The following is a 71,223-nucleotide window of genomic DNA, read 5'->3' as shown; positions in this document are numbered from 1 at the left end:
GAAGCTAATCTGAATAAAGTAATTCATGTCCATTGTAGGATGACAACAAAACCACAAAGGTGATTTCTCTTCTTGCTGCTCCCCACAGCTGCACAGCTGCCCATTAAAAAGCCACAACAGCCACCAAATAACAAGATTCTGACATCACTGAAGCAATGATATCATCGTGTCTGGTTGTCCTGCTATCCAACATGTTCCAGAAACAAGTTCATTTCCTTGACAATGTCATAAAAGCACAGTGTTGTCATTTGCCGAGCCTTGCCTATGGGGTCAACAGCCCGTAGGATGTAGAAGGTGAAGATTCCCTGGTATTTGGGAGTCCTGATAGGATCAGCCACTGGGGGTCTATGTGCAAGAGGTTGGAGGAGAAGACACCTATGGTCCCCTCCAATTCCTGTCATTTTTGAAGGATGGAGTTGTCTTGAAACAGACGAAGGCTATGGAAGGGTGACTTTCAAGAGTTTTATTTGTTCTGCAGCTGTCCAAGATGAGGCATGTTGGCCCTTGCTAAGAAAGATTAAAAAATGTTTACATTTATGTTTATCTTGAAGCCAGAGTAACCTGCCCCAAATTGGACTCTTATTTTAAAAGGACTATTGAAGTCCTTCTATTTATGAAATAAAGGTTTCTGGATTGGGATGCAAGTTCTCTTCCAGGTACACCGAACAGCAGTAACTCAACCGAACAAGTTGGGGTGGTGGTGGAACATACAAGATCATTTCAATATATAATTACTGCAGCGAGAATATTGCATGCCCAGAGATGGAAAGATTCTTTGTGGCAGCCCCTCAAATATTGGAACACTGCTAATGTGGCACTTGTAGAAGATCCAGGATGGGTTTAGGGTTAGGGTTAGGGTGAACCCTCCTGCAGATGAACCCAAAGAGCCAACATAAGGAAGACACAATCCTAAACTCTTCACTCTAGAGTGATACTTCTCAATCTCAGCCATTTTAAGATGGGTGGACTTCAAGTCCCAGAATTCTCCAGCAAGCCTGCTGGCTGGGGGAATTCTGGGAGTTGAAATCCACCCATCTTCAAGCGAGCAAGTTTGTGAGGCATTGTTCTAGGCGAAGAACAGGCAGTCCTCAACGTACGACCACAATGGAGCTCAACATTTCTGTGGCTAAGCGAGACAGTTACTGAATGAATTTCCCCCCCATTTTGCGACCTTTCTTTCAACCATTGCTAAGTGATTCGCCACTGTTGCTAAAGCAAGTAACGCGGTTGCTAAACGAATCTGGCTTCCCTATCAACTTCGCTGGTCAGGCGGTCACAAAAAGGGGATCACTGCAACCCTTATAAGTCCATGCCAGTTGTCGAGTATATGAATTCTGTTCACGTGACCCTTGGGGATGCCAGGAGTGAAAAACGGCTGTAAGTCATTTTTTTTCAATGTCGTCATAACTTTGAATGGTTACTAAACAAGCAGTAATAAGTTGAGGTCAGACCAGCCACTTTTAAAATGATTTCAAACCTGGGAAGGATTATAATTTTTTCTTTAAAAAAAACTTTTTAATTAGTTTATTGAAGTATAAGATGCAAAGAAAAAAAAACCATGGAAAAGTAGGAAAAGAGGAAGGGAAAATTAAGGATGTAATTAAGGATGAATAATTGTATATATGTATACAATGTGTGTGTGTGTGTATACATACACACACACACACACACACACACACACACACACACAGTCAGTTTTGGAAGCCATATTCCATGCTGCCACATAGTCTGAGAAAGTGGGAGGGCATTGATTTCAATTAAGCAGTTCTAAGTAGACAAAATAAAATTCTTTTGTTAGTTCAAAGTCATTTAGTGTGGCACAGGATGGATCAAAAGGATCTTACTCTGGGATGGATTGTGATTGTCCATGTGATGTGATGTTGGCCAAAAGGGGATGGATGGTAGTTTGGGACATTGTGGGAAGTCCGGGAAACTTTTAGTTTTGAAATTCCACAGATGTGTCAGGTGCTATTCCAATGAAGGTACTTTTGAGATTATGCTTGTCTCGGAATTACTGATTGGAATGGAGGTTTGCTGCAACGCTGACACATACATACATACATACATACATACATACATACATACATACATACATCTGTATGTATGTATAAATGTATATAAGATCTATATTATATTATATTACACTAGAATGATGACCAAAAGTTATGTCAAAACAACTCCACCACGTTCAATGTTTTTAAATGTTATGTTTAATAAAAATTTAATTAAAATAAATTTTAAAAAAGGAAGGGAAAAAGAGTGTAATGGGAGAATAAAAGGAAAAAGGCACCAACTTCCGACTCTTTTTGGCACATTCAAAGATAATAACCAGTGGTGGGATTCAGCCAGTTCGCACGACTTTGGGAGAACCGGTTGTTAAGCTTCTGAGCGGTTTGATGAACAGGTAGTTGGAAGAAATCATTAGGGCAGAGAACCAGTTGTTAAAATAATTTGAATCCCACCACTGGTAACAACATTACAACTACAACTTTTTTGCTTTTACACAGCAATATGTTCAAGCCATTTCTATAACAATGAGACTGTCCGATTTACAGAAACAGAATCAAGGATTATTAATTTTAATTTCCACATCCATTCCGTGCTGGCAGGGGAGGGTGGAATTAACAGATAACAGATAATCAGAGTTGGAAGGGACCTTATAGGTTATCTAGTCCAACCCCTCGCCCAAGCGGGAGACCCTACATCATTTCTGACAAATGGCAGTCCAATCTCTTCTTGAAAGTCTCAAGTGATGGCACTTCCACAACTTCTGAGGGCAAGGTGTTCCATTGGTTGATTGTTCTCACTGTCATAAAGTTTCTCCTTATTTCCAGGTTAAATCTCTCCTTGTTCAGTTTCCATCCATTGTTCCTTGTCTGGCCTTCAGTTGCCTGGGAGAATAGCTTGACCCCTTCCTCTCTGTGGTAGCCCCTCAAATATTGGAAGACTGCTATCATGTCTCCCCTGGTCCTTCTCTTCACTAGACTAGCCAAGCCCAGAATTCTGGGAGTTGAAGTCCACCAATCTTAAACTCGCTGAGAAATCGCACTTCTAGAAGATGGGACACCGAATCCCACGCAGCTGATGGGTCAGAAAAGATGGAGAGATGGAGAAGAAGAGAGAAACCAAGAGCATTCTTCACTTGTGGCTAAGTCAGTGTGGGCGGAAGACGTTTGCATGATAAACAAAGCAGTATCACATTAAGTCTTGTAATTAAGACTTAAATCCAGATATTAAATCAGATGGTGTATTTAGAGTTGTCCATGATAAGTAGATGCATGCATATACAAACAAAAAAAAAATCTACATAAAGGGTGGTGTATAAACTTGGCATTACGTCGGCGTGGTAACTTTTTTACTTTTCAGAGAACATCCCTGTTGGGTGTCCATGTCTATTTCTTTTCCTTGGATGGTTGTGATAGATTATGCCAAGTGATAGAGCCCCTTAAAGCTTTTCTGATTTATGGAATACAAGCATTTCTAGAGTTACAACCATTCATTTAGGGACCGTTACGACAAGCACAGAAAAAAAGTGACTTACGACCGTTTTTTTCACTGTTGCAGCATCTTGATGATCAGGTGCTTAGCAACGGTCTCGCATTTATGATGGTTGTGGAGTCCAGTGATGGAATGGCTGCCGGTTCACACCAGTTCTAGCAAACCGGTAGCGCCGATGAGCGGTTGGCCCCACCTACCCACCTCTACCCTTTGCTGTGCTTTATTTCCTTCTTTGTGAGCTCGCCTGATTTCCACTCTGCCGCGCTTCAGCTGTTTTACTGACCAGCGCTGAATACAGCAGAACCTCTGGTTGGCAAACGCTTCCATTCACAACCAAATCGGGTGACGAAGAAAAGTTCTGGGTTTTTCAAAACCAGCTTATGGTTTGGGGTGTCATACAGGCACGGCTTCAATGACGGAGATGATTCAAGTTTTAGCATTTTTATTGAGTAATAAAACATGATAAGATGCAAAATACAAAAGTCAATTTGAAAAGCCGTGGTGTGGCAGAGGGAAAAGAGAAGCAAGGGACTAATGGGAAAGAGAACTGGAGAAAAAAAAATACGGAGCTTTGTTATTATGTATGTTGAAAACAGCGAGACTATATCGTACGCACAAAAATGGTATATTGTATGCACTTTGATTCCTACCATGGACAAAGGATTGCAGAAGGTGATGGAGTGGGCTGAAATGGCAAAACGGACCACTTTGATTAAAGAAAAGAACATAAGTACTTTTGTTTCCACTTGGAAACCGCTTCTGAACTTTGTCCTTGATGTGGAGAAGAATGCAACCCTGACTTTGGGTTTTACTGAATAGATTGACAGATCTTTATTAAAAAATGGCCATTTTATATTATTGTGAAAAGGCAAAAAGTTGTGATCTGATACTAATGCCTTATTTTATTGCAACAGCGAGAGTTGGAAGTCAATGCTTCCTTTTTTTTCTTTTTTTTTTCTTATCCTTCCTCGCTTCTCTTCCCCCTTTTTTCTGCCCAAGGACAGAGATGATTTGAAGGCCACCTTGGTCTCAGGATGCGGAGAAGCAACCTCTGTCATTGAGCTGGGCAAGACGCAAAGCGATGTAATCCCTGCGAGAGGAAATGCACAGCAGCAGGAAAAAAGGGGGCATCGTCTTTAAAGAGCAGGGAACGAAAGGAAAACACACCGAAGAGAAGACCAAAAAAAAAAAAAAAAAAGCCTCCATCACAAACCAGGAGAACCAGAACGATCCATTGGAGATCTGGGCAGGAGAGCAGCTGCCTCTTCCAGGAAGGGAGCCTGTAGCCCCTCCCAGTTATGGTAGCCCAAAGTCTCCATGGAAGGTGGGGAGAAGGACCCTGTCCCACGGGTGGAATGGAGCATTCTGGAGGGTCACCCCCCACAGTTGACCTGGCGTTGTGGCTGGAAGAGAGAGGACCATTGCACTGTCATGTCTATGGAGATTCTCCATCATTCCGGCCATGGTTGCCCCAAAGATGCTTTTCCCAAAGACAACTGGACATTTGTGTGTGTGTGTGTGTGTGTGTGTGTGTGTGTGTGTGTGTGTGTTTCCCCCCTTGAAAACGTTTCACTTCTCATCCAAGCAACTTCTTCAGATCTTCTTGAAGAGAAGTAAAACATTCTCAAGGAGAAAAAAAAAATCCAAGGAAGTCCAGCCTGCCTTTCGGGAAAGTAGTTTTGGTACCCCTGGGATGTCAGCCCCTGCCCCCTGCCTCTAGCTAGTCAAGGTGTGTGTGTGTGTGTGTTTCCAATTTTGGCCAACTGGCTGGATAAGGGATTCCAACTGGAGAGTAGAAGAACTGGGCTGGGAAGGTGGAAAAGGCTGGGGTTAGAAGGCATGCCACACACACCTCCCGGCTCAGCCCCTCTCCCCGCGGCTGTGTCTCCGACGCAGGGATCAAGCAGGACGCCGCAGAGGCTGGTCTCCGGCCGTTCCGCAGGGCAAGGGGAGGTGTCACCGGCTGCTCACCCCGCCCTCGCCGCGCGCTCCTTAAATGCTGAGCGATGCAGGCGCCGCCGCCGCCGCTTCTTCTTCCTCCTCTTCTTCCTCCGGTCCGTTCAACCGCCACCGGCCGCTCACCATGAAGCCGCTCTTCGCCGCGTTGCTAGCCGGCCTCCTCTGCACGCAGACAGGTAAGGCTCCCCCCCCCACTTCCCCCGGTAGGAAGGTCGAAACCCACCTGGTTTGTGGCTACGTCCTAGGAAGTGCATCGCGATGCTGCAATTCGTGGCTCGGGGCGGGAATCGGACGCCATCCCAGCCGGGCGGAGGTCCTAAGGTGCCAGGGGAGCTGAAGCGCCCCCCCCCACCATTCAGGTGGGATTCAAAGATCTGGACCACCTGCAATGCCAGGTTTGGTTAAACGTTGGCTCGCCCAAAAGCCGTCCAGTGATTGGGCGTGGTTGTCGGGATCTGGTCTCAACCCGCAAATTGTTCTTTTGGATGGGGGAAATATTGAAAGAACAGATTAACGGAGTGGGAAGGGACCTTGTAGGTCATCTAGTCCAACCAACTCCCCCCCCCACCGGCCGAGCAGGATTTGATTTGATTTGATTTATTTGATTTGTCAATCGCTTACAAGATAATAGATGTAAGTATATACATGGTTACGAATACATGAAATGGGTGCATATAAGAAAAATAAAAGAAACAATAGGATAGGGACGGTAGGCACGTTGGTGCGCTTATGCACGCCCCCTACAGACCTCTTAGGAAAGGGGTGAGGTCAATAGTAGACAGTCTAAGGTTAAAGTTTTGGGGGTTTGGGGAAGAAACTACACCGTTTCTGACAGACGGCATTCCAGTCTCTTCTTGAAAGTTTCCAGGGATGAAGATCTGAAAGCAACTTCTGTTCCATTTGCTTGATTGTTCTGTCAGAAAATTCCTCCTTATTTCCAGGTTGAATCTCTCCTTGTTCAATTTCCATCCATTATTCCTTGTCTGGCCTTCAGGTGCTTTGGAAAATAGCTTAACCGCCTCTTCTCTGTGGCAGCCTCTCAACTATTGGAAGATGTTCTCCTGTCTCCCCTGGTCCTTCACTAGTCTAGCCATGTCCAGTTCCTGCAACCGTTCTTTGCATGTTTTAGCCTCCAGTCCACTCATCATCCTGGTTGCTCTTCTCTGCACTTTTTCTAGAGTCTCAACATCTTTGTTTAAAAAACAAAACCAGATCTCTCTCTACAAATGGCTCTTTAGCATCCTGATTTAGCCTGGTTTAAGCCAACTATGGTTTCTTCAATGACCCTCATTGTCCTGGTGCCAAGGATAGCCCGACCCCAAAACTAAATCCATCTGCCAGATTGGAAAAGTTAAAAATGCGGCTGGGCAGTTTGAGATCCATGGTTTAAAAACAAGCAATCATCGTTTCGCCTAACACGGGGCATAAACCTAAACCATTGGGGTTAGTTAGAGGGTTGGTGGGTTAACCCGATCTTGGATCAGTTAGGAAAACTACAGTAGGGTCACCGGGCAGGCGTGTCATGTGAATTCGCTTTGGTTTCAGGAAGGAAGGAAAAACCAGCCTTTGTGGACACAGATTCGTAGAATGGATGGGATATCGGAGGTCATCTAGTCCAGCCCTCTTCCTGCTTTGCAGACAAAAGGGTTGGCACGATGCCCCTTTGGGAAGATGCTTTTTTGTGGCCCCTCAGTACTGCTAGCAAGGAGGAGTTTGTCCAATTTTTGTATTTTTATAGTTTTGCAGTATTTTATTTATTATAGTTTTATTTTATTTTTCCATTTTTAAAAAACATGTTGACCTGCCCAGAGTTATCTTGCAGTAAAATGGATAAATTGGATGGAGGGACAGACAGACAAAGGCAGGTAGTCCTCAACTTACAATGGTTCACTTAATGACCATTTGAAGTTGGCGTTGAAAAAAGTGAGTTATGACCGTTTTTCTCACAATCTTCTTGACAAGCCAAGTTGATGGGAAAACCAGATTCACTTAACAACCATGGTAATAATCGAACAACGGCTGTGACTCGCTTAGCAACGGTGGCAAGAAAAGGTCATAAAATGGGGCAAAATTGACTTAGCAAATCTTTCACTTAGCAAGAGAAATCTGGGGCTCTCTAGTGGTCGTAATTTGAGGACCGCCTATAGATAAAATCCAGAATTGAGCACCCTTTGCGGAAACTCTGAAAGGCTGCAAATGCCCATTAATTCAACATTTTCTGAATATAGCTGGTATGTCTTATCTTCAGACAAACAAACAGAAATCCTCGCTTTACCTTCGTCTTGATGTTATGAATGAAGCATAATTATAATTATTCCTGAGTTGAAGACGGAAGGATTATCTTGGGTTTTCCACTGCTGTTCCTCCTTTACTTCCAAATACTCCTTTTTAAAAAATAATAATAAAAAAAATTATTTTATAATGTAACATTCAAAGAAATTACAAAAGTAAAACAAGGAAGGGAAAAGAGAAAAGAAAAGTGAGGGAAAGAAAAAGGGAAAAAGAAAGAAAAAATGGCAATTGACTTCCGACTCCCTTCGGTGCAGTAGAATAAAGCCTTAACATCAAACCTCAACTTTTTTTTTTTTTACTTTTTACATGATCATATTAACTAGCCATTTCTATAAGCCAAGGGTCTTCAAACTTGGCAACTTATGGACTTCCAACTCCCAGAATTCCGGAGCTAACATGACTGGAGGATGAATTCTGGGAGTTGAAGTCCACAAGTCTTAAAGCTGTCCAGTTTGAAGACCCCCTGCTATAAGCTCTCAAATTGCTAAAGCCCAAAATCAAACTTTCATGTTTTTTTTTTCAAGTACAAAGTCCAGAAGTGGTTTCCAGGGAGGAACAAAAGTATTCGTATTTTTTTTTTTCCCTTGAACAAAACTGTCAATTTAGCCATCTCTGCTAATGCCATCCATCTTTGACTTCCAAGTATTCCTGTAGCTATTTACGTCCAGGTGTTTGCATGCAACGGCGAAGCAGACAGGGCGTGACACGGGACAGGTCAGCAGCTGGCATTCCGGGGACTCAAAACTGCCCCTCCTTTGAGACTCTCTATCATTTTGTGTTAATTGCAACAGGCCTCCAAACAGGCTGGCAATAAAGAGCATCCCAGCCAGGGCAGGGCATGGGACACCTGCCTTATTTTCCACCCCTCCCTGTAAAAGGGCTTAAGGGGTGGGTTGGAGGAATAGACAGAAGCAGGGCAGCCCGGCATCCTATGTCGTCCTGAAGTCTGCACGAATGCTTGAGTCAGCTTTCGTAAGTCACAACACACTTAGTCAACTTCCGTTTGAGGGGAAAACATCTCTTTGTTGATCTACCTCAATTTTTTTTTTTGCCAATTTCTCAACGCTGCCAGCTACCTTCCCCGGCCTGGGTGCCACCATTCAGATGTGAAGACGGCCATTCCCAGAATTCCCAGAAAAGCAACTGCGTTCTTTTCGCAGATGATGTAAAACTATTCAAAACCACCGACAATGCCGCTACCCTTCCAAAAGACCTTGTGATGACACGGCACAAAGGCAACACAGTCAGATAATCAGTAGGAGTCCCTTTATTAGCTCCAACTTTGTCCCCAATGTCCTTGGTTACCTTATGGGCTGGAGAAAAACTCTCCCAGGAACAACCTTTGGCTGCAGAGAATCAAGTCCAAAACATGGTCAACAAAAACTGTAACTAAAAGTCCAATCAAGGCAAAATGAGGGAATTTGTTCGGCAGGGCAGGAACAAGAATTCCAGATGTGAAGGCATGGCAATAACACAGTTGGGAAGATGCCAGGAACACAGATAAGCAAAGTCAACACAAAATAAACTCATGTTTGCTAAGTGATTCACTTAGCAACTATGGGGAGAAAGGTTGTTAAGTGGGATGTTTGTCTCTCTTAACAACTGTCTCACTTAGCAACAGACAGATAGGGAAAAAGTAGGGGTTGTTTTTTTCCAGACCATGGCCAAATATCTTTCTCCACTGCTAGGTTTGGTGTGTGTCTGTGTGTGTGTGAAAAGGAGAACCAAAAACCCTCACCTTTGCTGCCTGCCTGGGGTTTCGAGCAATGTGTAAACTCTAATATCACCACTACAGAAGGGATGGGACTTAAGTAGGGATTTTGGAAAGAATCTGCCAGCAACTGCAACCTAATAGCAAACAGCAACAGGACGAAGTCATTGCAAACCCTGCCACACCTATAAGCAAACACACACAAACACAAACTCGCCCGGTTGTCTGTCTCATGCTGGTCCCTCCCACTCAAAATGCCTTCCTTCAGAACGGATTAAGAAGCAGCAACTGCTTGGGAGAAGTTTCTGGGAGTTTGAATTGCTGAATGAGAGAGGGCTTGGTTTCCTTCTCTTCCTCCCCCTTCCTGGTTATTGTTGTTGTTGTTCTTCTTCTTCTTCTTGTTCTTGTTCTTCTTCTTCTTGTTCTTGTTCTTCTTCTTGTTCTTCTTCTTGTTCTTGTTGTTGTTCTTCTTCTTCTTGTTCTTCTTCTTCTTCTTCTTCTTCTTCTTCTTCTTCTTCTTCTTCTTCTTCTTCTTCTTCTTCTTCTTCTTCTTCTTCTTCTTCTTCTTCCTCCTCCTCCTCCTCCTCCTCCTCCTCTTCCTCCTCCTTCTCCTTTCTCCTTCTCCTTTCTCCTTTCTCCTTTCTTCAGTTGCACAGAGCCCACACACTCACTTCAGGGTGTGTTTCTGTTGCTCCCCTGTGGGAGAAGATTTCCAAGTATTTCTAGCAGGACTTCCAGATTCTGTAACAGCTTTGTTCCCTAGGCCAGAGGTCTCCAACCTTGGCAACTTTAAGACTTGTGGACTTCAACTCCCAGAATTGTGGACTTCAACTCCCAGAAGTGCACAAGTCTTAAAGTTGCCAAGGTTGGAGACCTCTGCCCTAGGCCATCTGTCTGGTAAACTTGCAAGATATATATACACATCCGCCTAGTCTGTGTTGTTTCTCTGCGTCATATAATATATGTGGATATATGCTTAAATTTGCATTTATTTATCTTGTCATGTTTATGTAGTATATATTGAAAGTGGTGACTTTTTGAGAGCTGTATGCAATGAAATTTCATTTTAATGTATGCTGATTAGTGCACTTTAAAGTGACAATAAAGTTTGGGAGTCCAGTCTCTTCCTCTTCCTCCTCCTCCTTTTTTTCTTCCTCTTCTTCACCTTCCTCTCCTTCTCCTTCCCCTTCCTCCTCCACAAACCCCACTCCCTTGTAGCACTCCTGACGTTACCTAATTGGACTGCGAAACATCTGCAAGAAAACAATCAAGCTCAGAGAGCATCAAGGACCACACACTCCTCCTCCTCCCTCTCCCCTCTAGCACTGATGATGTTACCTCGTTGGGTAATGAAATGTTTGCAAGAAAACCACCAAGCTCAGAAAACACTAAGGACTCCACAGTCCTTCCTCCCCCTTCCTGGTTCTTCTTCTTCTTCTTCTTCTTCTTCTTCTTCTTCTTCTTCTTCTTCTTCTTCTTCTTCTTCTTCTTCTTCTTCTTCTTCTTCTTCTTCTTCTTCTTCTTCTTCTTCTTCTTCTTCTTCTTCTTCTTCTTCTTCTTCTTCTTCCTCCTCCTCCTCCTCCTCCTCCTCCTCCTCCTCCTCCTCCTCCTCCTCCTCCTCCTCCTTTTTTCCCCCACCATTTGCCCAGTTACATTTCCACCCTGACCTTCTCCACTGCCATGAATTTCCAATCAAGGCATTCTTCTGCAGATCCACCCCCACCCCTCCATCTCAAATGTAGTGAGGGCATTCTTCTAGACCAGCCCAGGGGGCTTCAACACGGAAGGCACAACCTTGAAAAGGTTGGGATTGATTCATCCCTAACGCTGAACACCCGCTTTGGAAAACAATCTTGCTCTACCTCTTCGCTAAGAGGTCATTTCGAAAAGAGGCCAGCAGGTTGCCTGGAGCAGCACACGCCCATGAATACCAGCAGGCAAGATATAACGAAAGGAGAAAACTTTTTTGGTTTCATAAGACCTGTATGAATTCAACCACAAATTCCACTGGGAACCTATTAGTGCTTGCGTTCAAACCACAAGCCACATCCAGCAATGCTAAGGAACCTGTGGAAAGCCAGCGTTCTGATAGATCCAAATAGATAGATGTCCCAAAGCACCCGAAGGCCAGACAAGGAACAGTAGATGGAAACTGATGAAAGAGAGATTCAACCTGGAAATAAGGAGAAATTTTCTGACAGTGAGAACAGTCAACCGATGGAAAAGAAGTTGCCTTCAGAAGTTGTGGGAGCTTCATCACTGGAGGCTTTCAAGAAGAGACTGGACTGACATCTGTCAGAACAGTCTCCTAATGGGGGGAAGAGGGATTCAGAGGTGGGATGCTGCTAATTCGCACCAGTTCTCGTGAACCGGTAGTTAAGATTAGGCATAGTTCAGTGAACCAGCAAATCCCACCACTGGCTGGCCTGACCCCCATCCATTTTTTGGCCTGTTTTGGGGCCATTTTCAGGAAGTTTTTCAGGCCATTTTTGGCCTATTTCTGGGCTGGTTTTTTTGAGCCATTTTTTTGGGGCCAAAAATAGCCTGAAAATGGCCAGCCAATGGTGGGATTAGCCCCACCGGCTGAATCCTACCTCTTCCTTTGAGGCGTGGGGCTGGGTGTGATGAACGATGTCACCCACCCAGTCACATGACCAACTGGCCATGCCTACCCAACCAGAGAATCGGTTGTTAAAAAATGTGCAGCCCACCACTGGAGGGAAGGTTGGACTAGATGACCTACAAGGTCCCTTCCAACTCTGTTCATCTGTCGAATAGAGATCCTTGGTTGTATAAATAGAGGCATAGAATCAAAATCATGTGAAGTGTCTTAGTACTGCTTTATTATTAAGCCTTAGTAAGGCCACACCTGGAGTATTGCATCAAGTTTTGGTTGCCACATTATAAAAAAAGACGTTGAAACTTGGGAAACATTGCAGAGAAGAGCAACAAAGATGATTAAAGGCCTGGAAACTTAAACATGAAGAATGATTACGGGATTTGGATATGGCTAGTCTAGAAAAAAAGAAGGACTAGTGGGGACACCATAGCAGTATTCTGCTTTTTGAGAGGCTGCCACAAAGAAGAAGGGGTCAATCAGGACAAGTAGCAATGGGTGGAAATTAACCAAGCAGAGAACCAACCTAGAACTAAGAATAAATTTCCTGAAATTAGAACAACTGATCAGTGGAATGACTTGCCTCTAGAAGTTGTGAATGATCCAACACAGGGAAGTTTTTAAAAAAGAGATTGGACAGCCATTTGTCTGAAATGATATAGGGTTTCCTGCCTAAGCAGGGGTTTGGACTAGAAGACCTCCAAGGTCCCTTCCAACTGTCTATTCTGGTTATTAAGCAAGAATGCTCTAAAATCAAACAATATAGGTCGGTCCTTGACTTACATCCATTCCTTTAATGAACACTTAAAGTCACCACAGCACTGAAGAAAGTGACGTAATGACCTCGTATTTCATGCTTATGACCGTTGCAGCATAACCCCAGGGTCACGTGATCAGAATTCCGATGCTTGGCAACGGGCTCGTATTTATGACCGTTACAGTGTCCCGGGGAATCACGTGATCCCCTTTTGAGACTTTCTCACAAGCCATTACCTGAATATCCAAGCAATATTCACATTACCTGAATATCCAAGCAAGGCAAGGAGGCAGTTGGAAACAGATCCTCCTCCTCCTCCTCCTCCTCCTCCTCCTCCTCCTCCTCCTCCTCCTCCTCCTCCTCCTCCTGTTCTTCTTCTTCTTCTTTTTCTTTTTCTTCTTCTTCTTCTTCTTCTTCTTCTTCTTCTTCTTCTTCTTCTTCTTCTTCTTCTTCTTCTTCTTCTTCTTCTTCTTCTTCTTCTTCTTCTTCTTCTTCTCCTCCTCCTCCTCCTCCTCCTCCTCCTCCTCCTCCTCCTGTTGTTCTTCTTCTTCTTCTTTTCTTTTCTTTTCTTCTTCTCTTCTTCTTCTTCTTCTCTTCTTCTTCTTCTTCTTCTTCTTCTTTCTTCTTCTTCTTCTTCTTCTTCTTCTTCTTCCTTCTTCCTTCTTCCTTCTTCCTTCTTCCTCCTCCTCCTCCTTCTGCTTCCTCCTCCTCCTCCTCCTCTTCTTCTTCTTCTTCTTCTTTTCTTCTTCTTCTTCTTCTTCTTCTTCTTCTTCTTCTTCTTCTTCTTCTTCTTCTTCTTCTTCTTCTCCTTCCTCCTCCTCCTCCTCCTCCTCCTGCTTCCTCCTCTCCTCCTCCTCCTCCTCCTCCTCCTCCTCCTCTCTTTCTTCTCCTCTCCTTCTCCTTCTCCTTCTCCTCCCTCCCCCTCCTCCTCCTCCTCCTCCCCTCCTCCTCCTCCTCCTCCTCCTCCTCCTCCTCCTCCTCCTCCTCCTCCTCCTCTCCTCCTCTCTCTTCTTTCTTCTTCTTCTTCTTCTTCTTCTTCTTCTTCTTCTTCTTCTTCTTCTTCTTCTTCTTCTTCTTCTTCTTCTTCCTTCCTCCTCCTCCTCCTCCTCCTCCTCCTCCTCCTCCTCCTCCTCCTCCTCCTCCTCCTCCTCCTCCTCCTCCTTTCATATCCATCATCGGATGTTGGTGATCATGCTGGCCATCCTATTGTTATCAACAGCCGCACAAAAAAGTACTGCTGAGTTTTGTTCAAAATAGTCCTGTAGATTTTGAAGCCACGAGGTTCTTCTTCTTGCCTGGGCCTCCTTTGCACTTGGGGCCATTTAATTTAGGTTTTGCCGCCATTGTCATGATTTTCCTGGGAAATCTATAGCGTAGCCGTCTTCGGTTTGCTTTCTACACTGCTGTGCACACACTGCTCAAGTGGCTGACACCACACCGTGCGCTGTTCTTCTGAAACTGTTCTGACCAATATGGCCTCTGCCTTCAGTCAATATTGATGAGCCAGCTTCCCCTCACCAGGCCTGTTGGTCTATGGAAGGTATTTGAATCCTTTCAACCTGCTATTACAGCATAAAGCCATACTGGGTAGCCCCCCCCTCCAAATGTCACTGTTGTGTCCTGGCAGACTCGGACAGTGAGGAGGTTGAGGAGGAACATGGGCCAGTCCTGGAGTCGGGGGAAGGCTCTGACGAAGACTCTGTGTCAGAGGCAGAGATGGGGCCAGGGCCTCTGACAGTTATCAGCTGCCTTTGGAGTTGGAGATCAGTGGGGCAGAAGAACAGCTGGAGCCTGTTCCCGATGTGCGCATGCACAGAGCTGCCAGGAGAAGGGAACAGCTAAGGAACAAGGGCCGACTCTGGAGTAAAGGCTCAGGTGAATGACCCCTTTCAAGGGGAATAAAGAGGAGCGAAAGGGGAGTAGTGTTTACAATTAGTTTGTTTAATTAGTGTGAAGATTTTTTTCATGACTCTCAGAGACTCCTTGCCACGTATTTTCTGCTACAGCGTTGTGCTTGGAAGCTATCGGCCTGGCAGCTCTCCAAGCCTGATAAGGTCTGTGGTTGCAATTCACTCTTGAAAGACTGTTTTCCAGGACTTTGTTGGATGTGAATACAAATTCACATTAGCCTAACAAAAAGGGGTTTTGTCAGGACAAGGAGTCTGCTTTGTGATTTTGTGAAGCCTAGGTCAGAACACATAGGAAGCATTTGATTCCTTCCAACCCGCCATTACAGCATAAAAGCCATACTGGGTAGGGGGTCCCCAATCCGCCACCTAAGGATACTCTCTGTGGGGCTTCCAGGTTCCCCCTACTTTCCAAACAGATACCAATTGACCAAAACAGGTAGGATGTGTGTAAAATAAAACCTCCAAGAAATCCCACCCTTCGGGGTCAAAATAGTGAAGTAAAATGTGAATAATTTACAAGAAGAAAAACTAGCTGACCACATACTTTCCAAAGCTGTAAAACAATCTGACCCGTAGTGGTTCAATTTAACTCTGTGAGAGGAGGAACAAAGTTCAGAGACATTCTTGAGTGGTGAGTGTGACAGTCTTTGTAATGAGGGGGAGCAAGGAGAGATGGGAATGACGGCTGTTTAAATGTCAATTCCTCTTTCTGAAGGTGTCTTGTCTGTCTAAATTCCGGTATTTGAGGGGCTGCCACAGAGAGGCAGGGGGTCAATTTATTTTCCAAAGCACCTGAAAGCAGAACAAGAAACAATGGGTGGAAAGTAATCGAGGAGAGAAGCAACCTGGGACTAAGGAGAAACTTCGTAACAGTGAGGACAATTAATCGGTGGAACAGCTTGCCACCAGAAGTTGTGGGTGCTCCATCACTGGAGGTTTTTAAGAAGAGACTGGAGAGTCACTTGTCTGAAATGGGATAGGGTCTCCTACCTGAGCAGAGGGTTGGACTAGAAGACCTCCAAGGTCCCTTCCAGCTGTATTCTGATCCTTGGCTCAGACCCTGTGGTTAAATTCCACGGCACTTGCAAACATGCCATGTCGAGACTTCAAACTTGTTCACAGATCTCGAATTTCCAAGTTTCTCCCCAAGTCTCATTTCAGCCCAAGGGAGAGGAAAAGGCAAAATTCACAATTTATACTCTGTGAAGCTTTCATTCCAGATTAAAGGGAGCTTCTGACTATATACTTTATCCTTTACAGTTAAAAAAAAAAAAAGGAATCATGCAGTACTATGAAAGAATCCGCTTTTTATTCAAATGTGCGGATTGGGATAGGTGCTAACCAGAGCATAGACTAGATAGTGTCAGAATTATGGAATAACAGAGTTAGAAGGGACCTTGGAGGTCTTCTAGTCCAACCCCCTGCTCAGACAAATGGTTGTCCAATCTCTTTTTAAAAACCTCCAGTGATGGAGCACCCACAACTTCTACATTTTGTTTGTTTGTGTATTGTTTGTTAAAATTAATAAAACTTGTTTAAAAAAAAAAAACAATCCTTGCAATATCCCCAGGGTTACATGATGAACATTCAGACACTCGACCACTGACTCGTATTTAGGACGATTGCAACATCCCAGGGTCAAATGCGACCCCCCTTTTGTGACCTTCCGATAAGCAAAGTCATTGAGGAGGGGGAAACATTTAACAACCAAGTTATTCACTTAACGACTTCCGTGATTTGACTTCAAGAAGGTTGTGGGCAAGAATGGCTGCCGAATGGGGCAAGGCTCCCTTAACAAATGTCTCACTTAGCAACGGAAGTTTGGGGCTCAGTTGTCCTCCTACGTTTGAGAGCTACCTGCATTCCCATTTATCTATTTATTTTTATTTTACGATTTTTGTAAAACTTGGCAAAATTTGCCCGGGTGTCTCTGTTCATTTCATGATGTGACTTTATAATGCAAGGGTCTTTGCTTCTTTCTGTGTGCCCCCTTAGCAATGTCTTCGCTCATATGCTTCACATGTGACAAAGTGGACCATAACAACAAGTGCATCGACCTAAAGGTCTGTGATGACACCGATCGCTACTGCTATACAAAATATTTTGGTAGAGGTTCTGGTAAGTGATTTTTATCCCTGTGGGGACTTTTCACTCTAGAATTGCAAGCAAAATGCTTCTTTTACAATGGAATGGAATAGGACAGGATATAGGATATGTGACGTAGAAAATATGAATGGAATAGAAAATATGAATGGAATAGAAAATAGGATAGGATAGGATACAGGATATAGAAAATATGGAATGGAGTGGCATAGAATATAGAATAGAATAGAAAATAGGATAGGATAGGATATAGGATATAGAAAATATGGAATGAAATAGAATAGGATAGCATAGGAAAGGATAGGATAGGATAGGATATAGGATGTAGAAAATATGGAATGGAATGGAATAGAAAATAGGATAGGATAGGATATAGGATATAGAAAATATGGAATGGAGTGGAATAGAATATAGAATAGAATAGAAAATAGGATAGGATAGGATATAGGATATAGAAAATATGGAATGAAATAGAATAGGATAGCATAGGAAAGGATAGGATAGGATATAGGATGTAGAAAATATGGAATGGAATGGAATAGAAAATAGAATAGAATAGGATATAGGATATAGAAAATATGGAATGAAATAGAATAGGATAGCATAGGAAATGATAGGATAGGATATAGAAAATATGGAATGAAATAGAATAGGATAGCATAGAAAAGGATAGGATAGGATATAGGATATGTGACGTAGAAAATATGAATGGAATAGAAAATAGGATAGGATAGGATACAGGATATAGAAAATATGGAATGGAGTGGAATCGAATATAGAATAGAATAGAAAATAGAATAGGATAGGAAATAGGATATAGAAAATATGGAATGAAATAGAATAGGATAGCATAGGAAAGGATAGGATAGGATATAGGATATAGAAAATATGGAATGGAATGTAATAGAAAATAGAATAGGATAGGTTATAGGATATAGAAAATATGGAATGAAATAGAATAGAAAATAGTCTTATTTTAAGCTTGATCAAATAAACCAACTTTGTATCCTTTCCTTTTCTAATTTTAGTTATAATAGTTGTTGTTTTTTTAAAAAGTAGTTGAGTTCTTCTTCCAAAGAGTTGGCAGCCAGAACACCCAGACTTATGATTTCAATTAGCTACTCTTGAAAAAAAATAAAATTAAATCATCATTATCTCCTTTTAATGAGCCCATAATCCCTTGCGGGGTGGAGTCAGGGCAACTGAATGAAACAGAGTGTTTTAATGGCCAGTTGCCCTTCCTGTCGCCAATGCGGAGTTTTGTTCAGCAGATATATTCTCATTGTGCCCAGAGAGAAAAAAAATCTGCCTCTGCCTAGGATCGAACTCACAGCCTCCTGATGGTGAGGCGAGAGCTCTACCTCTAGGCCACCACACCCCCAAAAAATAAAGTTAAATGATGGAGACAAAACAATCATGTTAATTTTCTTCCTCTCCTGTAGGTGAAGGCCACAAGGAAATGATCAGCAAAGGATGTTCTGCCGAATGTCCTGAAGTAGGGTTTGATATCGGCGTGATGGCTTTCTCAGTGAAATGCTGTCAACATTCCTTCTGCAACACAAGTGGTGCCATCAGTGTGAAAAAGAGCTCCTTGTTGCTGTTGGTGGGCACCTTGGCCAGTGTCTTCTACATCATTGGAGTCAATCTGTGATGAGAGACTACATGAGCTCATGGCAGCTCCACCAGGGAGGACTCGAACCTATCCTGGAAAATTGTAGGTTAAAAAGAATTTCCCTCTTGCTTCTTGGCTCTGCCTTCAATTCTTTCAACTAATAATCCAAGCCTAGTCCTTGGTTCGGTTGTGTCCGATTTACATGGACTGTTTCTTGGGTCAAGGGCCTGATTCTCCTTTCTTCCCCAATCATGATTTTGCAGGTGTTTTGTAATTTCTCTGCAATTGCTCCTTGCGAACGCCAACCCACATGAGTTGACCAAAGTTATGGGCAGCGGATATCAAGATGCATGATTATAGAGTTGAGAAACAGCCCTGTGGTTGGTGATTTATCCCAGTGGCCCCCAACCTTTTTTGTACCACGGCCCGGTACAAAATGTACAAAATGATCCATGGACCGGTACCGGCATCAGCACGCACGATCAAGGCAAGGCGAGCTGAGCGACCGGCCAGCCAGCTGTCCCCCGCTTCTCCCTGCCACCTTCAACTCCTCCTTTGTACCTTCTCGCGGTCGATGGGCTTTTCGGGCTCTTTCTTAATCTCCTCCTGAGTAACGCGAGACTCCACCACCATCGGGACGGCTCTTCGTTCGAAGCCGCCCCCCCCTTCGACGAAACTAAGGCGCGAGGATTCCTTCAGCACCCAAACGCCGCTTTCCAACCGACGACCGACAAGCACACCCGGAAGCATTTTCTCAAGCGCCATCAAAACAAAATGGTGGCGCCCAAGCAAAATAGGTAGCCCGGTACAAAATGATCCACGGATCGGTACCGGTCCGGGGCCCAGTGGTTGGGGACCCCTGATTTATCCCTCCTGGGGGGGAGAACCTCAACCCTTCCTTCCTGCTTGAAACAACCTTGCTTGCAAGGAAATTCACTTTTGGGAGGGTTGGGTTTGATGATTCCAGCTTGCTTACTTTATACTTGGAGCTTGGTAAGATCAATTGTTGTTAAGCTTGGCTGTTCCGAACACCAAGGGAGCAGTGGTGGTATTTCACCAGGTTCAGCCCGGTTCTGCCGAGCCGGTAGCGGCGATGAGCAGCGGAGACCAAACCGGTTCTCTCTACTGTTCTGTTGTTGGGCCCGCCCACCTGGGCTCCCATACTCACTTTTACCCTCCGCTTTTGAAGCGCAGCTGCTTTGCGCGGCACAGAACAGTGCTACGCGGCAGCTGCTGAAGCAACTAGGAGAGTGCAGGCTTGCAGGAGTTGAGTTGGAACCCCTCTGTGCCTGCGCAAAGTGCGTGTTTGGCATGTGCACACATGCAAAGTGTGTGCGCATGCACAACGCGCGGCCACCAAGCCATGCCCACTGAACCGGTGGCCAAAGTTTTTGAATCCCACCACTGCAAGGGAGTATATTTCACGTGTAGTCCATTGTGTAGGAATGAATGCCTAGTTTCACACAATCCAAAGTTTGTAGAATAAATTGCCTGGACTCACGCCACGTGCTGAGCCCTAAAACACAACGTACAGTTGACGAGGATTGGGTTTACATGCAACATTCAGCCATGCTGGATTGGGTATGGTCTTCCGCTGGTTGGGTTCATGGTTGAATAAGGGTTTGTTTTATTTAGAGAAGGTGAAAGGAGCTTTTCTCAATGATACCGCCCAGAATCACACAGTATTAAGATGGGCAGCATATAATAAATAAATATATTTATTTATACATATTGATATCTATATCTGTATCTAACTGTATGGGATGTGGCCAGTGCCATGTTTTTCCTGAATCAGTTGACCGCATATAAATCATTTGGCAAAAGCCACATTTTGTACAGGTAAAGCACTGTAAAGCTGCATATAAGCGCTATTGCTATTATTTTGGCTTAGCGATATTGGTTAATTTTCACAAGGGGTACTGCATTCTAGAGGTGGAATCTATATAAGGAAAGTAGACCCCCCACATGGAAAGTAATCAGTACAGATTTCATTCACTCTGTGTAGAACATTCTCTGAATAATTCCTTGGATTTTGACCATTTTGGGACATTAGGCAGCCCCTCAAGATTTACTTAGAAGTAATTCAGGTGTTTTCAATATTGAGACACCTCTGGTGAGCTGCACCTTTAAAGTTGAAGCTTCTTTTTCTAAAATGCCCAGATTTTTCCCTATCCAGAATAGCAATAACACTCAGACTTATATACCGCTTCACAGTGCTTTTATGGCCCTCTCTAAGAGGTTTATAGAGTCAGCATATTGTCCCCAACAATCTGGGTCCTCATTTTACCCACCTTAGAAGGATGGAAAGCAGAGTCCAGGAAGGATTCGAACTGCCAAATTGCAGGCAGTCGGCAGGCAGCAGAAGTAATCTGCAGTACTACACTCTAACCACTGTGCCACCACGGCTCCATAGGGGGAAAGTAATCCAAATTGGGAAAATAAGAACACCGTTCAAACAATCAATTACATTTTCTCTCTTTCCCTTAAACCTTTGTAAAGTGTGTATTTTTCATAATGCTCCCAAACTGAATAATGTTAATCATAAAAAGGAAATTAAACCTTCCTTGCAATTTGTCTTTCTGTGTGTGTGGGGTGAATGGGGCATGTTGTTGAGCTTTAAATAACCACCTTGTTTGATGCAGATTGGTTTTACAATGACCAGATTAGGATGACTAGTGAAGGAAATCGTCTAGACTCTTGGGGATATTTGTGGAGGGAAAAATAGAAAATTAGTTTTATTGTAACTACTTTATCTTGCTTACAAATTTATAGTATAGGCTAACAGGTGAAACCAATGTTTTTCAACCTTGGCAAATTTAAGATGTATGCACTTCAAGTCCAAAGAATTGAAGCTGGCTGGGAAATTGTGTAAGTCGAAGTCCACACAACTTAGAATTCTGTGAGTTGAAGTCCAAACATCTTAGAATTCTGGGAGTTGAAGTCAAAACACATTAGAATTCTGTGAATTGAAGTCCAAACATCTTAGAATTCTGAGAGGTGAAGTCCACACATTTTAAAAGTTGGAGAGGCTGAGAAACAATGTGTTAACCTACTTGCTGAATTAAACAATTATCTGGGTTTGTGCAATGCATTGGATTGTAAATGAACCAAATGGATGGCTAGTTAAGTTTCCAAGAAGCTCAACCTGGATTAACATTAGCCAAGTTTAGCACTTTGCACAACAACTTTTATTATTATTTACCTGTTCATGAAGGTGGGGAAAAACAAATAAAATTGCAACAATATAAACATAAAAATAAAATAACGTTATTTTTTTTTTTTTACAAACGAATAAAGCTGTTTTAAAAGCAGGTAATAAATCTTTGCTTGTCTTATGTTTCTTCCTACCCAGAAAGTCTTTAAAGTACAGGTGTGCAGTTGTGCCTTTCAATGAAATTATTATACAGGTAGTCCTTGACTTGTGACCACAACTGAGCCCAAAAATTTCTGTTGTTAAGTAAGACATTTGTTAAGTCAGACATGATTTTCCATCCTTGCCCTGCCTTTAGGTGCTTTGGGACAGGGGCAGGGGTGGGCTGCTAATGGTTTGCACCGGTTTGGGTGAACCGGATGTTAATTTTACATCTGGTTCGCTGAACAGGTAGTTGCAATGATTGGCTGGCCTCACCCACATTCACCCCGCCTCGCCTCTCTCAGGAATCTCCACGTGGCCCAATTTGGATCCCAGGTAGGTGTAAGGCCTGTACAGAGGGCTCGGGGAGGGTGAAAAATGGGCCTCCTAGGTTGTCAACTGGTGGGCCGCAGCCCACTGGTGGGCTGTGAGAAAATTTTGGTGGGCCGCAGAGAAATCTCACCCCCAGAGCACCCCCACAAAGCAATTAATCCAGGCTGTGCAGAAACACAAGGCTGCGCTGCCCACATGGCCCGTGGGAACCCTCCCTGCCCACTCACTCCTTACCTGGTGAACTTACCTGCTAAATTGCTATTTTTCCTTTTTCCGACCATCATCTGTTCTGCTGTGCTGGGAGATTTAGATTAGCTAGGAAGCAGGAAATGGTTGGATTTCTTGCTTTCTAGCTAGTCTTTAGATCTCCGGCTCTGCTTGTAAGTACAGCCGAACCTCCCTTAGGACTGAAGGTTTGCTTTCAAGTAAATTCAGTGCAGACTCACAGCAAGCACATTTGAGAGACTGAGCTAGCCGATGACAGATAGATAGATCACTGAATGATTCTGTGAGCAACTCAGTCTGCCTGCTTTGCCTGCTTTTGGGTAAAAGTTGCTCTTTTTTTAAATAAAAAATTCAATATTTACATGCAGGGTGCGTTGTGAGTTAATTTTGTGAGTTTGCTTGAAAGCAAATTTTATGTGAAAGACTCAGGTAGCAGATTGCATAAAGATAGATCTCTGAATGAATCTGTGATTCTGTGAGCAACTCAACCTGCCTGCCTGCTTTGCCTGATTTTGGGTAAAAGTTGCTCTTTTTTTAAATAAAAAAATCAATACAACCCATGCCCAGCCAGTCACATGACCACCAAGCCACACCCACAAATTAGGCCATGCCCACAGAATCAGTTAGTGGTCCCAGGGACCTAAAATTATGAGTTTGGTGGTCCCTGAGGTCCAAAAGGTTGGCGACCCGTCCTAGAGAGTCTGGAAAGCCAGAAGCAGGCCCATTTCCAGCCTCTAGGAGCCCGGGGAGGCCGTTTTTGCCCTCCCAGAGGCTTGAGGAAAGCCCCCGGAACCTGGGGAAGATGAAAAATAGGCCTCCCAGAGGCTCCAGAAGGCCAGAAACAGGCCCGTTTCCAGCCTCTAGAGGGCCTCCGGAGCCCAGGGAGCCCATTTTCGCCCTCTTGGAAGCTCGAAGCCTCCGGAGCCTGGGGAGGGTGAAAACAGCCCCCCCTGCCATGGTGCAGGAGGCCGACTAGGCCCCGTCTACCATGGCCACACCCACCCAGCAACCGGGCAGAGAATTGGTTGCTAAATTTTTTGAAGCCCATCCCTGGATCAGTGGTCCCCAACCTGCAGGCCACAACCTGGTATTGGGCTGCGGCCCATTTGGAACCAGGCCGCACCAGTAGGAGATATGGGGACATAACTCAATTTGCTTAAGAAGCAGGCCCTCACGCCGGCACAGAAAGCTCCTTTTCTGCAAGCAGGGCCGTGTGCACCCATCTTGTCAACCCAGAAGCTGACCTGACCACAGCCATTTTGATGCTTCAGTGTTGCCACACTGGACCTGAGGGATAGGGAGGGGGGAGGAATATAGAGAGCTGGGGTTTTGTAGCCAAAATAAAATACTTTCCCCTGGGAACCAAGGACACTTCCACAGGTGGTCAGAGGAGAGGAGGAGTGAAGTTACCAGGTGACCGGACGGCATCTTGATTGGACCATGTGACTGATGGTTTGGAGAAGGAAAAAAATTAGGCGAAAAACCTTCAGAGTTGGTTTTCACCAGAACTGTGCCAACATGATAGATCCAATAAATTCTTTTAGGAATCTACTATTCTTTGAGGAATCTACTTGCACTCAGAGATTTACTTGTTTTGGGTGTATTATTTGGAACCCTGACACACTGCTTGAATAAATGCAGCTGCGCACACAAGCCTGTGTGCTTGCTGCTTGTGCGAAACCAACCCTTCTCCTTCCCTCCCCCCCCAACCAGCCGGTCGGCAAAAGTTGGAAAAGTTGGAGACCCCTGCTTTGCAGAATAGGTTGACCCCACCTCTGTGGCAGCCCCTCAAATGTTGGAACCCAAATATTGGAATATTTGGAATCAGTGTTTTTCAGAGATGGCCACTTTGAATTCTGAATAGGTTGCTTGGCTCTTCCGAGATAAAAGGGATTAAAATAGCAGTCTGTGAAGGGATCTGTTCCTCGGGAATAAAGAACAGATGGTCGGATACGTTCCCATGGAAATGAACATTGAGGGGAAGATGTTTTTGTTCCATATTAGCAGGCTCGAAACCCTGCAATCCTATTGGTCCAGACAAGCCGAATCGTAATTGGAGGGTTTGAACGTTCATGATTGGCTCCTACAGGGTTTGCCGCGATTGGCTGAAACCAAGCGCGGCAAACTCAAAGAGTTGTCATTGGCTGCCTAGCCGTGGCCAGCTCTATAAGAAGAGCTGCCGCGTGCTAGGGTTTTGTCTCAGAATCTAGCTGTTAAATAAAGAGCTGTTGTTCACTACTCAAGCCTCGTCTATTCATGGGACCCACCGTCCGAACTTAACAGTTTTACGGCAGTGTTTCTCAACCTTGGCCACTTAAGGATGGGTGGACTTCAAGTCCCAGAATTCCCCAGCCTCCTCCCACGGTTACTTAGCAACAAAGTTGATTAGGGGACTGGAGGCTAAAACATACGAAGAAGAACGGTTGCAGGAATTGGGGATGTCTAGTCTGATGAAAGGAAGGACTAGGGATGACATGATAGCAGTCTTTCAATATTTGAGGGGCTGCCCCAAAGAAGAGGGAGTCAAGCTATTCTCCAAAGCCCCTGAAGGCAGGACAAGAAGCAATGGATGGAAACTAATCAAGGAGAGAAGCAACCTGGAATTCAGGAGGAACTTCTGGACAGTGAGGACAAACAATCAATGGAACGCCTTGCCTCCAGAAGTTGTGGATGCTCCAACACGGGAAGTTTTTAAGAAGAGATTGGACAACCACTTGTCTGAAATGGTGTAGGATTTCCTGCCTAAGCAGCGGGTTGGACTAGAAGACCTCCAAGGTGTTCTGTCTCGCCTTTCCTCTTTCCCAAAATATGAAAGAGGACAAACTCACACCAACACAGGCAGGCAAGCTGGCTCGGACTTCACAGAGTTAATTCTTTGGAACTGATCATATTCTTGGCATTCCCACGTGTCCTGCCTGCCAAGTCCGAACTGATAAAAGTTTTACTCACAGAAAATCACAAGGCAGTCCACAAAAATAGTCATTCACGAAAAAAATCTGAAGTAAGGTTAAACTTTGTCCCATACAAAGTTTCAGGACAAAACACACCCACTTTTATCCCCTGTGGGGTGTGGCTCAATGACTCAGCTCACTCTCTGACCCTCCCATGCCTCCTACGTTGCTGCTCACGTTTCTCCCTATGACGCTGTTTAGGATCGAGCCAACACTCTTCCTCTTGACTCCCTGTCGGGGACTGCTCCGATATCCCTTCCTCCTGATTAATCTCAGGCTGTTCCTCTCGGTTGTCTGATGGAACCTGAGGCATTATCAGGGAGGAAGGTCCTGGGGAGGAAGGCATTCCCAGTTCCTCCTCCTCATCTTCCAGGTCCTCTTCCTCCGACAGCATAGGCTCGGGAACTGGGGCCACAACACAAGGTTCCTTCAAACTCTATTATTCTATTCTATTCTATTCTATTCTATTCTATTCTATTCTGTTCTGTTCTGTTCTGTTCTGTTCTGTCCTGTCCTGTCCTGTCCTATTCCATTGCATTGCATTCCTGTTCTGTTCTGTTCTATTCCATTCCATTGCATTCCATTCCATTCCAAACTTTGAGCTTGGTTGTAAGTTGAGGACTATTGGTATATCGAAATAAGTTTCTGGATTTTTTGACATGGACTAGTATCATACAATATTCTAATCAGAGGTGGTATTCAGCAGGTTTTGACCAGTTCTGGAAAAACAGTAGAGGAAATTTTGAGTAGTTTGGAGAACCAGAAAATACCACCTCTGACTGGCCCTGCCCCCATCTAATCTCTGCTTCCCGAGTCCCAGCTGATCGGCTGGGTCTCCTTTTGTTACCCTGCACAGGAGAACGGAGCTGGAAAGCAGGTTAGTGGGGTGGGGAGGGAATGGGGATTTTGCAGTATCCTTTCCCTGCCACGCCCACCAAGCCACACCACGCCCACCGAGCCACGCCCACCGAACTGGTAGTAAAAATGTTTGAATCCCACCACTGATTTTAATCATGGTTAAATAAACTACCATTCCTAAATTCATACAGCCTGCTATCGTCTTCACAAGTAAATATATATTATGGATTAAAAGCATCGCCTAGTTCGCCTGCCAAGTTATGATCATTGCTTATACACAGAATTCTGATTTATTCAACGACGATTCAAAAAACAAAACAAAACTGGCTTTTAAAAATCAGTAATGAAATCCCTCAGCAGATGGCAGCCTTGAACCAACTTTTCTTTTCTTTTTTCTTGCTCTGTTCCATCTTGTCGCATTCTCGAAGGCTGCCTGCACAAATCCCTCCAGCTTTTCTGATGAGGTTTTCCAAAAGTGGTTTGCCATTGCCTGATTCCTAGGGTGGAGAAACAGTGACTGGCCCAAGATTTATTTATTGATTGATTGATTGATTTTGATTTGTCAACCGCTTACAAGATAATAAGTATAAGGATAAACCTAGTTATGAATACATGAAATGAATACATATAAGAACAATAAAAGAAACAATAGGACAGGGACGGTAGGCACGTTGGTGCGCTTATGCACGCCCTCTACAGACCTCTTAGGAAAGGGGTGAGGTCAATAGTAGACAGTCTAAGGTTAAAGTTTTTGGGGTTTGGGGGAAAAAAACCACAGTCACGTAGAGTATTCCAGACATTGACCACTCTGTTGCTGAAGTTGTATTTCCTGCAATCAAGTTTGGTGCGATTAACCTTGAGTTTGTATCTATTGTTTGCTCTTGTGTTGTTATGATTGAAGCTGAAGTATTCATTGACTGGTAGGACATTGCAATGTATGATTTTATATACTATACTTAGATTGGACTGAAGACGGCGTAGTTCTAGGTTTTCTAGGTCTAGAATTTCAAGTCTGGTGGCTTTGCACCTAGAACTCACTGTCTCTTAGCCAGTGGTGGGATTCAAATTTTTTTTACTGCTGGTCCTATGGGCATGGCTTGTTGGGTATGGCATGGGAAGGATACTGTATAGTCACCATTCCCTCCCCACCGCACTAACCTGCTTTCCAGCTCCGTACTCCTGTGCAGGGCGACAAAAGAAGACCCAGCCGATCAGATGGGACTCGGGAGGCAGAGAATAGATGGGGACGGGTCCAGTCAGAGGTGGTATTCTGAACTACTCAAAATTTCTGCTACCGGTTTTCCGAACTACTCAAAGTTTACACTACTGGTTCTCCAGAACTGGTCAGAACCTGCTGAATACCACCTCTGCTCCTAGCCAACTTGTCAACTCCTAGGAGTCAGCCTATTCTACAAAGCATCTGAGGGCAGGAGGAGAAATAATGGGTGGAAGAACATTAAAGAGAGATCCAACCTAGAATTAAGGAGAAATTCCCTAACATCAGGACAATCAATCAATGGAATGGGTAGCCTCCAAAAGTTGTGGATGCTCTTTCACTGGAGTTTCAAAAATAGACTGGACAGCCGTTTGTCCTCAATGGTATAGGACTGTGATGGTGAACCTATGCCACTTGTGCCAAAAGTGGCATGCAGAGCCATCTCTCCAGGCACACCAGCCACCGCTTGTTGCTTTTCCAGATTCTGGTGCTGTCAGCTGGTGCTCCATTCAAAATCCAAGAAAGAAATACTTAGACTGTTTTAATTAGAGAAAAGATACCTTTTACTGGACATGAAGTGGTAGCAAGGAGAGAATTCTGAATCTGAGGAAATAGGCGCGTAAAATCACATATACAAAGTGATGGCAATGTTCCCACCCCCAATAGTTCAAATGGCTCTTCCAATTAAAAGTTGTGAATCTCATCATGTGGACATCTTCAGGGGGTGATGAGGCCTCTGTCCGTTGACCTTGGCATACTTTGATAAAGGTTTGCAGCTGCGCAGAGAAGAAAAGACTAAGCAAGAAATAGAAACCTAAGCAAGAATGTACTCTCCCCCCTCCTCAGTTTATACAATACTCGTTTGTAACACCTCCAGCTCGCTTCCCATACTTTCCCCCCTCCTCCCCCCGTTACTTATGGCAGCCGAAAGATGCAAAGCAAAGGTAGAAGATCTTGAAGGCTGACAGGTGCACACATGCATGCCGGCTAGTTGGTCGTGTGTGTGCGAGTGCAGGAAACCAGAAGAACAGCTCCCCGGAGTGCATGTGTGCACTGGCCAACTGGTCTTTGCATGCACATGTGTGTTAGAAACCGGAAGACCAGTTGGCCAGCGTGCATACGCGTGCCAGGAAGCTAAGCTTCCAGTTTCCGGCGCTCCCGCATGCACGCACCGGGAAGCTGCTCCTCTGGTTTTCAGCGCATGCGCACACACTCCCATTTCGTTAATTGGTACCGAAAAGGTTAGCCACTGATATAGGTTATCTTCCTTGAGCAGGTAGCTGAAGAAGACCTCCAAGGCAGAGGTGATATTCAGCAGGTTCTGACCAGTTTTGGAGAACTGGTAGTGGAAATTTTGAGTAGTTCGGAGAAGTGGCAAATCCCACCTCAGACTGGCCCCGCCCCCCATCTATTCTCTGCCTCCTGAGTCCCATCTGATTGGCTGGGTCTTCTTTTGTTGCCCTGCACAGGAGAACAGACCTGGAAATCAGGTTAGCGGGATGGGGAGGGAATGGAAATTTTGCAGTAACCTTCCCCCAGGAATGGGGTGGGAATGGGGATTTTGCAATATCCCTCCCCTGCCACACCTACCAAGCCACACCATGCCCATCAAGCCATGCCCAGAGAACCAACAGTAAAAATTTTTGAATCCATAAAGAATTGATATACTTGATTGTTAATATTTTGATAGCAGCTAGAATTGCATTCGCGCAAAATTGGAAATATGAAAAAGCTCCGAGGATGAAGTGATAAAGAAAATAATGGAATGTGCAGAAATGAGTAGATTGATATTTGCTATTAGAGAGCAAGAAGAAAAAGAATATTATAAAATATGGGACTTATTTTATCAATGGTTAGATTATTAGAGAAATATAATAATATAATATAAACATAATATAATAGTTAAGATAAAATAATGTAATGATAAGCTATAAGTGATTACCATGGAAAGGATTAAAATGTGATATTCTATGTTTGATTATTTGGAAGTGAATGATACCATAAACTAGGCTTTATAATAATTGATTCTTGCTCAAAAAAGATGAGATGAATTTATAAACACAGTCTGATAATGATTTGACAATAGTATGATGCTAAGCGGATAGTAGTTATACACATTATGAATTGTAATATAAAAACAGGATGGAATGACTGTTGATATTGTGCACAAGAGATATGTACCAACCTGAAGCAGCCTGGAAGGTCAAAAACAAAATATGCATTTGCCAGAAATCCTCTGACCCCTTACCTTGCTTCTTATAGAAATATTGTGCAAAACCACGAAATTGCTGAACTAAGGAACTAAGGAACTGGAAGTAAGCATGTTTCAGTAAATAAGGATGGGTCTGGAAAATAACAGATATGTACTTGTCCTTTTTGGTATAGTTTAACATAAGAAACGCCCCGGGCTAGGCTGAGGTTATGAAATGTATAAAAGTGACGCCTCAGGAAGAGCCAAGGGTTCAGAATTTGCCATGCTAATGCTCTGAACCTTGTGCACAAATAAAAACCTGTATTCTCCAACCTTTCGTGGTCTTGTGTCCTGATTTGGAAACAGGATCTGCTGCAACATTTATGGCGAATCCGCCGGGAGTCCAAAACAAAAAACAAAAAAAAGAAAAAAGAGAGAGGAATGGAACTCATTGACTTGTGTGAAAAAGTTCTCAGCAATGAATTGTAAGTAATGATTGATTTGCTTGGAGAAAGAATGTAAGAATGAAATGTAATTTTTGTGTGAGAAATTGGTTATGCAAGCAGTCTGATTACAGTATAAATGTGTGAGTACGTTGATGATGAAAAAAATAAACGTTGGTGTAAATGTCTGTGTGTTGACCCCCATCCCAGATTAAAAGGGGAGTACTTTCATATAAAGAAATTGCCTGTATGGGGAAATGAGGAAGCTCTCATGGAGAAATGTGTGTGATTTACTAAAGCTAGAGAGAGAGAGAGGAACAGAGAAAATTAGATGATAGAAAAATAAAATATGTCGGGAGTCATTGCAATCTGAGGTTCCACCAAGAACACTGGTTAATATTGCAAGTGGGACCAAGGAATTGCGGAATTGAATTTTTTAGTGGATACTGGGGCATCCTGGACATCTTGAAGCATAATCCCTCTGGGATGCCACATTAGCCAGAATTCGAATTTCTAAATCAAGAAATAAAAACCAACCCGTGTCACATCAAATTTAAAATTATAAGAACAAATCCCACTGCTGAATTCACCTGATCTTATAACTGTCTTGAGACTGGTGTACATACTGAATGTTTGGAGGGTGGAGGTTGGGAAATTACATGTGAGGACTTTCAATAGAAGGGAAGGAGAGAAACTATGTATGCGGCCAAAGTGGCCTACGAACATGTGAACAATTTAGGAACCTTGAAAAAGCAACACGACCAAAACCAAGACCAACAGTCTGATTGCAACTAGCCCCTACTAAATGGGAAAAGCTAACTCCAGTATCAATAGCCTGAGTTGGGAAATGAGTATTAATTTGTAAAGCAAAAGATAAGACTTTAAGAAAAATGCTGAGCTTAAAATATAACTAGTAGAAGTATAAGCTTATTTATTATGCAACTTATTACAGGGGAAGCATTTTTTGCAGATATATAAGTATAACTTACTGCAAGTCAGCTAGGTGTCGAATGAACCTTAACGCCGTGTGACAGGAAGGAGGGAGGAAGAACTTGTCTAAAATAGCTTCAACGAGACATTTGTGTGTTTTGCGTACGTGTGTGTGGAATCAAATATGGGAGATTAATGGAATCCAACAAATTTGGATTGTGGGTGGCTATTGTGTTTTGCCCAATGGGACTGGACTGAGTGAAGTTCTAATAGAAAAAGAATGTGACTAGTGTGTTGTTGTAAGAATCGTGCAGCAAATAACAGCAACTGGATTACCCCAGAAGTTATGTATAGGGAATGTGAAAAATATGCCTATACTAGCCTCCCCACTGGGTGGGTTGGACCCTGTGTAATGAGATTCATAAAGCAACATAGGGGAATCCCTCTCGAAGGAATGAATTCAGGCTTGGAAAGCAAGGAGCACCTTGAATCCCTAGATACCAGTGATGCCCCTGGATGCTTGAAACTCTAAGAGGGCCTACACATAGGTGGGGGATGGCACTCTGGGAGCTAATGGACATACAATTAAATCTGACGACAAAGTTAAAGGAGATGACTGCGGTCTTGGGAACTTAGCGAACGAAAAGTGTGGAAAATACCATTGTGCGAAACCAGCTAGCCCTAATAAAAATTTTGGAGTGTAGCAAATTGGGTTGGTGAAGGGTTAAACAAAGTCTGCTATACTAGGATTCTGGGTTCAAATGTTTCTCTCCTGTTTGATTCCCTTTATAAGAGGTATAGTACTATCAAGGTTTGAAGAATCAGAAGTAATCAAAGGAATTAGGTTGTCTCCTTTTGCAATGATGTTTGGAAGACCCCCTGTCATAGGTACTAGTTTGAGAAATAGTATAGGGGATTTAAGTCAATTAGGGGATTCATGGGTGAGTCTCATGAGTGGTACGCTTGAAGAGGTGCCCCCTATAACTGCCCTACCGGCAATGGGCAGGCAACATACGGGGCAGAAGAGGCCTTACTGGTGTCACTCCGGAAGCTGACCCTCTACGTACGGCTGAAAATAAGAACAGGTAAAACAGATGTTAATGTGTTAGGGATAGTGTGTGTGGTGGAAGGATATTCTTTTGAAGAATTTTATGTATCAAAAAGGGGGTTGGACTAGATGACCTAGAGGAGTCTCCAATTTTAAAAGCTGATATGTTTAAAGTGCTTATCCGAGTTGAAGAAACCACAACATGTTTCTGGCTCAGTTGCCTAACTAACAGTTTCCTGTTCAGTTTGGTTAAACTTCCCTGTCTCGATAGAATACCTAAACCGCAAATATATTTTGCGAGGGGAACAAACTATAAATTGTATTGTTTAAAGAAAGTTCGTTTTTCCAACTTCGACTCATCTGAGAAGGATTTGTAATTGCCTACTTTTGTGACAGCATTAATCTTTGTCAGAATAATCTCCAACAGTCTTTCTATGTAAGTAGGGAGGACGGCTACTGCTCGGGCTATGGCATTATGGGAATATGAGGAATTGAAAACTTGTGAAGACCTTGTCCCCATGTGTGAAACTCCACAGTAATCAGGACGACCCAGACGACCCTGATTTAGATGGAGTTTCAAAGGGGGGAATGAAGCAGCCTGGAAGGTCAAAAACAAAATATGCATTTGCCAGAAATCCTCTGACCCCTTACCTTGCTTCTTATAGAAATATTGTGCAAAACCACGAAATTGCTGAACTAAGGAACTAAGGAACTGGAAGTAAGCATGTTTCAGTGAATAAGGATCTGGGTCTGGAAAATAACAGATATGTAGTTTTCCTTTTTGGTATAGTTTAACATAAGAAACGTCCCGGGCTAGGCTGAGGTTATGAAATGTATAAAAGTGACGCCTCAGGAAGAGCCAGGGGTTCAGAATTTGCCATGCTAATGCTCTGAACCTTTGTGCACAAATAAAAACCTGTATTCTCCAACCTTTCGTGGTCTTGTGTCCTGATTTGGAAACAGGATCTGCTGCAACAAACCGACACACTGTATAATGGAAGAAAGATTTTATTTAATGTTGTACGTTTTGTGTTTGTTTATATTTGTTTTTAAAATTAAAAAAAATCAAAAAATAAATATAGAAAACCAATTTTTTTTGAATCCCACCACTACGCAGAAACTCAGAAGCAGAAACCCACCCCAAAAGCAGAAGCTCACCCCCACCTTTGTTAAGCTCACCCCCACCTTTGTTAATGGGTGGGCCATTAAGGCCCGGGCCAGAATACTATACATAACAAAGATCTCCAGGTAAAGCTATAGCAATTGCTCAAAAGCCCTTTCAGTGCATCATCCTCCAGCAAGGCTCAACCAAGCCTGGAACTCAGGACAGTCTACAGAGTTGCCCCCGCATGGCCCCATGGGAGTCTGACAACCAGTCAGAATACAAGCTCAAATTCAAATCCCAACAGAGGGTATAAAACCCAGGCACACTCAGCATACCAGCCCTTCCTTCTTTTCCTTCATCTTGAAGCATGTGAGCATGCCTTCCTTCTTTGGAGCTCCAAGCCATGTGATCCTGCCCACCATTAAACCATCTTTCCAAACAGCCTCCACGTTTCCAGTGTCTTTTCCCCCCACTTGGAACTGAACCCAGAAGGAATTTTCTTCCAACAGTGGATTTGTTGGAGCCCTGACACTATGTTCTAATTCCTGCTCTCTCCAGTTGCCAGTTTGATGCCTTCACCACTTCATCAAATTGTTTCTAAAACTAACGTGGGTGATCTCCAACTGCTAACATTCAGATTCAGGACTGCATAACGCTTCAACCTTTAGGAAATTCCAGGACTGTAGGATGGACCGGGCACATCCCAGAAATGGCAGGCACATTGTTTGCACGCAACCCTTTTTGAGGTCACTGCCAAGAAAACGCCATGGGTGTGTTGGAAGAAATATCCTTCTGGGTTCAGTTCCAAGTGGGAAAGAAAGACAACTGAAGCTGTTTGGAAAGATGGTTCAGTTCCAAGTGGGGGGAAAAAAAGACACTGGAAACATGGAGGCTGTTTGGAAAGATAATTTAATGCTGGACAGGCCCACATGGCTTGGAACTCCAAAATGAAAAGGACGATCACGTGCTTCGAGATGTTGGGTGAAGGAAAAAGAAGGGGCAAGATGCTGGGAGACCCTTAGTTACATACCCTCCGTTGGACCCCACCTCACTGTTTTCTGTTGCTGTCTAAGAAATGTATCCCATTGGCTGTCAGACTCCCAGGGGGTGGGGGTCTTAGCTAACTTTGTAGGCTTTGTCTGGACCACAGGGCTTCACCTGAGTGCTGGCTGATGCAATCTTCCCAGGCCAGGGGGTGAGATGGGTAGAGGCCTTTGTTATGTAGAATACTCTGGCCCAGGCCTTAATGGCCTGCCCATTAACAAAGGTGTGTGTGTGTGGGGTGGGGGGGGGGTTAAGCTTCTGCTTCTGATGTGAGTTTCTACTTCTCTTTTTAGGGGAAATATTCTGCCTTTTCAGTATATTCTAAGATATTTCATTTTCCTAGGAGAGGAGGGGTGGGTTTTTAACTTCCAACAGGCTCGACCCGTGAAATCTCCGGAAGATTGATGAGATAGATGGCCACGAGGAGGCTTTAAATTTTGCGACGAAAGATTCTGTGTGGGTGGCAGTTAAAGAGAGGTGACCTCATTCTGAGTCAGAGGTGGGACTGGCTTAAAAAAAATGGTTTAAGGCCTTCTACGCTGCCCGTACTGGCTGTCGATCTCAGGGAAGAATCTGAAAGCAAATGCAATTCGGCAAGGTCAGCCAGAGACAATTCACAATAAGCGGCCCAACTGAAGCGCAGAATTTAGAACATAAAATAACAGAGTTGGGAAATGCTCAATTATGTTTTTGTTTGTCGTTAAAATCAATAAAACTTTTATATATATATAAAAAATAACAGAGTTGGAAGGGACCTCAGAGGTCTTCTAGTCTAACCCCCTGCTCAAACAGACAAGTGGCTGTCCGATCTCTTCTTAAAAGCCTCCAACGTTGGAGAATTTACAACTTCTGGAGGCGAGCAGTTCCATTGGTGAATTGTCTTCACCGTTAGGAAATTTCTCCTTAGTTGTGGGTTGCTTCTCTCCTTAATTATATTACTGTAGGAAGTTAGCACCCACCCCTCTCCTAGAAAATAGAAATATCCTAGGAAATATTAAAAAGGCAGGATATTTCCTCTAAAAAAAGAGTAGAAACTCGGAAGCAGAAACTCACCTTAGAAGCAGAAGCTCACCCCCACCTTTGTTAATAGGTGGGCCATTAAGGCCCGGGCCAGAATACTATACATAACAAAGATCTCCAGGTAAACCTATAGCAATTGCTCAAAAGCCCTTTCAGTGCATCATCCTCCAGCAAGGCTCAACCAAGCCTGGAACTCAGGACAGTCTACAGAGTTGTCCCGCATGGCCCCATGGGAGTCTGTCAACCAGTCAGAATACAAGCTCAAATTCAAATCCCAACAGAGGGTATAAAACCCAGGCACACTCAGCATACCAGCCCTTCCTCCTTTTCCTTCATCTTGAAGCATGTGAGCATGCCTTCCTTCTTTGGAGCTCCAAGCCATGTGATCCTGTCCACCATTAAACCATCTTTCCAAATAGCCTCCACGTTTCCAGTGTCTTTTTCCCCCACTTGGAAATGAACCCAGAAGGATAATTCTTCCAACAAATTAATGCATTGAGTCATTGGATGACTCGTGCTAATTTCTCTAATGTTTGGCTTGCGGGTGGGTGGGAAATAAACATCTGATTGTGTATCCTAGGCTGTGCTCCAAACAAACAGTCATTCTTACAGTTCTTTCGACAATGGGAGATAAAAGTTGCATTGCTACACCTAGAAACCTTGCTGCCTCATTGTTGGCTCGTCTAGCTGGTTGTGTGAGTCCAACTGGTTTTGTGATTCTTGGGTTCTCTGACCTGGGCCAAATGAGTCAATTCAACTTATCAGTTTTGTAGATGATACTAAGCTGGCAGGATAGATAACATCCTAGATGATAGGCTCAAGATCCAGATGGATCTCGACATTATACTTAGACGTCAGCAAGGCATTTGACAAAGTAAACCACAACCTACTTCTTGGTAAGCTAGAAAAAAGTGGGGTAGATAGCATCACCACCAGATGGATTCACAACTGGCTGACAAACTGTACTCAACTAGTAGTCCTTAATGGGTCTAAGTCTACATGGAGGGAAGTAAGCAATGGGGTGCCACAAGGTTCTGTCTTAGGCCCAATATTCTTCAATATCTTCATTGATGACTTAGATAAGGAAATAGAAGGGGAAGTTACCAAATTTGCAGATGATGGCAGGAATAGCTAACACCCAAGAAGATAGGCTCAAGATCCAGATGGATCTTGACAGACTAGAACACTGGCCCCTAACTAATAAAATGAAATTCAACGTAGAGAAAAGTAAAGTCTTACACTTAGGCAAGAAAAACCAAAAGTACACATATAGAATGGGTTAAATCCAGGTTTAACTGTGAAAGGGCTCATGGAGTCTTAGTGGACAACCAGCTAAATATGAGCCAGCTGTGTGCAGCAGCAGCCAAAAAAGCTAATGCAATCCTAAGTTTCATTAACAGAGGGATACAATCCAGATCAAGTGAGGTACTAATACCACTCTGTAAAGCCTTAGTAAGGCCATATCTAGAGTCCTGCATCCAGTTTTGGTCACCCCATTATAAAAAAGAGGTTGAGAGACTCCGGAAAGAGTGCAGAGAAGAGCAACCAGGAAGATGAGGGGACTGGAGACTAAAACATATAAAGAACAGTTGCAGGAACTGGGCCTGGCTAGTCTAGGGAAGAGAAGGACCAGGGGAGACATGATAGTGGTCTTCCAATATTTGAGGGGCTGCCCCAGAGAGGAGGAAGGGGGTCAATCTATCTTCCAAGGCACCCGAAGGCCAGACAAGGAATAATGGATGGAAACTAATCAAGGAGAGAAGCAACCTAGAACTAAGGAGAAATTTCCTGACAATTAACTTGCCTTCAAAAGTTGTAGGTACTCCTACAACTGGATGTTTTTAAGATATTGGACAATCGTTACTCTGAAATGGGAAAGTCTAGAAAAAAAGAAAAAGACTTTAATAGAATGAACTGGAAGGTCATCTAGCCCAGCCCCCTGCTCGAGCAGGAGAACTGTACCATTTTCAATAAGTGACTATTCTAGACCAAGGGTCTTCAAACTTGGCAAGTTTAAGATTTGTGGACTTCAACTCCCAGAATTCCTGAGCTAACATGACTGGAAGAGGAATTCTGGGAGTTGGAAGTCCACAAGTCTTAAAGCTGTCAACTTTGAAGACCCCTGGAATAGATACATAGAGAGAGGTAGAATAGATAGATAGAGGGGGAGAGAGAAAAGATAGAATAGATAGAGTAGATAGAGTAGATAAAGAGAGGTAGAATAGATAGAAAGAGAGAAATAGGATAGATAGATCAAGGGTCTTCAAACTTGGCAAGTTTAAGACTTGTGGACTTCAACTCCCAGAATTCCTGAGCTAACATGACTGGAAGAGGAATCCTGGGAGTTGAAGTCCACAAGTCTTAAAGCCATCAAGTTTGAAGACCCTTGCTCTATCTTATATGCAGCTCTATTATTCCCCTCTACTGAAGTGGTTTCCTGTATCACATTGCCCCTCCAGGTTTCATCTCTATTGTTCCTGTGATGCATTTCCTGTTCTCGTAGTACTCTAACACAAGGGTCTTCAAACTTGGCAAGTTTAAGACTTGTGGACTTCAACTCCCAGAATTCCTGAGCTAACATGACTGGAAGAGGAATTCTGGGAGTTGGAAGTCCACAAGTCTTAAAGCTGTCAACTTTGAAGACCCCTGGAATAGATACATAGAGAGAGGTAGAATAGATAGATAGAGGGGGAGAGAGAAAAAGATAGAATAGATAGAGTAGATAGAGTAGATAAAGAGAGGTAGAATAGATAGAAAGAGAGAAATAGGATAGATAGATCAAGGGTCTTCAAACTTGGCAAGTTTAAGACTTGTGGACTTCAACTCCCAGAATTCCTGAGCTAACATGACTGGAAGAGGAATCCTGGGAGTTGAAATCCACAAGTCTTAAAGCTATCAAGTTTGAAGACCCTTGCTCTATCTTATATGCAGCTCTATTATTCCCCTCTACTGAAGTGGTTTCCTGTATCACATTGCCCCTCCAGGTTTCATCTCTATTGTTCCTGTGATGCATTTCCTGTTCTCGTAGTACTCTAACACAAGGGCCTTCAAACTTGGCAAGTTTAAGACTTGTGGACTTCAACTCCCAGAATTCCTGAGCTAACATGACTGGAAGAGGAATTCTGGGAGTTGGAAGTCCACAAGTCTTAAAGCTGTCAACTTTGAAGACCCCTGCAAAAACCTCCAGTGATGGAGCGCCCATGATTTCTAGAGGCAAGCTGTCCCACTGGTTAATTATCCTAGGGGTGACATGATAGCAGTCTTCCAATGTTTGGTGGGCTGACACAAAAAAGAGTGGGTCAAATTATTCTCCAAAGCACCTGAATGCAGGACAAGAAGGAACAGATGGAAACTAACCCAAGAGAGAAGCAACCTGGAATTAAGGAGGAATTTCCTGATGGTGAAACCGATTAACCAGTGGAACGGCTGGCCTCCAGAATTCGTGGGTGCTCCATCACTGGAGCTTTTTAAAGAAGACGCTGGACGACCATTTGTCTGAAATGTTATAGGGTCTTCTGCTTCAGCAGGGGGCTGGACTAGAAGACCTCTAAGGCCCCTTCCAACTGTGTTATTTTGTTAATCAGTCTTGACTGCAGCTTGTGCCATAACATCGAGCGGGGCTGGATGAAGACCTCAAGTCCTTCAACTGTGTTATTTGTTAATTAATCAGTGGACTCTTGACTGGAGACGTTGTGGCTGTTCCATCCCTGGAGGCGTTTAAGAAGAGCCTGGCCAGTCATTTGTCTCCAATGGCACATCTGAGCAGGGGGCTGGACTAGAAGACCTCAAGACTAATGCGTTTAAGAAAGCCAGTTTGCCTGCCAATTGCGGGGCTGGCTAAGACCTCAAGGTCCCTTCCAGCTCTCTTTTTGATCGCTCGCTCGATCTCCTCGCGTTAAACGAACCCTTCTGAAACCTATAGGAATCCCGGGCCGTGTAGGCAGCCCTCGACCAGCCTCACGCGAGAAACGAAAGCGCAGCACACCTAGGCGGGACCGGATGAAGGATGGCTCTAGTTGCGCAACGCCCAGCCCGGGCTGGATTCGCCTAGTGCCGCACGTGGTCGCCTGCCCGCAGCCCCCTCCCCAGCCCAACCATTTGCTTTTCCCCACCCACCCCGACCCCAGAAGATTGCAGCCCAGCGATCCAGACGCATCTCTCTCGGTCTCTCTCTCTCCCTCGATCCGGAGCGCAGCAATTGAAGCGAAGATGCCAATCGGGATGAAGGCGCCTTTGGCCATCCTCTTGGCCGCCTGCCTCTGCGTGGACGGCGGTGAGGCCTCTGCCCCGGCCCCCTTGAGCCTCCCTCCCTTATTCCTCCCGGGGGTGGTGGGGTCTCCCTGCCTTCCTTTCCTGCGCCCACCCACCCACGTTCGCGTCTTGCGCCCGGGTGGGGAGGTGGAGCGCGCGCGCGCGCGCGCCTCGGGGCTTGCGGAGACGGATCCCGTTTTCCCCAAATGAATCGCGGGGTGGAGGGGGAAGACGAGGTGGCGCACGTTTTCCTTTCTCCCTCCCTCGTTTGTTTATTTATTTTTTCCTTCCTTCCTGCCTCCCTTGTTTATTTTTTCCCTTCCTTGCTCCCTCAAACCTTCGTTCACTTATTTTCCTTCCCTCCCTCCCCCTCTACTTATTTTCCCTCCTCCCCCCCTCTCTTATTTTTTCCTTCTTTCCTCCCTCCCTCGTTTACTTATTTTCCTTCTTTCCTTCCTTTACTTATTTTTCCTCCCTCCCTGCCTTACTTAATTCTTCCTCCCTCCCTCCCATTTCTTTCTTTCTTCCCGCTTCATTCGTTCCTTTTTCTCCCCTGCCTCTCTCCCTTTCTTTTTCCCTTTTCCCCCAGCAAAGCTTCTTGGCCTTCTAAACTGTGCTTAATGCCTCCTCGGGCAGGGTTGAGCTTCAGGGTGTTTTAAGTTTCTCTCTGGAGAAGAGGAATCGCTGCCTTTCCTGGGAAGCCAGGAAGAGAAATGCTTTCTGCACTTGGTCAGGGGCCCACTGGCACAGGTCCTGGACGGGAGGCTGTTTCGTTGCCTTCCTTATTTACTCAAGGCCAGCCTGCAGAAGGGCCCCTGTCTGGGGAGCAAGGGCAGGGAGGGGAGCCAAGTGGGATTGCTGTTATGGAAGAAGGCAGGGGAGGGGATTCCCATCCTTGGCTTCCCCAATCTGGAGAGCTTCTCTCATGGGGAGGAGAGGGCGCGTGCCCCTCTGTGTATGTGGGGGTGGGTGGGGAATCTGCCCCCAGTTTTGTTGTTGCAATTTCCCTTTATACTTCTGTTTACCTTTAGAAAGTTTAACCTTTAATCCCATCAAACAATGTGCCTCAAGCTTATTTCTTATCGTCTGCAGAGCTCCTTCTTCAGTAGAATAGAACAGAACAGAATAGAATAATACGGTTGGAAGGGACCTTGGGGGGTCTTCTGGTCCAGGGGTCTCCAAAACCTTGGCACTTTTAGACTTGTGGACTTACCATAATCCTCAGCTGCCAAAGCTGGCTGAGGAATTCTCAGAGTTGAAGTCCACAAGTCTTAAAGTTGCCACGATTGGAGACCCCCATTCTAGTCCAACCTCTATACCATTTCAGATAAATGATTTCTCTTCTTGAAAACCTCCAGTGATGGAGCACCCACAACTTCTGGTGGCAAGCTCTTCCACTGGTTAACTGTTCAGACTGTTAGGAAGTTTCTCCTTAGTTCTAAGTTGCTTCTCTCCTTGGTTAGTTTTCAACCGTTGCTTCTTGTCCTGCCCTCAGGTGCTCGAGAATAGTTTAACCCCCTTGTCTTTCTAGGAGCCCTTCAACTATTGGAATACCGCTATCATGTTTCCCCTAGTTATTCTTTTCTCTAGACTAGACACACCCAGTTCCTGTAACCTTTCTTTATATGTTCTACCCTCCAGGCTCCTAATCATCTTGGTTGCTCTTCTCTGCACTCTTTCCATAGTCTCTAAATCTTTTTTTATAGTGTGGTGACCAGAACTGGATGCAGTATTCCAGGTGTGGCCTTACCAAGGCATTATAAAGTGGTATTAACACTTCATGTGATCTTGATTCTATCCCTCTGTTAATGCAGCCTAGGACTGCATTGGCTTTTTTGGCTGCCACCACACGCGGCTGGCTCATATTTAGCTGGTTGTCCACTAAGACTTCCAAGATCCTTCTCACATTTAGTGCTCTTAAGCCTGGTTTCCCCCCAGTCTATATATGTGCTTTTTTTCTTTTTCCTTGCCTAAGGCTTCACGCTTCTCTACATTGAATTTCATTTTGTTGGATAGGATCCAGTGTTTAAGTCGGTCAAGATCTTGTTATATCTTGAACTTGTCTTGCAGGGCTTTGGCTATTTTTGCCAGCGTAGTGCGGTCTGCAAATTTCATGATTTCTTCTTTTCTTCCCTCAACTAGATCTTTTATGAAGACATTGAAAAATATTGGGTCCAAAAAAAGGAACCTTGGGATTTCTCTGCTGCTTACTTCCCTCCGTGTAGATATAGTTTGTTGTGGACTATATGTTAAGTATGATTTATCAGCCAGTTAAAAAAACCCCTCTGGTGGTATTGTTATTGTATCTATCTCATGTTTTTCTAGCTTGCTCAGGAAGTAGGTTGTGGTCTACTTTATCAAAGGCTTCTTTCTTCTTGGGAACAGTTTCATTCATTTAATGCGCCATAAGAAGCCATTGTCGGTCTTCTGATTTATTATTTGTATTTTCCATTTCATTATTAAGACCTCAGCTGGTTTCATTGGTGGCTTCTTTTCCTATAGCTCTCTTGACATTTTTAAATCCATTTTTAGATCCACAGCATCTTTTTCCATCTCACTTTTATCATATATATTTTAAACCCCATATCCACAAACTTTCTCTCATTTGGGTTTTGTCACCCTCTCCATTTCGGAGCCCTCCAGATGTTTTCACTGGGGAATTTGCAAGTTGGAAACCCACATATCTGGAGAACATTACACTGGAAGTGGGGCAGAAAGCACCCCAGTGGGTGAACAAGTCAAAAAAGTGCAAACTTTTAGTGATACTGGTCAGGATGGAAGAACCAGGTCCACACATTAAGGTTAAAATTGAAATAATTTATTGCTAAAAGCCTATGCACAGGAATCTTCTCAATGAACAATTGCTACCTTGAGTCCCATTGATCCTTGTATGTATGGAGATTCTCAACCATCCAGATTGTGGTTGTCCCAAAGATGCTTTCCAAATGTCAACTAGACTTGGTTAAGTTGTTTTCCTTGGAAATATTTTGCTTATATAAAAATGCTTCCATTCCCCACTGGTCGGTTAGAACTAAAGAAGCTTCTTGAAAGAGAAGTGAAACAATTTCAAGAAAAAAAAATCAAGAACGCCCAGTGGGCTTTAAAAAACACACACACACACATTTGGGACAACCACAATCTGCATGGTTGAGAATCTCCATAGACAAGGAGGTTGGACTTAGTTTGCTTGTGGCTACGTAGGGATTCTAGGCTGATTCCTTGTTTGACTCTGCCTCCAAGTTCTGCCACTTCTTTTCCTATATCATGAGCCCAAAGGAGAAGTGGGAATTCCATTATTATTAAATGGGAGTATTATCTATTACCTATTCATCAAACTACAGAGGGGGCAGGGTTGAGGGGTGGGGGAGGAGCACAGGATGATGAAGTTACAATTTTGATGTGCATTTTTAATAGCTTCGTTCTGCTGAGCTTGCAAAGAAAAAAATGAAAATTGCCCAAGATGTATTACTAGGTACAGTTGACATTTCACTGCCCATAATTTTTTGGGGGGAGAATAAATTTAGTTTGTTTATGCATTAATAATGGTTGGAAGAAATATCCGGTATGGTTCCAAGCTGGGAGAAAGAAGCTGGAAATAAAATGGGTGGCTTGCTAGTTGGAAAGAATAATGGAGGCTGGCTGAAGAAAAGAATGTCTCTGTTTGTTTGGATGCCAGAAACTTCAGGGACAGCAGGATGTTTCTGGGGTGGCTGACAAAATAGGGTGGGGATAGGTAGACTTAGACTTAGAATAACTTTATTGTCACTTTGGGTGGGCTTCTATACATTCTTTGGGATTTTGTGATTGAGATGCTCCAGGTGGGTTGTGCAATATAGTGAGCCTTGTGCCTTTTGTTATTCTAATGGTGGTGAGTAAATCCTATTATGTCCTAAAGGTTATATAACCTGTCCTTAGAATTTGGGTGGGGGGGGATGTAAATTCTTAATTTGTTTATGAATAGATTGGCCTGGATTTCTTAATGGACACAAAATATCCATTTCTAAAGACTTCAGGCATCTGCTGGAAGCTGTTTCTTATAGCAGGAAGACTGGGGCAGCCTTTCTGCCTTTAAAAGCATGTTTCTCCATTTCTCCTTTGGGGAAATACAACATTCTGCCTCTTTTAATATTTCCTGAAATATTTAATTCTCAGCCGGGGGGTGTGTGTGTCCCCCACAATACTATAAGATTCAAAAATAGTAGGACAGATAGGGGAGGGGAAAAGTTTGGAGAAAAAGAAAGAAAAGGCATTGACTTCCAACTCCCTTTGATGCAGTAGAATAACATATTAACATCAAACCTCAACTTAACTTTTACATAAAAGTATAAACTTTCTGCTGAGTTTAGAAAGAAAAAATGAAAATTGCACAGGATTGATTATCGGTACAGTTGTCATTTCACTGCCCATAAAATTAATAAAAGTTACTAAGCTGAATTAGGTTTTTTTTTTCATACACTTCAATTAAATATCTACAAAAGATGAAATCTTTTGGGTTGACATCTTTTGTAGACATTTAATTAAGCGTATGAAAAACACCCAAAGTTATTAAAAAGGAGAAAAAAATAGAAGGGAAGGGATAAAGAAAAAAAGAAAGAAAAAAAAAAACAAGTTTCCAGCTTTCCTCAATAGGCTCACCATGATAAAATAATCCAAAGTAATCTTTGGATCTAAAATTAAATAACTGCAAGCATTTCTATAATCAAAAATGTTTTGAATTGTCAAATCCTAAAATCAATGTACTATTTCTTTTGGTTTCCAGCACAAAATCCAAAAGTGATTTCCACATAGAAAGAAAAATACATAAAGACTTTTCTTTAACCAGGGTAGTTAATTTTGCCATTTGGGTCAGTTTAATTCACTTCACTCTCAATTAATCCATTGTGGGAATCTAGAGATCTTTCCACCTCTGCATATAAAAAACTCTGGCTGCCTTACAGAAACAAAATCCCATATATTTCCCCCCAAATGCTTATACATCAAACTTAAAAGAAAAACCTCCAGTTTTAATTGTACATGTGGTTTAAGAATTCTCTGAATTCAAGCACATGTTCGATTCCAAAAATCTCTTAGCCTTCTTACAGTTCCACCAAAGGTTTAAAAAAAAAGGTGCAATGGTAAACCGAGTTAGTTTTCAACTCCTTTAGCCTTTAAAGCACCATACAAACCACGGCTTGGATTCTTTTTTATAAGAAGTCTTCAACTTACAACAAATTCATTTAGTGTCCATTCGACATTATGGCGACACCGAAAAAAGAGTTTTTCACACTTGTTTAGTTTAGTTTACTTTATTGTGTTTGCACCTCGTACAACGAAATCTAACACCATCTTCAGTGCACATCATGACCATGATCATGAAAATAAACCCACGCATCCTTCACCTTTTACACATTGAACAGGAAATCCCCACACCACACTAACACTGCACTATACAGCAGAATTCAAAAGAGTTACTGCCCTGGGATAGAAGCTCTATTTCAGCTTATTTGTCCTTGTTTTTATTATTCTCTACCTTCTGCCAGATGGTAATAGTTTAAAAAAAGGGTTCCCTGGATGAGATGGATCTGTGAAATTGTTTTGAACTTTTTTAAGGCAGCAGGAGCTATAAAGCTCTTTCAAAGAGGGGAGAGGGCAACCCATGATCCTCTGGGCAATGATGTTAACGCTCTGAAATGCTGTCCTATCTGCCATTGTGCAATTGGCAAACCATACAGAGGTGCAGGAAGTTAAGATACTCTCTCTGGTGCAGCATTAGAAGGTCACCAGCAGTTTTCCATTCTGTTGTTGTTTCCTGAGAAGCCTCAGTTAGTATAATCTCTGCTGGGCCCTTTTGACCAGGGCTGCAATGTGAGCACCTCAGGTCAGGTCCTCTTTTAGGGTAACACCCAGAAACTTAAAAGTGGCCACTTGCTCCCCTCGGTCTCCATTGATAAGCAAGGGCTGGAGGTCTGATCTGTCTACTATCAGCTCCCTGGTCTTATTGGTGTTGAGGACCAAGTTATTGTCTCCACACCATGAAAGCAACCGTTGGTCCACCTCATCTTAATAGGCATCCCCCCACCCCTGGAGATAAGTCCCACCACTGTTGTATCATCTGCAAATTTAGTAATATTATTACTAGCGTGAGTGGGAATGTAGTCATGCACATAAAGAGTATAGAGTAAGGGACTCAACACGCATCCCTCAGGCATGATATTCTTCCGATTAAAATCGGAATTCCGATTTTTTTGGGAATCGCACCCTCCTTTCCCCCCACCCCTTCTCCTCCTTCCCCTCCTCTCGGAGGCCCTGAGTCAGGAGTTGCTGGCGCAGCTCTCGCGTTGGCTCCAGTCCGCGTTGCCTCAGGAAGGGAAAGGCAAAAGGAAGAGCCGCGGCGGCGCTTTGCAACGGCAGCAGCGGCTCCCGGTTTTGCCTTTCCTTCCCGAGGCAACGCGGACTGGCCGCGTGAGCTGCGCCGGCGGTAGCAACTCCTGACAGCCCCAGCCAGATACCTGAGCGGAGCCCAGGCGGTGCGAGCGGAGGCCGCTGAGCGGCAGGAAAAGGGAGCTGGGCCAGCCACAGACCAGCCTCTGTGCAACACGCCGCCGCCCGGCCCTGGCGAGGGAAGGCAGCGGGCGCTCCCCGGGCGCGCGGCAGGGGGTCTCTTTTGGCCGGCCCGATTTTTTTTTTCAGAGCGGAATATCATGCCTGATCCCTGCAGTCATGTGATCAAAATTCAGCCGCTTGACAACTGACTCGTATTTATGACAGTTGCAGTGTCCCAGGGGGTTACATGATCCCCTTTTGTGGCCTTCTGACAAGCAAACTCAGTGGGTGGTGGACGATGGTTCGTTAAGCCAGAGTCACTTAAGAACCATATTACTGACTTTTAACCACTGCAGCGATTTACTAAATAGGCGCCGGCAGGAAAAGTCGTAAAATGGGGCAAAACTCATTTAGCGACCGTTTTGCTTAGCAGCGGGAACGTTGGGCTCACGTGTGGCCCGGGGTGGAGGACTACCCGCATTTGTCAGAAATGGTGTAGGGTCTCCTGCTTGGGTGGGGGATTGGACTAGATGACCTACAAGGTCCCTTCCAACTCTGTCCATCTGACCCATGCCTCCTCTTGGCGGAGTGTTTATTGTGTCAATTTAAGATCTTCTCTCCTTGTGAAAAGCCAGTGGGTAGAAATTTCAACCTTGCGAGCCGATAGTATTCCACCAATTTCTGGTCAATTGTGCAATTATGTGGATGGGAGCTTCTAAATCTCACACAGAAGGTCTCACATAGAATAACAGAGTTGGAAGGGACCTTGGAGGTCATCTAGTCCCACCCCTTGCTCAAGCAGGAGAGTCCCTACCATTTCAGATGGTTCTTCGTTGTCTGGAGTGGCCTCCAGAAGAAATTTGGGGAATGGGTAGGGTGGGGGAAAGAAAGCCTAGGAAAATTGGGTTATGCCAGGGGAAATTTGCTTCTGCAGGATCAATTCCAGGTGGAGGATTTTTTTAAAAAAAAATACCAATAAAGGAGAATATTTGTAGCTGATTTGTGGGGTCCCTGATTCTCTCTGAACTTGGTAGGTTTCTTGCAGACCTTTCATGACACAACTTGTCAGTGCCTGGAGGAGGTGGGGTTTGCAGAGGGGAGGAGGAAGAGGAAGATGAGGATGGTGGGGCCTTTTGTGATCTCTTGGTTGTTTTCTTGCAGACGCTTCATTACCAAACTAGAGAACATCATCAGTGCTAGAAGGGAGTGGAGTTGAGGAGGAGGAGGAGGAGGAGGAGGAGGACGACTACGTGGTCCTTAGTGTTCTCTGAGCTTGATTATTTTTGCTTGGAGACGTTTCACTACCTAACTGGTTAGCATCATCAATGCTATAAGTGAGCGAGTGAGGTTTGTAGAGAAGAGGAGGAGAAGGAAGAGGAGATTTTGTGGGGTTCTTGATGCTCTCTGAGCTTGGTTGCTTGCAGACATTTCACTACCTAACTAGGTAGCATCATCAGTGTTTGTAAGGAGTATGGTTTGCTTTCAATTTATATTCTAGTATAGAGGTGAAGAAATTGGGCCCCTTCATGATTTGTGGACTTCAACTCCCAGAATTCCTGAGCCGGCATAGCTAGCTCAGGGATTCTGGGAATTGAAGTCTCATAAAGTCATAAAAGGGCCATCGTTCCCCACTGCTATTCTAATGGCTTGCCCTGTCAGTGTTGGTGGGAGAGACCGTGGGTTGTTTACTGTTGGCTTGTTTGGCTGTTCCTTGTCTGAATGATTTTTTTTTTTTTTTTTGTCCACCAAGTGGTGAATGGAGCTTTGTTCTGAGATTTTTCAGACAAGTGGACAGTTTTTCCCTACCCAAAAGGGGAATCTTGCCAATTTTGCTGAGCTGTTTAAGAGAATCTGGTTCATTGAGATAAAAAATATGGTTGAGGGACAGCATGGAGCCAACTGTGTAATTCCAGCAAATATGGTGGTTTGATAAGAGCGATAAAGGAAGTGAACAGTGCAGCCGAGAATGGGCTGCCTAACTTGACCTGCTTAAAAGCTAAAAACTGTGAGGTGTTAACCTTGGTTGGTGATTTGTCTCGTGTGAAATGGGGGAGAGAATAAAGGAGAGAAGCAACCTGTAGAACTGAGGGTAAATTTTCTGATAGGGAAATTCCCCAGAGTAGAATAGAACAAAATATACAACAAATAGTTATAATCTATTGTCCCTTTGAATGTACACTAATCAGCATACATTAAAATGAAATGTTACCACCTCCAAAATACACTACATAAAAATGAGAAAAACAAACAAATAATAAACACAAAATTATGCATTAAGGTGAAACTGCCTAACAGTGAAACCAATTAAGTAGTGGAATGGCTTGCCTCCAGAAGTTGCGGGTGGTTCCGTCGCTGGAAGTTTTTAAGAAGATTGTGGGCAACCCGTTTGTCTAAAATGGTACAGGGTCTCCTGCTCCAGCAAGGGGGCTGGACTAGAAGACCTCTTAAGGTCCCTTCCCACTCTATTGTTCTGCTGTGGTCTGTGCACGATCTAACCATGATGAGTCTGCACATGACTTTGAGATGGGAACCAAAAGTCTGAGATTTTCACAGCTGTGCAACAATATGAAGAAGCGTGGTTTTTTTTTTCTCACCCGTTCTTCTTTATTTAGTAACAAAAAGCGAAAAACATGCAAATTAGCTCATAACGAGCTTTCAACTGCTGAACTTTTTCTTCATAGGATGGAGAAGTCAATACCTTCCACTCAGCTCCTCAAAATCTGCATTTCCAACACAACCTAACCCTCCCCCCCAGAATAACTTTAGAGAAGAGATGGGCTGCAAAAAAAAATGTAACAAATAAATAAACTTCAACTCCCAGAATTCCCCTGCCAATATGCTGCCTGAGGAATTCTGGGAGTTGAAGTCCACAGGTCTTAAAAAGTTGCCAAGTTTGAAAAACAACAACACCACCACCATGGATTTAATTGAAGCCTGCATGGAGATTTCTCCTTCGCTCCTGGCATACCCATCTTGTTTTTGGCCTAAATTTGAGTGGCAGGAATTCTGTCGAGGTGGGAGAGTATGCGTTAATACATTCTGTAAAAGCTTTGTTGTGATCTGTGGAGGAAGTGTCTTCGCTCTTCAGCAGTTTGCAGGTTCATTTTAGGTAGAAAAAAGGCTGCAAAGAATTGCAACGTACTCCCTCACCTTTTCCAAATTTGTTCTGGAGGCCACCTCCCAAAAATGAAGAACTGATAAGCTGCATTGGTCCATGCACAATGGACTAGAAATGGTCAACGCTGTAGGCCAGAGGTCTCCAAACTTGGCAACTTTAAAACTTGTGGACTTCAACTCTATTTGAAGTTATAAAAGCTATGCTGGCTGAGGATTTCTGGGAGTTGGAAGTCCACAAGTCTTCAAGTTGCCAAGTTTGAGGACCCCTGCTGAAGGCCCTCAAGGTTGGAGAGTTGAAGAACGTCTGCTGGGTTGAGTGGGGCATCCTGTCCTTGGAGGATTCTTGGGTCTTCTCAGCTTCTTGGTTGCTCAATTTTTGGAGGAGCCCCAGTGCTGGTTGGAGATGGACCACTATGAGGGCAGATCTTGTCTGTGGAGTATTGGACCTTGGCAAATTAAAGGTGGGCGGACTTCGACTCCCAGAATTCTTCAAGCGGGATGAGGAATTCTGGGAGTTGAAGTCCACCTATCTTCAACTGGCCTTGGTTGGGAAATACTACTCTACAGCCAAGATCTTACCATCTCCAACCAGCCCTGGGACTCCTCCAAAAACAGGACAACCAAAGAATGGAGAAGACTCAAAAGTCTAGACAATGGTCGACAAACATTACCCTAGAGTGGGTGACTGAACAAAAATAGTACATCCGCATTCAATAACTTCTCCAAATAAGGATGTGAAAGTGGGACAGAAACAGTGGGGGTGTAAGAAGAAACTGGGCCATCTGGTTAGGAGGCCACATCTGGAAGTGTAAAATGGAGGGCAGGAGGAAACCCAGGCCAAGTATTTCAGCCCATTTGCCAAGTCCTGAGGGAACTCTGCTCAGAATGAGCTTTGAGAGTCCAGGTTAGGTGTATAGATATTAGATTTATATAGGTTGGATAATTATCTTGTATGTAATGTGATCATGTGTATATTAATAGTAGAAATATATGAATTGGATGATAGGTAAGATATGAATAGGTGTATATTAAATGCTTAAAGGATTATGATTGCTACTAGAAGTGTATATTGAGATATTGGTTAATGAAGGAAATAACAGATAACAGATAATCAGAGTTGGTAAGGGACCTTTTAAGTCATTTAGTTTAACCCTCTGCCCCAGCAGGAGACCCTGTACAACTTCTGACAGATGGCAGTCCAATCTCTTTTTGAAAGTCTCAAGTGATTTAAGCTCCCACGACTTCTGAAGGCAGGCTGTTTCATTGGTTGGTTTTTCTCACTGTTAGAAAGTTTCTCCTTATTTCCAGGTTGAATCTCTCCTTGTTCAGTTTCCATCCATTATTCTTTGTCTGGCCTACAAGTGCTTTAGAAAATAGCTTGACCCCTTCCTCCCCTCTGTGGCAATCCCCTCAAATATTGGAAGACCTCTATCATGTCTCCCCTGATCCTTCTCTTCTCTAGACTAGCCAAGCCCAGTTCCTGTAACCGTTCTTCATATGTTTTAGTCTCCGGTCCCCTAATCATCCTGGTTGCTCTTCTCTGTACTTTTTCTAGAGTCTCAACATCTTTTTTATAGTGTGGTGACCAAAATTGGATGCAATACTCTAGGTGTGGTCTTACTAAGGCTTTATAGAGTGGTATTAGTACTTCCCTTGATCTTGACTGTATCCCTCTGTTAATGCAATTTAGGATTGCATTAGCTTTTTTGGCTGCTGCTGCACACTGCTGGTTCACGTTTAGCTGGTTGTCCACTAAGACTCCAAGATCCCTCTCACAGGGATCTGTGTTAAGTCTGGTTTCACCCAGTCTATAGAAGGTTTCACCCAGTCTGTAGAAGAAGAAAGCAGGATGACATTTTTAACATAAATAGATGGGAAGACATAAATAAAGGAAATATGATTAAAAAGACACATCTTTGAATATTACAAAGATATTGGGGGGTGGGATTTAAAATAGAGATAGAAATAAGAGGGGAATAATAGTACATATATACTACTATACGAATAAGAGGGAGGAACAGAAAATGAAGGGCGGAAGTATTAGATATGTGTTAATGATATGAAATAATGAATTGTAATAATTGGGAGTAATAACACTCTATTTGTATCAAAATGTATGATACTGAGGTATCCCACCATTCATGTACTGATATCAGTGGTGGGATTCAAAAAAATTTCCTACCGGTTCTGTGAGTGTGGCAGGGGAAGGATAAAGGATACTGCAAAATCTCCATTCCTAACCCACTCCAGGGGGAAGGATAGTGCAAAATCCCCATTCCCTCCCCACCCCACTAACCTGCTTTCCAGCTCCGTTCTCCTGCGCAGGGCAACCAAAGAAGACCCAGCCAATCAGCTGCGACTCAATGGGAGGCAGAGAATAGATGGGGTTGGTGGGGCCAGTCAGAGGTGGGATTTGCCAGTTCTCTGAACCACTCAAAATTTCTACTACTGGTTCTCCAGAACTGGTCAGAACCTGCTGAACACCACCTCTGACGGACATGTATAAAGAATATAAAATAAAAAACTTGATTAAAAAAAAATAGAATGAACTTTGAGAGTCCAGGTTTGCCCACTCCTTCCCAGCAGAAGATGGGGCAGAAACCCATAGATCTACTTTCAGTTCCTCAGCTGAAAAGGACACCAGATCCTGCTCAGAAGAATCATATTTGTCAGAACCATTTTTTTTTAAATTTCCAAGTTGTCATTTATGGCTCGTTTTATTTTATTAAAAAAAAAAAAAAAACTTGCCAGCTTTTCCTAACCTCCAAATTCTCAAACCCTCCATGGGGCATCTATAGAAGCCCAGTCATAACATGGTTGAATCCAGGGGGTCTAAAAATGCCTCTATGCATAGATTCAGAAAACAAATAGACTCAGAAAACAACAGCTGAATGAAAAACTGCTGGTGACCTTCTACCGCTGCACCATACAGAGTATCTTAACTTCCTGCACCTCTGTATGGTTTGCCAATTGCACAGAGGCAGATAGGACAGCACTCCAGAGGGTGAACGTCATTGCCCAGAGGATCCTGGGTTGCCCTCTCCCCTGTTTGGAAGAGCTTTATAGCTCCCGCTGCCTTAAAAAAGTTAAAAACAATTTCACAGATCCATCTCATCCTGGGAACCCTTTTTTTAAACTATTACCATCTGGCAGAAGGTAGAGAATAATAAAAACAAGGACAAATAGGCTGAAAAACAGCTTCTATCCCAGGGCAGTAGCTCTTTTGAATTCTGCTGTATAGTGCAGTGTTGGTGTGGTGTCGGGGATTTCCTGTTCAATGTGTGAAGGGTGAAGGACGCGCGAGTTTATTTTCATGATCAAAAGGGCAGTAGCTCTTTTGAATTCTGCTGTCTACTGCAATATTAATTCAATATCGGGGTCCTTCCATTCAACATATAGGATGTGAAGGATGTATCTTTGTGTTTTATTTTCATAGTCATAATGTATATACTGAAGATGGTATTTAATTTTGTTCTACGAGGTGCAATGACAATAAAGTAAACTAAAACTAAACTAAAGATTCCTGATGAATCAGGAAAGGGGATTTTTGCAACTTTGGCGGTGGAAGTCACGAGAAGAAGGAAGGGAGGGGAGAATCAGTGCCAGGAACACTTATCTAAGGAGGAAAGAATGTGGACTTTGAGGGTTAACCCCAGAGGGTGAGAAGGCATCTGCTTCAGACCTTCAAGAGATAAAAGCCTGGTCTCCCAGTTCACAGCCAGAGAAAGTGAGCCAGAGATCGCTGTGTAGAAGTAGTTGAACAACATCTCCCAACCCAGGAAAGGAGTAGGGAAGGGTGCTGGGAGTTATAGTTCAGGAGCATTTGGAAGACCGCCTGTTGTCCAATCTTGAGAAGAAAGTGTCATCCCAAGAAGAAGAAGAAGAAGCTGACCAGGGTGGACGTAGGATTTAAGATGAGTACAGATAGAGACAGTCTCTACTTACAACCGAAATAGAGCCCAAAATATCTCTTGTTAAGTAGGGTACTGGGAGTTATAGTTCAGGAGCATTTGGAAGATCACCTGTTGGCCAATCTTGAGAAGAAGGTGTCATCCCAAGAAGCAGCAGCTGTCCAGGGCGGGCATAGGGGTTAAGGATGAGTACAGGTAGAGATAGTCCTTGAGGTATGACCACAATGGAGCCCAAAATACCTCTTGCTAAGTGAGATACTTTGTCAAGTGAGCTTTGTCCCATTTTACGACCTTTCTTGCCCCGGTTGTTAAGTGAATCTGGCTTCCCCCCCCAGTTGACTTCGCTTGTCGGAAGGTCGCAAAAAGGGGTAGCACGTGACCTTGGGACCCTGCCACGGTCACAAGTATGAACCAGTGGCCAAGCGTTTGAATTTTGATTACGTGATGGGGGAGGGGGGGAAGGTCGTAAGCGCAAAAAATTTGGTCATAACTCACTTTTTTGTCAGTGCTGGATGTAGCATTGCAAGTGTGGTCTTACCAAAGCACCATAAATGGTATTAACGCTTTGTGTGATCTTTATTTTATCCCTCTTGTCAATGCAGCCTAGGATTGTGTTAACCTTTTTGGCAGCTGCTGCACACGGCTGGCTCCTATTTAAGGGATTGTGCAATAGGACTCTTAAGATCCCTCTCACAATTACTACTACCGAGCAAAGTATCATCTTGGTTTTTTCTTGCCTAAATTTAAATTAAATTTCAATTCAGTGTGTGGAGTGTGGTAGATGTGTGTTTGTTTATTTTCATAGTCATAAATTGTACACTGAAGATAGTATTTAATTTCACTGTACGAGGTGCAATGACAATAAAGTTAACTAACTAAATGTAGATTTTTTTTTAACCATTAAATTTCATTTTGTTACATAGTGCCCAGTGCTCAAGTCTGTCAAGATCCTTCTGTATCTTAAGCCTATCTTCTGGAGTGTTGGCTTATTCCTGCTATTCCGAAGAAGGGATTGGACAGCCATTTGTCTGAAATGGTATAAGATCTCTTGCTTGAGTTGGACTAGAAGACCTCCAAGGTCCCTTCCAACTCTATTATTCCGTTATTCTCCTTGTCTTCTGATAGGAAAGTCTGCTATGCATTGGCCCTTGTAGGGAGTTGGCCTTCCTCGTGTCCTTAACTTTCCTGTTTTTTTAAAGGTTGCCCTTGTCAATGATTCAACAAAACTGGGAAATGGAAAGTTAAAAGCCTGAAAGGAAAGCCAGATGGAAAATTTATGTAATTTGTTGGAACAAAGCCAGCCTAGGAAACAGAAAGCTAAAAAAAAAAACCTGAAATGAAAGCTGAATGAGGAACAAAAAGAACTATCCTTTAAAAAATAATAATAGACATGTTCCTTGCATATTGTTTGAAAAACCAGGCTAGGAAATCGAAAGCTAAAAGCTGAAAAGAGAAAGCAGGAATGGGGAACAGGCAATTTTTCAGACTGTCTTTATGCTGTGGTTTTGTTTTGTTTTGTTTGTTTGTTGAGGGGAGGGCAAACAAAGGATGCAGTTAGGGACAAACCCAAATATAACAAAAAGAGAGGGTGGGCAACCAAAGTTGTGTTACTGTTTTATGGAAAGTTGCCTGGGTAAAGTTTTCATGCGTGTCTTCTCAGGCTTAATTCCTTTACTTTTTAACCTTTTTTAAAAAATGAATTTCATGGACTTGACTTTGCAACCATTTGTCCGGAATGGTATATATAGTGTGGAAAGGGAACTTCACGAGGACAGTGGTGTCACCCAAGCAGGAAAAGCCCAAAGGGAACATCAGGCCAGCCATAAAACAAACTTGCATAGGAAAAGGAATCAAATAAAAGGTATTAAAGAAGCCCCTTAGACAAAAGCCCAAATAATTAAGAAAACTAGGGAAACAAGAAAAGAAAACCCTTACAAACACAAGACATGCAGCAAATCAGCAAAACAAACAGAGAAAAGACACAAAATATATTACAAAGGAGACAGACAGGATATAAGAAAACAAATATAAGAAACCATTAAGCTAAAAGAGATTAGGACGAAACCGATAAAACAATCAAACCACCCCGCAAAGTTTGCCTTCCACACCCTGCGGAGTTTACCCTCCGGCGGGAAGAAAGACAACCCCTGACAGGATTTAAAACATTAAGAAGTACAAACACAAGCACTCACACAAAGGGAGAAAAGGGTATAAAAATCAGGGACTTACCATTCGAAGGTAGCTAGCCCAGGAACGCAGCCTCCTCGCTATCTCTCGCCTTCCTGAAAAATAAAAAAGATCCGGCTTTCAAGCAGTTGTCCGTATCCTTGCGCCGGAGTTCTCCCAGCGGGAAAATTCGAATCCTCCGAAGAAAGGCATTTTGACAGCCTTTCAACAATAGGATTTCCGGCTTGAGCGGGAGGTTAGACTAGAAGACCTCCAAGGCCCCTTCCAACTCTGTAATTCTATTATTCTGCTATAGCAGTGATCCCCAACCTTTTTGACGCCGCGGCCCGGTACCGGCATCAGCTGGGCGCCGCAGCCCGGTATCCGGCATCAACTGGGCGCCGCCATCTTTTTGACGAAAAGTGCTTCGGTGATCTCACGGAAGCACTTTTCGTCAAAAGATGGCGCATCGCTCCGTGAGCTTTTTCGGTAGAAATGGCTTTCTACCGGAAAAGCTCACCGAAGCGCATACCGCCATCTTTTTGATGAAAAAGTGCTTCTGGTGAGCTTTCTCCCGGAAAAGCTCACCGGAAGCACTTTTTACCAAAAAGATGGCGGCGCCAGCAACCAGCGGCCCGGTAAGACTTGTTCCGCGGACGTGACGTCCGCAGACCGCGTTGGGGACCCTGTGCTATAGTAATTGCTTTTAAAAAGCCTAAGTAAAAGCTACTTATGACCGGTTCCTGAGTTCCAGTGTCTGAAGATATAAATGAAAATAAAAGTTCGACTCTTTTAACAATTTTGAGTCAGGAGTTTGCTTGGAATATTCGGCTGTTCACCTGGACTAAGTTGAATTTTTCAAAAAGAGTCTGGACAACCATTTGAGTTACAGTGGCAAAATGAAAATAATGATAATTCAGTGTGGGTGATTAAATTTTTAAAACTTCAATAATTATAATTAACTATATGCAGTACTCTAGGTGTGGTCTCACTAAGGCTTTTAACAGATTAACAGAGTAGGAAGGGACTTTGTAGGTCATCTAGTCCAACCCCTCACCCAAGCAGGAGGCCCTACACCATCTCTGACAAATGGCAGTCCAATCTCTTCTTGAAAGCCTCCAGTGATAACGCTCCCACAACTTCCGAAGGCAACTTCTGTTCCATAAGTTGCTTGTCCTCACTTTCAGAAAATTTCTCCCTGTTCAGTTTCCATCCATTATTCCTTGTCTGGCCTTTGGGTGCCTTGAAGAATAGCTTGGCTCCTGTCTCCTCAGGTCCTTCTCTTCCCTAGACTAGCCATGCCCAGTTCCAATAACTGTTCTTCATATGTTTTAGTCTCCAGCCCTCTAATCATCTTGGATGCTCTTTGTACTTTTTCTAGAGCCTCAACATCTTTTTTATAGCATGGTGACCAAAATTGGATGCTGTATTCTAGTGTGGTCTTACCAAGGCTTTATAGAGTAGTATTAGTACTTCCCTTGATCTTGATTGTATCCCTCTGTTAATGCAAGTTAGGATTTCATTGCCTTTGTTGACTGCTGCTTCACACTACTGGCTCATATTTAGCTGGTTGTCCACTAAGATTCCAACATCCCTCTCCCAGTGACTGCTATTAAACCTGGTTTCTCCCAGTCTATATGTGTACTTTTGGTTGTTCTGCCTAAGTGGAAGACTTTACTTTTCTCCACATTGAATTTCATTTTCTTAGTTAGGACCCAGGGTTCAAGTCTGTCCAGATCCGTCTGGATCTTGAGCCTATCTTCTAGGGTGTTGGCTATTCCTGCCAGCTTAGTATCATCTGCAAATTTGGTAATTTCCTCTTCTATTCCCTCATCTGTCGTTTATGAAGATATTGAAAAGTACTGGGCCTAAGATGGAACTTTGTGGTACCCCACTGCTTACATCCCTCCGCGTAGATGTCGTACCATTAAGGACTACTCGTTGAGTATGGTTTGTCAGCCAGTTAATTATAACTTTTAAAGCTTCAATGATTACAATTTTTAGACTGTAGCTTAATAGGTGACTGTCTAATTACCTGGCAAAATTATTACCCAATTCCCTGGTTCTGTAAAGGGGAACTACTAATTTTGGTTTTTTTATCACTATTTTATCTTATGGAGGCCTGCAGTGAGAGTTGATAGCCAACTGGTGGCAATATCTCCTGCAGTGTGAGCTGATGGCCAGTAGGTGGCGATCTCTAGCTTTTCATGGATGCTGTGTGAATCTCTTCTCCTATGTTTCTACCTTCAGGTGGGATCATAATTGCGAAAGTTTTAAAAGTAGTCACTTAAGGAAGATTAATATACCTATTTTGTGGAGGAAGCCACCACTTCCATACACTCCAAAAATGCCACACCAAAGAAAGCAAAATCAGAGTATTACTTACAGCATTACTTCCAATGCACTGCTTCTACTGGGTATTTTAAGGGAATGGGCGGGAGAACATGGAACATAGAATAATAGAGTTGGAAGGGACCTTGGAGGTCTTCTAGTCCAACCCCCTGCTCAAGCAGGAAACTCTATACCATTTGAGACTAGTGGCTGTCCAGTCTCTTCTTAAAAACCTCCAGTGATGAAAACACCCACAACTTCTGAAGGCAAGTTGTTCCATTCGTTGATTGCTCTCACTGTCAGAAAATTTCTCCTTATTTCTACAGTAGGTTGAATCTCTTCTTGACCAATTTCCATCCATTGTTTCTTATCTTACCTTTTGGCGTTCAGAAAATAGCTTGGTCCCTTCCTTCTCTCTGTGGCAGCCCCTCAAATATTGGAAGACTGCTATCCTGTCTCTCCTGGTTCTAGACTAGCCATGCCCAGTTCCTGTAACCATTCTTTATATGTTTTAACCTCCAGTCTCCTAATCATCTTGGTTGCTCTTCTCTGCACTCTTTCTAGAGTCTCAACATTTTTTCTGTATTGTGATGACCAGAACTGGATGTGTGGTCTTTGTAAAGCAGGACTAATAGCAATAGCAATAACACTTATATACCATTTTATAGTGCTTTATAGCCCCCTCTAAGCGGTTTACAGAGTCAGCATATTGCCGCCAACAATTTGGGTCCTCATTTTACCTACCTCGGAAGCATGGAAGGCTGAGTCAACCTTGAGCCTGGTGGGATTTGAACTGCCAAATTGTAGGTAGCTGGCTGCAGAAGTAGCTTGCAGTACTGCACTCTTAACCACTGCTTCTATCTCTCTATTAAATTAGGGGTTGCAGGAGCCGATGGATGAATTATGCACCGAAAAACAGGGAATGAAGCTGTATTGAAGATTTGTTTTGAACAAATCATTATTTTTTTAAATAAATTACTCATTTGTAATTTGACTGTCCCAAAGTCCTCTGGTTGGTTTTCATGCTTGAAACGAAAGCCAGTTGTGTCCCAGAGGAGACAGTGAGTTCTGGTCCTACCTTAAACATTAAAGCTAGTCGGGTGACTTTGAACCAATCACCAGGTGGTGTTGAGTTCTAGTCCCACCTTAAGCATGAAAGGTTGTTGGGTCCTGGACCAATCACCGGGAGACAATGAGTTCTAAGGTAAAGGTTCCCCATGCAGATATGTACTTAGTTGTGCTATTCATTTCTGTCTCTAGGGGGCAGTGCTCTTCTCTGTTACAAAGCCAAAGAGCTAGCGCTGTCCGAAGACGTCTCCGTGATCATGTGGCCAGCATGACTAAACACCGAAGGCGCATGGAACGCTGTTACCTTCCCACCAAAGTGGTCCCTATTTTTCTACTTGCATTTTTTAAGTGCTTTCGAACTGCTAGGTTGGCAGAAGCTGGGACCAGTAACGGGAGCTCACTCCGTTACATGGCGCTAGGGATTCAAACTGTTGGCCTTTCTGACCCAACAAGCTCAGCATCTTAGCTACTGAGCCCTTGTTCCACCTTAAACATGAAGACCAGCTGGGTGATTTTGAGCCAATCACCAGGAGGTAATGAGTTCTAGTCTCTCCTTAAAGCATGAAAGCTGACTGGGTGACTTTGGGTCACTCACCAGGTGACTGTGAGTTCTTATCCTATCTTAGCCATGAAAGGAAGGTGGATAACTTTGGGCTAGTCCCCCTCTTTGAGCCCAGCCCACCTCACAGGGTTGTTATTATTGTGGGAAAAATCGGCACCTTGAGTTATTTCTAAGTATAGTAAAGGCAGGATAAAAAAAAATAAAGTAAAAATAAATAAACAGTTTCACTGCATATCTCATCTTTACGAAATCTTTTTTTTTTTCCCCCCCTAGTTTTCTCACTGGTCTGTTGGTCGTGCGACAACGTCGAATCGAACTCGCAGTGCTGGGGGATGCAAACCTGCTCCAATGGGGACAATTACTGTGCCACCACGTATACCGGTGGTGGGATTGGTATGTTACTGTGGCGTGTTGAAATGGCAGGAGGACCATATCCCTTCCTCCATGGGTTGGCCTGCTAAATCAGGGGTCCCAAAACTTTAAGCCACAGCCCGCTCCCGGGCCGTGGCCTATTCGCAACTGGGCCACATGAGTGGAGGGCCTGGTGTGTGTGTGTGTGCATGTGCAGTCTGTCTCACACAGCGGGGGTGCCGGTGCTCGCAGCTCTACTCACGCGCACCCGTTGCTCACACAAATGAAGCTGGGTGTGATGACCCGGGACAAGGCACAAAGGTCACACACACTGCTGAGAGTTCAAACTCCCCTTTAATGCTCCAGATTTCCCCCCAAACGCTCCCAGGTGTCTGGCAAGTCCCAGAGCAAAGCACGCACACAAACACACAGCAGCCTCAAGCTGCTTCCCAGTCCTACCAATTTGTCGGGTCAGCCTGTGCGGTTCCCGCCTTCTTTCTACTCTCCCTGCTCATGGATCAGGAGGGGGTGGTCCTTGCTCATCCCCTGAGCTCCATTCCTCCTCCTGTCCGCTGCTTGCCCTCTCTTGGTCATCCTGTCCCCTTTCCTCCCTGCCTACAAGTTGTCCCAATCCTGAGGGGCCCTGCTCCTGCCCACGTTCCTCTGAAGCCAATGAAAGCCGCCCCCTCAATCTCTTGTCAGCTCCGTTGTCCTCCACAGATTCAGGCTCCACTGTGTGCGCGCATGTGGGTGAGCCTAACCCTGGCCCAAAACCATCCCCGCTCTCCGCCCCCCACGCTGGGCCAGCAATCCAGAAAGTTTGGAGAACCTGGAACTGAGGGATATTGTGTTTTCTTCCCAACTGTTCCCCCCCCCTCTTCTCACTGTAAATATATGTCTCCCGTTGTCACCTGGTCCCCTTTTGCAACCTTCTGGCGTGCAAAGTCAACGGGGAACCCAGGTTCCCTTCACTATCGTGCTACCAACTTAGGAAGGCAGTGATTCGTTCAACAACTGCAGCCAGGAAGGTCGTAAAATGGGGCAAAACCTACTTAACCCCTGCCTCACTTAGAGCAATGGAACTTTTGGGTTTAATTGTGGTTTTACGTTGAGGTTACTTGTTGGCCTCCAACCATGAAGTCTCTCTCTCTGTTTAACAGTCTGCTTGTTCTGACCCAGCTTTCCGAACGCTACAAACCCTCTGAAGTTAACCCAAAAGATTCCGTTGTTAGGAACCCCGGCAAAAGTTGCTTTCTCACCGCAGGCTAACAAGTACAGCCGGCCGGAAGATGAATACTTGTCTGCCACATCTCCGCCCCCTGCCTTTTATCCCCAGAGGTAGGGTGGGGGCTTCGCTAGCAGCGGTGGCTTTTCCATCCCAAGGACCGGCCTATAGATTTCCACTGCTCTCCTCTCCTCTGCCATCTGTGCATCAGGCAATGGACCCAGTTGTTCTTCCTCTTCCTCATCAGCCACCTCCAGACCTGGGGGTTGTTGACGCTCCATCTGAGGGGTGATGGACGGCCCAGGCTCTCTCTGCCAGCTCCATTTCCTCTTCCCCCACGGAACTCCCAGGTTGCCGACCCTGACTCCCACACCTCCTCTTATTCGGCTGTTTGAGGGGCCAGCAGCCGACAGGCCACAACACTGTTGTTGTATGTGACTCGCAGGAAGTCCACAAATGTCTTCTGTTCTTTCATAAACACTCAGAGGTTTAACCTTCTTTCTTATCCCTCCCCCCCTTCCCGACAGGTGGATATTCCGCTCAATCGATCAGCAAGGGCTGTGTGGCAGTTTGCCCCAGCGTCGGGGTCAATATTGGCATCGCAGCCGTATCGGTCCAGTGCTGTTCCTCCTTTTTGTGCAACACCAGCGGGGCCAACAGCATCCAAATCAACCACTTGGTGTTGGCCTTGGCTACGCTTGCAAGTTTCTTCTATCTCTTTGGATCCAGGCTGTGATGTGGGGATGCGTCCCTCTGGCTGCATCAGGCGGATGAACGAGGTCCAGAAAATTTGTGTGTCTCGAGAATGCCATTCTCTTTTCTGCTTTTTTAATCTGAGATTTTATTAGCTTTATGGAAATACTTTTTTTTTCGGGGGTGGGGTGGGTGGGTGTTGTGTTTTCTAGCGTCGCTTTGGATTGTCGGGAGGCGGAGGCACAGCTAAAAGGAGAGAATCTTTGGGCCATAAGTTCTCCATTGAACTTTTTAAAGATGTGTGGACTTCTGGGAATGGAAGTCCACACACCTTAACATCAATGAGATCTAGAAACGCCGCTCTCGGCCGCTGTGGCAAAGTTTGAAATCATTTCAGAGGCCTTAAAATGTTTTTGCTTGGGTGAGAAGATGCACACAGTTTTGGGTGGAGGTCTGCTATGCAAACGCATTTTTGTCTGTTACAATCACACTGTTAACATTTGAACCCATTAAAATATATTACATTTTACATTAAGCATGATTGTGTGGTGCTGCTGCTGCTGTGGGCCTTTTCAATGGAATAAACACTTGGATCCATAACAACTCCCTTTCTTGTTTCTCTTTCTTTTCCTTGCCATGTCCCATTACTGTCAGGGCTCCAACAAATCCACCCCCATTCAAATCGTAAGTCTCTATCCGCATCTTTCAGAGTAAAAAAAAAAAAAGATTTATTAGGAGTGGCCATGTTGGCATTACCTGGGTGCAGCCGACACATCATTCATTTCAGCCTTGATCCTGGTCTTCCCCCCCACTCCCTGGATGTATATTCTCCAATGGGACACACCCATAGCCAAGAGTCATCAATCATGCTCTCCAGTAATATTCTTGCAGCTTTGGGCTGCCAAGGCATTTGAGGAGTGCACTGTTTTCCCCCACTCCCTTTCTACTGGCAACTAAAAAAACCAAAGGAATATTTTTTTAGTTGACAATTACGATTTTTCAGGATAATGTTTTTTAGGGTGCTGATTATTCAATTTTTTATTGGCGCGCCCTGTTCTCAGGGGAGCCCTGAAAAAAAATCAACAGGCACATGATTACATTAGGGCGTAGGGATGGAAGGGACCTTGGAGGTCTTCTAGTCCAACCCTCTGTTCAAGCCAGGGATATCTTACAACCAGAAAGCCCAGTTGCCTCCTCCTGGAAAAAATCATCTTTGGGACAAGGATAACCTGGATGACTGAGTATCTATACAAACATCCATCACTTGAGGTTTTTTTTGTAGAATCAGGGTATTCAAGTCTGATAAATTCAGGATTTCCAAATAGAGAGGCAGCCCTTTTTAGGTATTGCTCCAAGGGCTCCAATCACAATTGGGATAACACATGATGATTTATTTTTCCAAAGTCGCTCAACTTCAATTTGTAAGTCCCGATACTTTGTGATGTTTTTCTTGCTGCGTGTCTACAATTCGTGCATTACCAGGTATTGCAATGCCAATGAACCAAACCTTTTTCTTCTCAACTATTGTTATGTCAGGCATGTTATGGGCCAATTGCCTGTCCATCTGAATTCTGAAGTTGCACAAGATCTTGACTTTTTCATTCTCCAAGACCTTCTCAACCTGATGTTCCCAGTAGTTGTTACTATACTATCGTTATTGTTGTTATTATTATTATTTGCTGGAAACCACAGAATCACAATCATGTCCCCATAGGACACCGCTAAAATGATCCCCAAAGGCAATCATGGGCTCTAGGTGTAGGGTGTGTGTGTGTGTGTCTTTTTCTGTGTGTCACTTAGGCAGAGGCATGCTTCTGTAAAGTTCTTTATTATTCTGTTCAATTCCACAACAAATGGCCCGGTAAGGCTCCACCCCTCAAATTTCCCTGAAAAGCTCACAGACCCACAAACAAAAACCAGTAAGCAACACAACCAATTTGCAAAAAAAAAAAAAAAAAAGCAGAGAGGAAGTCCAAAGACAAGGTGTAAGCTCCCTGGGCAAGGTCCAGGGAGTCAAGATAAGACCATGAGGCAAGGCGCAGGCAGAAACACAAGTCAAAGCTTGAGTTTTTCCAAATTGAGTGTGTGTGTGTGTGTGTGCATGCCAAAGCAAACAATTGATCCCAACAAAGACGATCTTCCCACCAGCATCTGCTTAAGCCGAGCTGTATTGATTACCAATATCTTCACAGGTGCAACTCAAGAGTGCTGGTTATCACCTTAAAAGCCATTCATGGTTTTGGGCCAGGTTACCCAAGGGTTAGTTTTCTCCCTTGTCATTTCTCCCTCTCTATAGTTTGGCCTCCCAGGTGGGACATAATATAGGTCCTTTCAGCCAAGGAATGTTGGCTGGCAGGGACTAAGAGATACACCTTATCTACCGTAGTCCCTTGCCTTCTGGAATATTCTCCCTTTGGAGTTCAGGGTGACCTCAACTCTGTTGAATGTTCACAAGGCTTGGTTGTGTGTCCAGGGCAGAAGGCCAGAGCATGGCTGGCTGGGGAATTTGGGGATTTTTAGAAGTCCATGTATCTTCAAGTTGCCAAGGTGGAGATCAGTTGAGTTGGATGCAGTCCATAGTTACTTGATTGGGAAAATCACCAATCAGAAGACTCTGGAGAACTTCTGACTCCAACGGAACATTAACCGTACAACAATGGCTTGTTCCATGGCAGTTTTCAGGCTGTATACTGTTGAAAAGGCTTGGCGTAACTCCAAAAATATTTCAGGGGTCTATTTGAGGAAGGCACAGGAGCAGTCGAAAAGCAGGTAAGGGATGATAGATCTGGAACTGGACGTGGATTTAGCCATATCGCAATGCTGAGACGTGTGTTTACGGCATAGTTATACTCACAGTTTATAAACCAATACATCAAGAACATAACCATAGTTCCATCGATTGAAAAAAACAAATTGTACCAAGAAAGCAAAATTTTAGATAGAAACTTCATCAATCAAGACCCACGGTAAACAGACCGTAACAAAACTCGAGTTTCAAGTTTTAAAATTGTAAGTGAAAGCAAAATGTAAAATCAACGAACCTGTTGTTAACACCAGTCGGATCCCACCCCTGGATGGAGTGTTCTCATTTTTTCCAATATTGTGCAAATACAATCCTTGCAGCTGTCAGTACATGCAAAACTAAATGGACAATCCCTTTATTATAGTCCTCTGGCATTATATCCAACAAAAATATTTCTGGCTTCAGTTCTATATGTTGCTTAATCATCTTTTCCATACATGTTTGTATTTTTGTCCCAATATTTTCTTGCTTCCGTGCAAGTCCACCACATATGACAATAAGTACCTGGGTTTAATTATACTTCCAACATTTGGCGGACACATTGCTAAGCATTTTTGCTAATCTTGCCGGAAGCAAATGCCACCTATAAAACTGTCAAGTCTCTTCTTGTTCTGACCCAAACCTTGTTCCAAGGAAACAAACACGAAACAGAGATAACAGCAAAACCTTTTAATGATTCTTTGCGAATTCTGTTCCTTCATGGTTAAAAGGCTGTTTCTAACTAATTGTCTCTGATAAGAACAGCCTTGCCAAGGTTGTGCAAGGCTGCCAAGAACACCAGATAAAAGTTTTTAAGAAATATTTCAAACACAAAGAGTCTCCAAACACCAACCAAGATATTCTGAACGTCCACAAGGCTTGAGTGCAAAAACTTCTTTGCTTCCTGCAAAGAACTCCAGTTTCTCGGCTGGCTTTCATCTCTTAAGGGAGGGGCCGTTACTTTGCAGCCTTACTCCCAAGTCGCCCGTGCTACTGCAGCTGCTCTTTCCTTCGAGCAGCCCTGCATGCATGTGCACTGGGCACAGGCTCCTCGGGGGACTCTTCCTCACTGCTGCCAGCCTCCACAATCTCTGAAGGCAGCATTCCACTCCCTGATGGTCCTGGCCCCATCCCTGCATCACATGCAGGCCCCTCATCTGAGTCCTCGCTCTCCGAGACCTCAGCCATCCGCACCTCCTGCCGGTGAACCACAACACTTCTTGAAAATTTCCAGTGATGGAGCACCCACAACTCTGGGAAGTTCCCTTCCAACTCTGTAGTTCTGTTAAGGGTGTTACTCAGAGCTCAGCATTCAATCCTGGAGAAACTAACACCCTGACCTAGAAGTGTGTCTCCTAGAACTGCTTATGAGGATAAAAGGGGGAAAGGTGAGGTCTTTGTCCTCTCCTCACTCCTTATAGATTGTCAGTTCTGTTGAACAGCTGAAAAGCCCGGTAGAAAAGCATGGAGCTAGCTCTATTAGCCCAATAGCACAAGGCAACAGAACAATTAGGGTAATGGTGGAAACACCAAGGTAGACATTAGATGGTGCTGTTTTCCTGCTGTTGGGTAAGCTGTTCTCCTGCAACTTCTGAAGTCCTGTCTTTGAACACATCAGGTCCAGCGAGGTGCAAGTTGGAAAAGGGGACATAATCAAAGTGGCTTTTGCCCTCGCTTGAAAATTAATCTGCTTGTAGTTTCTTCAGAAGACTCCAGAAAACTCCTGAGGATCCTTGGGACTGCAAGGTGGTCCAACCAGTCAGTCTTAGAGGAGATCCAACCTGGCTGCTCTTTACAAGGCCAGATCCTGAAGATGAAACTCCACTGGTTGATTGTCCTCACTATTAAGAAGTTTCTCCTTAATTCCAGGTTGCTTCTCTCCTTGGTTAATTTCCCTCCATCCTTTCTTGGTTTCTCTTTTGTGTCAGTTCCTTGGACGTGAAAAGATGTGTTTCTTAGCTCAGGGGTCTCCAACCTTGGCAACTTTAAGACTTGTGGACTTCAATTTCCAGAGTTCAAGCTGGCTGAGGAATTCTGGGAGTTGAAGTCCACAAGTCTTAAAAGTTGCCAAGGTTGGAGACCCCCTGTCTTAACTTCCTTAATGACACAATGCTTTTCTGAACCAAAACCAGAAGGGGGCCTCCAAAATCGGCAGTGTCATCGTGGTTGAATTCGGGCAATGAAATGAAGACTCATCTTCCAGTTGTATTGCTGACCATTATCTTACACATCAAGAAAGGTGAGCATCATGGGTAGGGTGGTACTCATTGTTTTGTTTCCTTTGGGGATGCTGGATACGTCGAGCCAGTTTGGTGTAATGGTTAAGGCACCAGGCGAGAAAGCGGGAGAGAGTGAGTTCTAATCCTGCCATAGGCATGAAAGTTGGCTGGGTGATTTTGGGCCAGTCACCTGGGGTCTCGTGAGTTCTAGTTTTGTCTTAGGTGTCAGGGGATCCAGACATTGTCTGAATTAATCATTAACTCCGAGACAGGCATCACCTCAAGGTTCTTTATTAATACAGAAACTGGCATCAGCTGTAGAATTTCAGCACTGAAGACGCTCCCAAAACTACGCACAAAATCCAACCTACACCCACCCCCTTTTCTATACCTCATTAACCACATAAACCAATTACTCTGCAGCTGAAATATCTAACTGCGACATACTTAATAACCTTGAACTTTTAAACTAAACTTTTCCCCCCTCCTTCTAACAAAATTTCCATTATATCACTCCCCCTCCTTCATCCTGTGGCAGCGACGAATTCCAGAACTCGTTCCAGACATTAGGAATTAAAGCTAATGGGGTGACTTTGGGCCAATCACCAGGAGACCCTGGTTATAATCTCCCCTTAGCCATAAAAGATGATTGGTTGACTGTGAGCCAATCACCAGCAGACTGTGAGAGTTCTGGTCCCATCTTAGGCATGAAAGGCAGTTGGGTGTCTTTGGGCCAATTACCAGGAAACTATGAGTTCTAATCTCTCTTTAGCCATGAAAGCCGATTGGTTGACTTTGAGCCAATCACCAGGAGATGGTAAGTCCTAGTCCCGCCTTAGGTATGAAAGCCAGTTGGGTGTCTTTGAGCCAATCAACCAGGATACCGCAAGTTCTAATCCCGTTTTAGCCATGAAAGCTGTTGGGTGACTTTTTGGCCAACCATCAGGATGAGACTGTGAGTTCTAGTCTTTCCTTAGTTATGAAAGCTGTCTGGGTGACTTTGGGATGGGAGATGGTGAGTTCTAATCCTGCCCGAGGCATGGAAGCAGACTTACAACTGTAATTAATTATGTTTGTAAGTTGAGGACTTTCTGTATTTGGAAAGCTTTCTCTGCTGTCGCAAGCAAACATTTTTGCATATACAAGGCAAAGTACATCTACCTCCCTCATTCACTAAGATGGAGGTTCTGCCGATTTGGAACAGGTGGCATATATCTGCATAGTCCTCAAATAAATTAAAAATAGATTCAAACTCCTGCTTGCGTACGATTAGATAGTTCCTCCTTGGATTTTTTTTCCACAATAGCAGAGTCTAGATTGTGTAGACCAGTGGTGGCTAACCTTTTTGAGCTCCTGTGCCAAAAATTGTGTGCGCGCTTGCATGCTTGTGCTTGCGTGCCAGAACCCAGAAGGCAATGCGTGCCCACCCACACCCTATACATGCGCACACAATCCCCACCCCCACCCCCTTACCTGCACTGCACCTCACAGCTGATTTTCAGCAAGCTTGAGGCCTTTTGGGGCCTCCTAGAGGCTTGAGGAAGGCTGCAGGCTTTGCAGGCCAAAAACTAGGCCCGTTTTGCCACTTCCGGTATTGTCGGAAAAACAGGAAGTGACAAAATGGGGCTAGTTTTCGCCCTGCAAAGCCTGCAGAAGCCTTCCTCAAACCTCTGGGAGGCCCCAAAAGGCCTCAAACCTGCCGAAAATCAGCGGTGAGGTGCGCGCATGTGCAGTGAGGTAAATTTGCCTGCAGCTCACGTGCCAGCACAAATGGCTCTGCGTGCCACCTGTGGCACACGTGCCATAGGTTTGCCATCATGGGTGTAGACCTTAAGCACAAATACTGTAGTCATTTATTCTGTAATAAATTTTTTTTTTCCAAATTGGTGGATGTGTAAATCTGAACCCTGAATCCTCAGGGCTGAGCATGTGTCATTTGAGGAATATCTGGGCATGGTAGTCCTCGAATTAGTGGCCAATAGCAACATCTCCTAGACAGAGATTTCTGAAAGCTCAAGTATCAGGTCTCTGTAACACCTTCTTTAGACAGCTAACTATACTTGATTTTGTTGCCTCAAGTGTTTGACTTGATTTGGTTGTCAGGCCAATCCCAGCTTGGATATTCAGGAAAGAGAGACCCTTGACTCCAGAGGTGGCATTCAGCAGGTTCTGACCAGTTCTGGAGAACTGTTAGCGGAAATTTTGAGTAGTTTGGAGTAGAACCGGCATATACCGCCTCTGACTGGAGATTTTACAGTGTCCTTCCCCTGCCACGCCCACCAAACCACACCCACAGGTAGTAAAGAAATTTGAGAAAGAAAACCGGTAGTAAAGAAATTTGAAGTCCCAGTCGACTCCATATGACAATTCAAACGTAACCCTAACCCTAACTCTAATCCTAACAACCTGAATTGGTCTCTCCATATGTCATCCTTATTGAAACTTGCCTTCAGAAGTTATGGGAAGCTTTTAAGAAGAAACTGAGAGCCATTTGTCTACAATAATAGGGTCTCCTGCTTGAGCAGAGGGTTGGACTAGAAGACCTCCAAGGTCCCTTCTAACTCTTTCATTTTGTTATTCTTTATTTATTTTATTTATTTATTTGATTTGCCAATTGTTTACAAGATAATAAGTATAAGTGTATACATAGTTATGAATACATGAAATGGGTACATATAAGAAAAATAAAAGAATAAGAGAAACAATAGGACAGGGACGGTAGGCACGTTGGTGCGCTTATGCACGCCCCTACAGGCCTCTTAGGAAAGGGGTGAGGTCAATAGTAGACAGTCTAAGGTTAAAGTTTTTGGGGTTTGGGGAAGTCTCCAAACTTTTCTCTGTAGACAGGTTTTCATTCCCACCAGGAGGATGTATATCAGACATTCTTCTACATGCACCACTAAGGGCTCCAAACTTGGCAACTTTAAGACTTGTGGACTTCAACTCCCAGAATTCTCCAGTCAGCTATGCTAAAAGTTGAAATCCACAAGTCTTAAAGTTGCCAAGTTTGGGGACCCCTGGTCTAGAGGGTGAAGGAGTTGGTCTAGGAAGGAGGGAACCGGAGTTCTAATCCTGGTTGGTGAACCTAAAAGATTGCTTTTGGCGAGAAATTCCTTCTCACACCTAGGAAGAAGGCAAAACCAAATTCACAATATTCCAGGTAATCTTTTCACAAAGATTACCTGCAATATTGCACGGACTTTTTCTTCTACTTGCAGGAGTGTGATTCACTCACCTCTCTCTCTCTCTCTCTCTCTCTCTCTCTCTCTCTCTCACACACACACACACACACACACACACACACACACACACACACAGAGCAGGAGAAGGAACACGGTATAGGACCCATCAGGTTTCAGCAAATGTGGTTTCTTGCGGATTTTCCATCAGTTGCTTAATTTTGTTTTCTAATGAGCTTTTTAACCCAACTGTCCTCCTGCTTCAAGATTTATTGACTAAATCTTGGTACTGCTCTTCTTTCGAGAGACCCTGTTCCAGCTTGTCTCTCCTAGATTTCATAACCATCCCCAAGACCTGTTGTTTTTCCAAGCTCCTCATATTTCAGGACCTGTGGACAGAAGCTGTCTAAAAGAAGGAGAAGGAGGAAACAAAATGGTGTGATGTTTTTGTCCCATCTCTCCGTCCAAGTCAGGGTCAAAGGCAGGGAGGGCTTCCTTCTTAAAGTCAGAGCTTCTAATCACTTCTGCGTGGAACTTTTGCATGGCTGGAACCAGTTTTTCCTGTTTACCTGGCAAGAACCAGGGCCTTAAATCTACTCTTTGTGGGAGGAGGAGGAGGAGGAGGAGGAGGAGGAGGACGACAACTATGGACTTGGTGTCCTCTGACCTTGATTGCTTTTTTGCAGACTTTTCATTATCCAGCTAGATAACACCATTAGTGCTAGCTAGAAGGGAATGGGGTTTGTGGAAAGGAGGAGGAAGTAGGAAGAAGAGGAGGACTGTGGGGTCCTTGGTGCTCTTTGAGCTTGGTTGTTTCCTTGAAGACCTTTCATTACCAAACTAGGTAACATCATAAGTGCTGGAAGGGAGGAGACTTGTAGAGAGGAGGAGGAGGAGGAGGATTATGGGGTCCTTGGTGTTGTCTGAGCTTGGCGGTTTTCTTGCTGACGTTTCATTACCAAATTAGGTAACATCATCAATGCTAGAAGGGAGTGGGGTTTGTGGAGAGGAGGAGGAGGAGGAAGAGGAAGAGGAAGAGGGAGGAGGAAGATTGTGGGGTCCTTGATGCTCTTTGAGCTTGGTTGTTTCCTTGCAGACCTTTCATTACCCAACTAGGTAACATCATCAATGCTAGAAGGGAGTGGGGTTTGTGGAGAGGAGGAGGAGGAGGAAGAGGAAGAGGAAGATTGTGGGGTCCTTGATGCTCTTTGAGCTTGGTTGTTTCCTTGCAGACCTTTCATTACCCAACTAGGTAACATCATCAATGCTAGAAGGGAGTGGGGTTTGTGGAGAGGAGGAGGAGTCATTTCGGTACTACCTGCAGGTTTAAAAAAAGTAACTGAACTAAAAGGAAGAGCTTTATCTGTCTGGTTACTTCCATCCTGAGTATTTTCAGTTTCAGGATTCATAACTAACACCATTCCATTTTTTTTCTATGCAGTCCCATCACTGATGTGCTACTCTTGCAATCAGACAAGCTACTCCGGGTGCACAAGCCTTAAAAATTGTTCTCATCATGAGTATTTCTGCACAAGGTACACAGGTAAAGCATGTAGCACACACCACTCAGGCTGCATCACTCTATGTGGGATGCAGTTAGTCCTCGACTTACCTCCAATTTATTTAGCGACTGAAGTTACAACGGCAGTGAACAAAGAATGACTTACAGCC

The 71,223-nt window shown here is 44.0% G+C and overlaps 2 protein-coding genes across 2 annotated transcripts; both read left to right on the top strand.

The window, feature by feature from the left end:
* Positions 1–5,539: 5,539 nt before the first annotated feature.
* On the top strand, positions 5,540–21,143 carry LOC113428361 (lymphocyte antigen 6E-like). The gene is made up of 3 exons (XM_087962273.1): positions 5,540–5,633; positions 16,740–16,862; positions 18,290–21,143. Exons 1-3 carry the CDS (start codon positions 5,582–5,584, stop codon positions 18,496–18,498), a joined length of 384 nt encoding a protein of 127 aa, XP_087818399.1. The 5' UTR covers positions 5,540–5,581; the 3' UTR covers positions 18,499–21,143.
* Positions 21,144–39,181: 18,038 nt separating this feature from the next.
* Positions 39,182–61,975, top strand: LOC113428360 (lymphocyte antigen 6E-like). The gene is made up of 3 exons (XM_087962272.1): positions 39,182–39,448; positions 59,377–59,496; positions 61,207–61,975. Exons 1-3 carry the CDS (start codon positions 39,385–39,387, stop codon positions 61,413–61,415), a joined length of 393 nt encoding a protein of 130 aa, XP_087818398.1. The 5' UTR covers positions 39,182–39,384; the 3' UTR covers positions 61,416–61,975.
* Positions 61,976–71,223: the final 9,248 nt, after the last annotated feature.

Source organism: Notechis scutatus, chromosome 3 (assembly GCF_049901735.1).
Source record: "Notechis scutatus isolate UNSWTSFEM ecotype Mainland chromosome 3, rNotScu1.2, whole genome shotgun sequence".
In the NCBI taxonomy this organism is placed as follows: Eukaryota; Metazoa; Chordata; class Lepidosauria; order Squamata; family Elapidae; genus Notechis; species Notechis scutatus.
The sequence above is the reverse complement of the archived record's forward strand: the minus strand, read 5'-3'. Positions and strand labels throughout refer to the sequence as shown.

What these genes read in the sequence shown, in the direction of transcription:
- LOC113428361 (XM_087962273.1), top strand. Translation starts at nt 5,582, where the DNA reads ATGAAGCCGCTCTTCGCCGCGTTGCTAGCCGGCCTCCTCTGCACGCAG. An exon ending in CCTCCTCTGCACGCAGACAG is followed by an intron (nt 5,634 to 16,739) that starts GTAAGGCTCCCC and finishes GTGCCCCCTTAG; the next exon opens with CAATGTCTTCGCTCATATGC. An exon ending in ATATTTTGGTAGAGGTTCTG is followed by an intron (nt 16,863 to 18,289) that starts GTAAGTGATTTT and finishes CCTCTCCTGTAG; the next exon opens with GTGAAGGCCACAAGGAAATG.
- LOC113428360 (XM_087962272.1), top strand. Translation starts at nt 39,385, where the DNA reads ATGCCAATCGGGATGAAGGCGCCTTTGGCCATCCTCTTGGCCGCCTGC. An exon ending in CTGCCTCTGCGTGGACGGCG is followed by an intron (nt 39,449 to 59,376) that starts GTGAGGCCTCTG and finishes TTCCCCCCCTAG; the next exon opens with TTTTCTCACTGGTCTGTTGG. An exon ending in GTATACCGGTGGTGGGATTG is followed by an intron (nt 59,497 to 61,206) that starts GTATGTTACTGT and finishes CCTTCCCGACAG; the next exon opens with GTGGATATTCCGCTCAATCG.